Source organism: Phaseolus vulgaris, chromosome 11 (assembly GCF_051622355.1).
Source record: "Phaseolus vulgaris cultivar YP4 chromosome 11, ASM5162235v1, whole genome shotgun sequence".
NCBI lineage: Eukaryota > Viridiplantae > Streptophyta > Magnoliopsida > Fabales > Fabaceae > Phaseolus > Phaseolus vulgaris.
In genome coordinates, this window is record NC_143508.1 from 14,687,502 (window position 1) to 14,759,590 (window position 72,089).

Consider the following 72,089-nt stretch of genomic DNA (forward strand, 5'->3'; position numbering starts at 1 on the left):
TGATGTTCAAAAATTGTGAAATTCTGGATTTGGAAAGATTGATGTGTTAGGAAAAAAAGAAAAAAAGAAGTGACTCAAAATTCGTAGTAGAAAGAAAATGATAAATGAAATGCTATCACTGTTCAAAACTGATGCTGGAAAAACGGTGTTTTGGCAATAGATTCGTAAATTTTATTGCAATTAATTGGCACATGTTTTTAATATGATTTCAGTGCCAAAATTCAGTTAAGATCTTGAACTGACTGTGGTTGAAATTTCAAAGTTAGATTTGCATTCTACAGTTCAACATAATTGTTTTAAGTCATCTTTTGACACTTAAAAATTCTGTAGTCTAGTTTTGGTTTTTCTAATCCAATTCTAGTACCTTTCCCTAGGTTCACTTTGTGTGCTAGCTTTGTTGATTACCTTATTTTTCTTGATTGTCAATTTGTTCAATTACTCTTTCAAGTTGTCACATAATTACTCTCTTTGTTGTAGTCCAATTCCAAATTAAAATCTTTTGTTGCTTTGAAATTTGTTGACCTTTATCTTTGGTGGAAGTTTTCAAAAGTGGTGTTTGGTTAAGTTTGGAGCTAACGTTTGTGGTGAGTCCATTATTACTTAGTAGGTGTTGTTTTAAAAACTTAACTTGAATATACTTGAGAGGTTGAACAAGAGTGCAGCAGCAAGCGAGTTTACAAAATACACAAAGAATGGGTGCCAATAGAAAGAGTAACAACAAGAAGGAGTACCAACAAGCAAAAGGAGTGCATAGAATAGGATTTCTAAATTTTCTTTTGTAATCCAATTTCCATTGTATTTCTTTTGAGTTGTAAGTGGTTAAACATTCAATAATTAATGGAATTAATCACGCCAATTATACGGTGAGTGTGTCTTCAAGGTTCAAAGTGGCAAGAAGCCTAACCTTAGGAAACGCCTAGTTTACAAGCTTTTCTAGATAGCAATTTTCTAGTTAGTGTTTTATTGCTTTGCATTGTTTTTCTTGCATAAAAATTGTGTATTCATTCTTGATTGTGCTCTAAGTGAATTACTTAGAGAAAGGTTTGTGAAAGTCTTGAAGGATAGAATCTGGCTAGGAAAGGTTTGGTACTTAAGTGATCCAAGTGATTCACCTCCCTTTCCTGGGAATCTACCTACATTAGTACACTTATCTTTCTTGTGGTAAATTACTTTTAACACAAAACTTTAATCATGTCAGCTCATTCTTCTAATTTAGTGAAAGTGATAGAAAGTTAATTAAAGCTCTTTTAAAACAACTATCAAGAGACTTTTAATCACTCTCACATAGACAATTGGAACATGAGGCCCAACACAAAGAGAGGGATGCTCATTTTGCATTGATGGAAAAAAAGCTGAAAATGGTTAAAGAAAGGGATGAATAGTCTCATAAATCTAAAAAAAGTTCACATGCATCTAGTTCGAGGGGTAATGATTCTTTTTGGGAAGAAAGTCTTAGGATAAATGAATACTATCAACCACCCCCTAGGAAAACTAGAAGAGAAAGAAAAGAAAAAGAAAGTGTTAAAGAGGTTAGGGTAGATCTACCTTATTTCCATAGGAAAGAGAATGTAGAAGCTTATCTAGATTGGGAAATGAAGGTAGAACAATTGTTTGCTTGCCATAGGGTAAGTGAGGAAAGAAAGGTACCCTTAGCCACCCTAAGCTTTCAAGGAAATGCTATGTATTGGTGAACTACCTTAGAAAGAGATAAGCGCCTTCATAAGGACCCTCCCATGGAGTATTGGAATGATCTTAGGGGAACCTTAAGACGCCGTCATATTCTCTCTTATTATAATAGGGAGTTAATGGACAAGCTCCAAAGACTCCAAAGACTCCAACAAAAGACTATGAGCGTAGAGGAATATAGGCAGAAAATGGAATTATACATGATGAGAGCCTCAATTAGGAAGTCTGAGACCACTACCATAACAAGGTTTTAGAGTGGACTCAATCTTGAGATTAGAGATAGGGCTGAACTTTTACCCTATAGAGACTTGAATGATTTAATTCAACTTTGTATCAAAGTTGAACAACAAAATTTGAGAAAAACTTCAAGTCGTAGGGAAGGTTCATATTCTAAGTCTTATCCCAAAAGAGAGCATAAAAGGGAGGAAACCATACAGGAAAAACCAAAAGAAACTCCCACAAATATAGTTAAATATGTGATAACCCCACAACCCCGTAGGAGAGACACCAAATGTTTTAAATGCTTTGGAAGAGGTCATATAGCTTCGCAGTGCCCAAATAGGATAACCATATTCTTAAGAGGGAGGGATTAATATAGTAGCCTAAGTGAAGAAGTTAGTGGAGGAGAAGAAAAAGAAAATAGTGAGGGGGTATATCCATGTGAGGGCGAGTTAATGATGATTCGTAGAACCCTCAACAACCAACCTAATATGGACCAAGAGACACAAAGGGAGAACATTTTCCACACAAGATGTAAAGTTTTTGAAAATGTGTGTTATCTCATTGTGGATAATGGTTCTTGCTGCAATTGTTATAGCATTAGGATGGTTGACAAGCTGAATATACAATTAATACCTCATCCTAAACCTTATAAACTTTAGTGGATAAATGAAGATGGAGAATTAACTATAGATAGATAGGCAAGTGAAAGTCGAGCTCTCTGTGGGAAACTATAAAGATAAAGTTTTATGTGATGTAGTTCCCATGGAAGCTTGTCATATTTTGTTGGGTAGACCTTGGCAATTTGACAAGAAAACTATGCACAATGGTTTTACCAATGAGATTACTTTCATTCATAAAGAAACTCTATCCCTTACCACCCTCCCAAGTTGTAAAGGACCAAGAGCAAATGAGAAAAAAAAAGGAAGAAAAATTAATAAAAATAGAAAACCAAGAAAAAGACCTTAAGGAAAAAGAGGCGTAGGAAAATAGTGTTCATTCCCACAAGATCATTCAGAAAGAAGAGAAATTTAAAAACAAAGTTAAAAGGATACTTCTTTCTGAACAACCCACAAGCCTTCTACCTAGTAAAGGAACACATAGAAAACTTTTTAAAAAGACTAATAACAAAAATTTAGAACAAGAGAGGAAAAACTTAAAAAAGAAAATTATGTACTCCTCTCTAAAGAAATCTTGTGAAAAGTTGCCAAAAAACAAAAGATAAACAAAAGAAATGGCAACTTAATAAGACTAATTTTTATACAACTGTTGAAACTAACTCATTTGATTTGTTTGATGACTCCTATAAATGGACATTTGATCCTGGAGGATGAGCATAGTTGTCAAAGCAGGAATAAGGCTGCTTTTCGAGATCAACCTTGTAGATCTGAGGACATATCCTCTCAAGAAGGAGGGGATGATGGAAAATCTCCAGCCTCATACAACCATATAATAAGGAGGATTAAGACCTAGAGGTTTTTTATTGATTTAATTGCAAGTAGGGGTTTAATTGGGCTTTTGTTTATATTTGTAGGCCCAAATCAAGAGGACAACTCTAGGTTGAAGAAATGTGCAAACATATTCAAGAAGACCTCCAATTCATCAAATCATAAACAACTACTAGAAGAGGCCCAAGCCCAAGCCCAAATACAAGTGCAAGCTTCAGCTCAAGCCCAACATAGAAGATCCGGGCCAACTACAAGAGCTATGGCCAGAAGAATTCAAGAGGATTGAAACACTGCTACTGAGGGCAAAGAAATGTTCCTCTATATGTTCAAAATGTCATAAGCTTAGTGTAGAGTAGAATTTATTTTCTGTCAAAATTAGAATAGGAAATTACTGTAAATTTTCTTAGAACTTAATTTTGGCACATAAAATCAACCTAGGTTAATTTAGAGTTTCTAAAACCTCTAAATTCACCTAGGCCGGTTTAAGCAAGGTAAAAGAGTACACAATTAACACATGTTTCATGTGTTAAATGTGTTACATGGTTACCTCCACATGATCCATATGAAACATGTAAAAAGCTTTCCAACACATGTTAAATATGTTTCATGTGCTCCATGTGCCAAGATGCATTAGGTGGACATTCCAAAGCTATTTCACTTGCATTTGAATTTCATTTTGATCGGTCCTCCATTGCTATAAAAGGAGGAGCCTACCTCATGTAAAACCAAGATTAATCATAGAGTGAAATTGCTGTCAAATTTTGGTGCCAATTTGTCACTCTTGTCTACTTCCTCTCTAGGATAGGCAAGTTTAGTCTTCAACCTTCATCTTCCAAGTGAGCTGGCCGAACCTCTCACCTCCATATGTCCTGCACCTCCAAGGAAACCGTGATCTCCATGTGAGAGCCTTGTCCGTGAGCAATCAATGAACGCTTCTGCAACTCCACCAAAGTTAGTCAATCGGATGAAAGCATGCACCTGTCACTTTGTAAGAACATTATTTGTTTCAACCTTTAGCAAACTAGTAGAAAGTGTTTAACCTTGTATACGTCTATCTCTCTAGTGGCAAAACATGTGATATGTTGATCACAAAGACAAATTTATCTTAGTCAAGAGTGATTGTTTGTTAAACAATATTTTTAGGAATTAGTAAAGAGTGATTATATTCTTGAAATAATACTCAAATTCTTAGTTAAGAGTGTCTATTGGGCGGGTTAGTCAGGAGTGACTAAATTTCAAAATAATAATTCATATGAATAAGTCAAGAATGACTACAACTTGAAATAATGACACTTTATACTTTTGTAAGAATAGTTTGCCTATGAAATTTAAGTAATTATTCAAGAACTTAATATACTATCTATTATCAAACAAACCAATAGAAAGATAGTAAATAATGTTTCTTTCTTTAATTTATTACATTATCTTATTTGTGCTAATTAAAGAAATAGAGCATTTGTGGAATTTTAAAAAAAAAATTATTGTAAGATCCTTTGTCGTACAAATTAACATTTGACTATTTAGGTTCACCCAATACTTTACGGAAAATTTTAATTTTTTTAAAACAAAGTTTAACCATCTTGCTTCTTATATTTCTCGTATTTTCTTCGAAGAGATATAATTCAAATAAATTTGTATATTAAATAAAATTAATCTACTTTGTAAGAATCAAAATCTTATAAGGATAAGACTTTGAATTTTAATGTATTTTTAAAATTTTATAAGTAGATTGTCCGTAAGTAAATAAAGTTTTGCATCATATTTTAGTTGTAATGATGGTCACATATTTAACTTTTATATGAAAAAGAAAAAAAAATGAGAATTTTTTTAAGTGGAAGATAGAAAGATAAGTTTGATTTGGCTTGATGAGTCGTCTTATTTAATTAGAAAGGATGGAGTAAAAAAAATCATATAATCTTATATTACAAGAAAAAAAAATAATGGATTAGAAACCAATTTTAAAAATCTAAAATAATTAGTTGCTATAGTGATTAAATGAGAGACCATTTTGGAGACTAAATTTTTTTTTATTTTTAAATTAATTTCTATTATTTTAAATAGTTTCTAAACTAGTATCTAATTAGCTACTAAGGTTTTTCTACCAAATTTAGAATCTAATTAATTGGTTGTTAAAACTTTGGTAGCTAATTAGATACCAATTTAGAAACCATTTAACAATAATAGAAACTAATTTAGAAATCAAATTTTTTTTAGTCTCAAAAATGGTCTATAATTTGGTCACTAAAACAACTAATTATTTTTTGTCTCTAAAGTTAGTTTCTATTTAATGATTGTCTTGTAGTGAAGTAATAATAAAAGTAAAAATATGTAAAACAATTTTTTTTAAATAAATATAAAAGGACGATGTTTTAAAAACTATTTTTCAATGAAAGTATTTCTAGGAGTTATTGTTTAATGACAGCGTTTTAGAAATTTTTCTTAACATTTTACTTTTATCTTTTTTAAAAAAAAAAATTGTTTCAAATTTTTTTGAAAATTTATCAATTATTAAAAACAATATTATATCATAAATAAAATATCTATAATAATACAAAAATATAATTTACATGTTTCTAATATTTTCTTGATACAAAATTTAAACATAATTTAATTTCTTTAAAACTGACGAATATTAATTGTATAAATTTATAATTCATTTTAATAAATATAAATACATATTAAAAGATACATAAATTTTTTGAATGCACCTAGTGATATATTGTGATCGAAACATAGTTAAATATTAGTTATTTATGATAAATTTACAAATGTCATGCAAAATTATAACATATATTTCTATATACATATGTTCTAAAGAAGAAAACAATAATTTGCAATGTCTTGATTTTGCTATAATAAACTCTTCTTTAAAAGAGACACCAAATAAAAATTGGTATTCAAAATGTCTTTTAGTTTTCATAACATTCAAAAGAAGAAATTTTTTTGCATATCTTCTTAAGCTTGTTTGGAATTTTGCTTATAGCAATAGGCCTTGGTATTTGCTCTTGAAAGTTAGGGTTCTTAAATCAAAATACGAGTTTCGAATGGTTTATAGATCTTCATCTCTTTGGCCTGAAATTAAGCAGTTTTATTCTACTATACTTGATCATAGTTCTTGGACTGTTGGTATAGGTACATGTTCTCTTATTAATTTTTGGAATGATAAATGGTGTGGTACTTCTTCTTTAGCATATATTGTAGGATTATCTGATGGTGCTAGCATTTCGGATACAGTCTCTCAATTTTGGGTAGGTAGTGATTGGATGGAATATTACATTGTCTTTACAACAAATGCCTCATCTTTTTAGTCATATCATGGTTAGGTCGAAACAGGATATTCCTAATCGGATTCTAAATGAGTCTGGTCGTTTTGCTCTTAAATCAGCTGGGACTTTTTTCTTGGATCCAAGAGTTCCATGTGGTTGGGAAAAATTTATTTGGTCTTCATATCTTACGCCTTCCAAAACTCTGGTCCTTTGGAAAGTTTTTCATAGACGACTTCCTACGGATCATCATACTAAAAATAAAGGTTTGCATCTTTGTTCTATGTGTACCCTTTGTGAAGAGCACGAGGAATCTATTCAACATTTATTTTTTGAATGTTCTGATGTTTTGCGTATTTGGAGTTGGGTTCGACAGATTTTTCCTACTTCTTATTTCTCTAATAAGGATGATCTTCTCTTTTTTATTAAGAGTGATGGTAGTCCTTTGATTAAATTGACTAAGCTTGTTGTGATAAATTTTTCTATTTGGATGATATGGCGTATGAGGAATTATTCTCGTTTTCAGGATAAGATTGAGGTTTCTACGACAATTTCAGTTATTAAAGATTTAACTCGTCTAGTGGGTAATTCGTCTAAAGCATCAATGAAGAATGATATGTTGGATTTCTATGTGATCAAGTTTTTTTTGTATTAATACTCGTACGGGTAAAGTTCTTCGTCCTCTTCCTGTTAGATGGGAGTTTCCTTCACCAGGCTGGGTTAAAATTAACATTGATGGAGCTGCTAGGGTATATCCTGGTCTTGCTACTTGTGGAGGTATTTTTCGTGGGAGTATAGGGAAATTTATTAGAGCTTTCTCTGCGTTTCTTGAAGTTCAAATTGCTCTAGTTGCTGAGTTTTATGGGGTTGTACATGTTATGGAGGAGGCTCAAAAGATGGGGCTTTCTAATGTCTGACTAAAGTGTGATTCTGCTTTGGTTTGTGTTGCGTTTACTACTAGGATAAATGTTCCTTGGATGCTTCGTAATCGATGGAATACTTGTCTTAATTACTGTGGGAAAATCAAGTTTAGGGTTACTCATATTTTTCGTGAAGGGAATGCGTGTGTTGATAAGTTGGCTAATTCGTAGAGAATCTTTTCATTGGTATAATAGGCTATCATCTAGCACATTCTTAGAATTCTTTATGAATAGATATAGTCTACTTATGTATCGTTTTTGTTAATATATGGGTTTAGGTCTAGTCCCCCAATAATTTTGTATTTTACTTTTCTTTTTCTTTTTTAATAATACTTTTTTCATGCGATGACAAATGATTGTTGTTACTTGAGATGTCAGCATAGCTAAGATGTCAAGTTGCATAGTGATACTTAACATGAAAGCTTTTATTTAAAAAAGTTTTTGTTAATGAATATAGTTATTATTAAATTATAAAAATAATTGAGTAAATGTATATTAAAGTAGTCTTTGTGCATAAATCACATCATCCATAAATGTTATAAAGATAATTGCTAGAGAGATTAAAGAGGGTGACTCGGTTATAATGGATGTCATTGTGCTCAACGGTGGTAGTGGTGCAAATAAATAGAGATTGTCACCACTTTCTTTAAATGTAGACATTGCAATGCTTCTGTTTTTCATAATAAGTTCAATATTTGACTGGTTGATTGAGCTTGACACGTCTAAACCCTAAACCCTAAACCCTAAACCGTAAACCTTAATATTTACATATCTTTTAATTTAGTAACTTAAATTTATGCTTTTAAAGACAAAATTGACAAAGGTATAATTTAGCTAAAATATGTTCAAAATGTGTTGCCATTTATTTAAAGTTATAAAATAACAGTAAATAAAAAATTTAATAAAAATTATTTAAATAAATATGTATTTATTATAATTTTAACTCTTTTATATTTTATTTATTTAATAAATAAATGCAGAAGAAAATAAAATATGTTGGAAATATTTATTCCAGAATTATTTTGTTGTTGAATAATTTTCTAAATATTTGAATTGAATTGAAAACCATGAAAGAAAGTGATAAATTGATTAACTTTCAAATTAAAAATATTAAATATCGTACATATTTGATTTGATAATATGTATTTTAATTAGAGAAAATATTTAAATAAATATTTATTTGAATGATTTAGATTCAAGAAAAGAAAACAAACTTGAAAAATTAGGGATGGAAAAAATTAAAAGTACCGTTGTTCACTAAGAAGTTGTAAAATATTAACAAAAATTATTTATTTATTATTATTATTATTTAATAAATAAAAGATCACCACATTTAGGTACTAATTGAAATATCTAATGAAAATAAAAAAGAAAAAAAAGGAGGAGCACAAACATTTCGAATTTAAAATAAACTTGCAACATTAATTGATTAGAACAACAAACTAATTATCACTATTCTTCTATATAAGCCACTTTCGACATTTTTGAGGTCGTTTCATTCGCTTCCTTGTCAGATAAGGTCATAAACCATCTTCGAGATTCATACATACACGTGCAACATAACGAAGCAAACATAAACTACTTTGATAACAATTTATTACATGAAAAACACATTAGCTTTGGCATCGACGAAAGTATAGGGAAGAAAGAAACATGGGAACGAAATGAGGTGGAATTTATTTGTCGCCAACAAAAACCACCGGATTGATGGCGACCACTTTCTCGAACCTCCGCTGTCTGGATAAGCTTTGGACATGCACGTTGTTGCAATGAGACAAGAGGGAGGAAAACAAAAGGTGGATAGGTTTATAATTGTAGTGTCTTATGGAAAAAAAAATTGAGAACTTACTCGCTTGAGAGTGGAGGAAACATTGCGAGGAGAATTGGAGATGAGACTGCGTTGGATAAAGAGTCATTCATCCTAATTCATCTAAGATATCAAACTTCATGCGTTTGATGACGACAACTATTTTCCTCTAGATTAATCAATACAATTATGATTTTATATCGAACTATTAATAAAGAAATAAATTAATTGAAGATTGGTAAAAAAAGAAAAGAAAAGAATAGAATGAAGTGTTTTGCAATACATTTTTTGCTTTTACTCTATAATTTTAGGTTTCATTTTTTTTCTTACTCTACAATTTTAGGTTTCTGAATACACAGTTACTGTATACATTCATACACACTTATTGGATACGAATTTATGCACCACTGCAAGTATTTTATATGATCTTGCAATGCGATGAGTTTTGAATTCTGCTCTTGTTGTCATAGTCGTGAGTCAATTTTAATATTGTAACTGATAAGTTAAAAAGAACCACAATTAAAAAAGAGAGAAGTGAAAAGTTTTGATAGAGGAGAAAATGAAAAGTTTTTACGAAGTTACTTTGATTTTCAAATAATATTAAAAATAAAAATAAATACAAAAAAATGACAGAAATATAAAAATAAAATAACAAAAAATCTCTCATTATATTTTTAAATTAATAAAATAAAATATTAATATAAAAATAAAATAAAAATAAATAAATACATACACTAAAATAACGATAAAAAATATAGGTGTTGATAATCAAACCACTAAATATTTTAACTAGTTGTAAAACAAGACAAACATGTTTTTATTCTACGTCTTTATTCTACAAAGTAAGAGTATAGTAATTTTAATCTATGTAAAATATTTTCTTTTTAGTATTTCTAAAATTAAAAATTAGTTTCTTTAAATATCTAATTTATGTAACACTTATCGATTACTTATAATCTTTTTAAACAGTGTTTATTAGCACCGCAATATAATATCATTATGTACTATGATAAAACTGAAAAAAAATATTTATCAAAGATTAAAATAAAAAAAACATCCATTTTACAAAGACTAAAAATAATTATTTCAAATTTTACAAAATAAAAAAATTATAGATAACATAATTAAAAATGTTCACTTTATAGAAAATAAAAAAAATTAAATCCATAAAATAATTATTAATTATTCATTGAAAGTATTGAAAAAACAGAATCCAACACAAACATGAACCATTTCCATAAAAACACAGTTGGTTTTACGAAAAGCTATTCAAAACATCTTATTTTAATTTAGTATTAATTTTAGCTTCTGATTATTTGGATGGGTTAAAAGAATCGAATAAAAAACTAAATGGCAATCTGTTAACTTGATTAAATTATTTTTGGTTAGTTTGATCGGGGTAGTGAAGCGAAGAAAAGAAGAAAGAGAGAGGAATAGATGGAGTATTTTGTTAATAAAAATGTAAGAAATGGTGAAATAAAAAACATGTAAAGTAAAGGTGCTTATCTCAAACAATGTTTTCTATATATGCACAACTAAGCTTCTTCTATCTTAATGATCTGGTTTGAATCAAACCTAGCCCAAAGCCTAGAAAAACAAATCCAGTAATAAACAAAGCGCAAAAAGTGTGTAATGATCTGGTAACTTATGAAATAATTTTTTCTGCAAACCATGGGGAAAACATTTGTGCAAGTGCCATGTTATAGAGCTGCCATCATTGTCCCTCTCGCAGCATCACGCTTCAAAACTGCAGCCTTGCCACTGCCGCGGAAGTACATGTATACTTGCTGCAGTGCAAATATCAAATCAAATAGTCAACAAAAAGGCACAAGTAACTTTCAACACAGTACCAAGTTGGAGTAACTCATAATATGATCAAAACCTGTATAACCCAGATGCTCAGCACTGACTCAAGACAGAAAAATCCAAACCCAATAAAGTAGAATATCTGCAATTCACCACCACAAGTAAATATCACTTCCATGTAAATCTATCATTCTCGTGCGGAGACAAACTTCTTCATAAACACTTTTAGAATAGAAAAATAAGAAAATAAAAAATGAATTTCTCCACAAACTAAAATTAATTTATACATGAGTTAATTTGTAGAACCTCTCAATTTTTCTAAATTCTTATTTAAATTTATGCATAAACTAATTTTAGTTTATTAAGAAGTTCATTTCATCTTTTTCTTCTTTTTTCTTGTAGAAATATTTCTGAAAAAGTTTGTCTAAATAGACTCTAATTATATCCCAACTATTGCATTATCCAAGAAGCTAGGACATTATTATAGAAGCCACCAATATATACAAATGAAACGTACCCCAACCAGTGCATTATCGCCCAACACGTCAATCGCAGCCAAAATACCTCTGTCCACATCAGAAAATGTGACAATTAGTTTGAGTAGAAGTGGAATAAGAATAATAGATGTATTTGTCATGGAGAATATATTGATGATTAAGAGATAGTATATGGATGAAACACCAGACGAGAAATCAATAAGCTAAATAATGAGACGATTAAATCATCCTCAGTGATTTCCTTGCTCCGACGATCAAATCACTAAAAGACTAGTTACAAGAGAATATCAGATAGAAAATATAACCCGTAGATTAAAAATTAGGACACTAACGTCAGAGATTTTCCTTTGAAGATAATTGGTGGAGCAACTGCAGCGAAAATGCAGAAGGCAATGTGAATCTGTTTGAGGAAAAGGGAAAAAATGAGCACCTAACAAAATTAGTATACAACTAGTGACTAAAGAAGGAAAATACATAAAACTTACCACGTAAACCAAGAAAAACCAGCCAAATTTCAGAGCACTGTCAGTCCTGTAACAGAAGATGGCACACAATTATACAACAGCAACAATTTGGAACAAAAAAAATCAATAATTAACAAACAGAAATTAGAAATAGAGTGATTCCAATTCATAATATAAATACTGCTATAAAAGCATTTGCATATCCATAGACTCCACCCGCCTCCTCCATCCATCTCAGCATTTCCCCTCTTCTTTTGGGGTCCCCTCCCCCCGCCTTCCAAATAAGATAAGATGAATGTATTTCTGAAAGTAAACTTTGGGTGCATGGATACCAAAGGCCCGCATTCTTCCCACACATTATCCAGGTAAAAATTTAATGCTCGTAATTGACCTCTAGTTTAGCTCATATATAACTTCTGCATCTTTTTTCAGTTTAGCTAATAGGCTAAAAAATTTCTTGAACAAATATATCCCTATTTTAAACAACAGAAATTGCATTAAATAAAATTGAACACTACCTCATAGCTCGATAGAGAGGGCGATACCACAACACATAGGATCCTGGAGCACCAGAAATAAAATAGATAATCGCAAGAAACCAGATGGTTGGACCTACATGGAGAGACAAGTCTGTAAATTAAGCATGACCAAACAAGATTGATGCATCAATATCCAGTTGCGGTACAAACCTTCTCCTTTGATCCAAGCAGTAGTAACCGCCACAATATTCCATACAAGACACAGAACCAAACCTGCAGATATTACAAAGTTCAAAAAACTAAACCTCGTGAAGTAAATAATACATATAGATAATTAAAAAAGCAGAAATATAATTGTAATGCAAAAATAATGGAAGGGAACCATAAAATTAATTACAATAGCAAATCTAGAAATTCAAATAACAATAAAATCAAATCAAAACACCACCAAGTTCAGTTCAAGAAATTAAATAATGACAACATATGGCTTAAAATAACAGTTGATATTAGGATTGCTGGAAAATAGGTATGAAAAGAAAAGAAGAAATAAAGAAAACGGAGAAGGTTGATGGCACTAAATAAAGAGGAAACAGAAGAAAGAAAAAACAGAAGACCTTGCAGCGGATGGCAGCAGTGTGACTGTAGCATGGGGTGTCATAAGGGTAGGTTATGTTTCTACTTTTTCATTTGGCAACCCAACCCTTTTCAAAGAAAAAAATACTACTGGGTGGACTAATGGATTGGGTCAGGTGTATAACCCAGAATAGAAACCAAAAGAGAAGAGAAAATCAGGGTTTACACACCCTGAGACGGGTCGTGCTGACCCGAGGCTCACGGAATTGCCATGGCCTCTCCAAACCCAACTTGGGGGCTAAGTGCCGTCTCACAGAAAACACAATTCACCACTGCCATGTTGTGACAGCCTATGAAAAGTCTGCCCCTGAAATCTGTCATTGGCCGTTTTTCAATAAAACTGATTATAATTATATAATAAACAAACTACGAAGCCTATGGAAAACCAATCCTGAGATTATCCAAAATACACTAAAATGTCATAATGATATACATTTCAAGTGAAATAGTGGAGGGACACTTTTGAGGTTTTGTAGGTTGAACAGGGGAAAATGGAAGAGTACTGCTCCTCACCCAAAGAAAAAGAAAGAAATGAAAAGTGCCACTGGACATAAAACCATATGTTGTACTTTATTTATATGTTATTGCAAAATTATTCATGAGTTTTCGGAAGGTCTTTAATTTTGTTGTGAATCACAGGAACAAATTAATAATAGAGTTTAGAAAACGACAAATTTAACAGAATGAAAAGAAACAAAATATACACACAAGACAATAGTATTTTGAGCGGCCAAAATCTTTGAAACTGAAACTCCTTTCAGCATGAAATATGTAGGAATTTTAAACCATACAGATCTCTTGAAATGTCCAGTCCATCAGTACGGCAGACAAGGAATGCTTAACAATTTCAATAATTTCTGTGATTGTTTAATGCAAATGATTGCATTAGATATATGGCTATGCCTATTTTACCTAAAAGTAAATTACATATCATCAAGTGAGTAGCTATATGACTTAACATATTCTAGAAGACAGTTCTGGAATTCAACATACCCAACCATGTGGAAAATGCAATGTATTGGATCCTTTGAAGATGTATTGGTATTTCTTTTCCAATGTCATGATGAATGATGGGGAAAAAAGGTGGCCAATTTTTTTCCTCTATGACTATTCCAGCTGCAAATGAAAAAAAAAAGTTAAAACATCAAAATATAGACATCGTTCTAACTGATTTCTACAGGAATAGATGAACCAAAGTACCTCGTGATATGGCATCTTCCCTTCGTTTTAGTTCCTACAGAACATTACAACATAATCAATTTCCAGATTATAGCAAATAATATTATAGCAGAATAGCCAAGTCAAATTCATAGCAAGGTTAATTTATGTAGTGAACAAGATTCTCGACAGAAGGTTGACTGACTTACAAATACTAACATTAAAAATAAGAAAAAATGGCCACAGATAACATAATTGACATAAGTTGCCCTTGCTACATATTAAGTCCCTGATACTAATATAGATTCATCATAATTTTTTTGCATGAATATAATATAACTATAAATATTGAATCTGGCAAACCAAGTTTCTAACTCATAAAAGTAAGTTGTGTACTTGGTTCTAAAGATATCAGATGAGATAACAAAATGAATCACCTGCTCCCTTCTTTTCAAGTCAGCTTCTCTAGCTTGAAGTTCCTTCTCCTTTGCTTTGACGTCCTAAAGTTAAGAAGTGCAAATTAAATCTTTGGTCAAAAACATTGAGGCACATAAATTTGAGATATACACACATATGCACAAGGTTATCAGACTCGAGAGTCTACTCAGACTCGTGGGAGGGCCTGTAAAACCAACTCGTAGACTTGTAAGAGTCTACTTCACATTAAAAAATTAACAAAAAAAAAAAATCATGATACCAATTCCATAATATTAAAATAAACAACTTCATACACCAACAAAATAACTAAAACTAGACAAATGTTATCAAGTTTAAAAGTCTCTTTCATCTAATCCTCTAAGGCAATCATCTCCAAGATCTTCATGATCATCTCTATCATCATCTCCAAGATCTTCATGATCATCTCTATCATCATCTCCATCACCATCTTCATCCAAAAATCTTAAAAGAATCATTTAATCCCCAATCTGCCCAAAAATCCACAATCTATCCAAAAAATTTCAAACCCTAAAACCTAAAAATAACCCTAATTAAAAAATCTCTAACCCTAAATCCAATTTAAAATACCCTAAATCCAATTTAAAATAACCATAACCCCAATTTAAATAACCCTAAACCTAACCTAGAACACCACCAACCAACAAATACTTCCGCAAAGATTTGCGAGTGGCGCGTGGCGTATGCGACAATGACGATGCGCGACGCAGTGTGGTGACAAGGTTGTGTAGTGCGACAACGAGGTTGCGTGGTGCGACGACGAGGCAGCACGGTGCAACGACGACGGTCAGGAAGATGGCACCACAAACATGAGGTATGGGAACCAAAGAAACCCTAAAATCTAACCTAATTTTAATGAAACACACTGTTTTTTAGCCTTTTTATCTAAACTCGCGAGTTCACAGAGTCCGACCGAGTCTGTTCTGAGTCCACTCAAAAACGGGTTTGGTACTGAGTTGACTCGTGAGGCCTCAGCAGACCCTTAACCCTACGGTTTGATAACCTTGCATATGCATACATACATATACATATATATTTCAATATTTTCATAATCCAACCTACCTTGGAGCTATCAAGGGGGATGTCAATAGTTGCGCCCCGATCATAAGGCTCTGGAGGAAGGGGTGAGAGCCTTGAGTTTGCAGAGGGAACATTTCCAGAATTCTGCAAATTCAGAAAAAGAATGTACTAGGTTAATATAAAGAATTTTTCTTCTTCCGTTTATATTTTATGTTTAAAAGGAAACACAGTTTGGAAATGAGGCCAAAGAGACACTGGGAATAAAAAGGACACCAAATAATGCTGTTGACAAATTATCAAAAAAGAACATCCTATAATAGTATTGCATCAATCTACATTGAGCGATCTCCCCCCAAATGGCAAAGGAAAAGAAGCACCAAAAGAGAAAACCATAATATAATAGAAGTGTACTGCCACAACCTGGTTTCCAAATTTCATGACAACAGAAAAAAAATAACATTATTAGTAAATCCGTCCAAAATTTAACTCTTGGACCATTTGGTTGTAGACTTACTTTGCAATCAAAAACAGGGAAAAGGCCTAGGCCAACCGAGGACACTTTAAGACAGCCTTCCAAGGAAACTAGGTAAGCTTTGCTTAGCCCCTAATGCAAACTTTATATGGAGCCAATTCTTTCCAATCTCCACCTCAACAAAGCCCTTCCTCAACTACTACATTAAGTAAGCAATAGGCTACAGACAGTCTTTTGACTTCTCTGCTACCCCATACTGGTGATCCTAAGGGAAGACAGTGTGCCATTACAGTTATTCACAAATTCTTGCTATTTCATAGTCATATAGGCTACAAAAAAGAATTAGTAAATCTCAATTTATATCAAAGAAATTCCATAGATATCACATCTGCCCTTCCAAGTCAGTAAACCCTGTCCTCACTTCTTACTTCGTTGCTGATCACTGAACCTGACTCCATAGCCTGACAGTCTTCAAATGCCCCCATCCCGTAGACTCTTCTACTTTCATAATATTGATACACCCATTCCACACAAAAAAGAAAACACATCCTTGCATTTAGAGCCTTCCTACACAAATCATCACTTTCATGGAAATAGGTGAATATATCTCCATGCCCTTTCACCGTGAAGTTTTATACAAAGATCTCAAATTTTAATATCCTAGTTTCTCCACTTGACAGACAGCTAACCAACTGAGGCTGAATATTGCTTTCCCTCTCCCACATGAAATTAGTTCCTATCATCATACCCCATAAAAACCTCCATAGTAACAGGGTTGCCATTAGTGTGTAACTTCACAACCTATTGCACAGAAGTGACCTCAAATTCCATTTTTTTTAGCCTTAATACATTCTTTTGAATGAGAAATCATAAACTCTAGAAAACATTGCACATTATGAAAGAGCATTATCACTGAATTCTTCTGCTGCCAAAATTCAATTTGACCCACTTTACCAAGTTTAAAAGGAAAGAGTCCATTCCAACTTTTTATTATTCTACAACATGTAATCATCTTCAGTAACTCAACAGTGCAAATCATTAATTGCCAACATATGCCAATACTATAATAAAACCTACAAACTCAGATCTTGTATTTAATCCAGAGTAACACAAGTGCACCAAACTACCAATTGGTCCCTCCTGACCCATCAGTATAAATAAATCTCTAGATTAATTACAATGGGGTAAATACTACAGATAACAAATCTCAGAGAACTCATACAAACCCATTCATCCAGAGTAACATCACAACACAAGTGTACCAAACTACCAATTGATCCCTCCCAACCCATCAAGTATATATAAATCTCTAGATTAATTATAAAGGGAAAATAATACAGAAATCAAAGCTTCAATATAAGAATTTCAAGATAGTAAGACCAGTAACAGTTATCGCACTTGCACTGTTGCACAATTAAAATACAAAGGATACATATCAAAAGTTAACAACCATTGATTGCTTTATTTGTTAAAATATTGTTTCATAAAATAGTGTTTTAATGCATGAGTCAGGTTTAGAGGAAAAGGCAAACTTACAGTTGTGTAAAATGCACCTCCACTATAACTTGACCCTTTTCCTTTAGCCTGTCCATCCTAATATTAATAATGAAAAGGCAAAATGTTTCAGTTCTAAAATTAATAATCAAATAAGCAAGACTACAAGAACTCGGCATATGTGAGGTGGCACTTCTGCAATTTCAATCAACAAAGGCAGCAATCATGGCATAGTTAGAAGAACATATTTCATCCAATAATCACTAAACAAATCATCAATAATATACAGAAAAATTATGAGAAGTCAGTTTCTTGTTAATTCATTGAGGAATTCCCTGCCCTCCAAAGGAAATGACTGATAAATAAAACTTGACGCTATTTCATACTCAATAACAGCATGTTTCCTCCCAAGAAGACAGAATCAGCCCAAAAACACAGCTTTTCTGGATATCAAGAGATTTACATATCCTTTATCTTGAACAAGGGATAGAGTTATTGGTAAAATGTTTTTTGTCTTAGTTAGACTCATGATTTTTCTCATTAAGTCGTGAAGGCAAGCCTTGACGCAGCAGTAAAGTTGCCCTTTGTGACTAGTCAATCACCTTTGAACCCGAAAATAGCCTCTTTTCCAATGCTAGGAAAAAACGGCGTACAATGACTCTTCCACATATCTTCCTACAGCGAAGAGTCTTCACGGCATCAGGGTACGTTAATTTTATCTTTTTTAGGAATAATCTTCCCTTTATACAAATCTAGCTGTTGTCCCGATATACTTGGTTTCTTCTGAACGCAAAGATATAAAATATCATATAAATACATTTCAAAACTGTTTTTATTTCGAATGATAACAGTAAAGTTCAATTAAAAAAACAATAGATGGATTTTTCAAAGGAGGAGACGCTACCAGGAAGGAAAACGATACAGTTTCTCATAAGCAAATATTTATAGATCAACTACATTACTTAGCCGGCCAAAAAATTTATCCAGACACCGCTGTTTTCGATGGTTCGATCTCTCAAAAATCCCCAAATCAAACCAATTTAAGACCGTTGCAGAAAGGAATCCACCGTCGTTAAAAAAAATCAAGTCGTTAAACCTGAGACAGGTCCATCAACCAGATCGAAAAATTGAAACGAAAACGGTTAAAATTAAAACAAATAAACTCACGATCCGAATGCTTTGTACGAAAAGAAGATCTTATCCATTTAATTATTGCCCTCTCACTAGATATGTCCGCGGTTCAGTTATTAGTAATTACGCATCGGAAAATTCACAAACAATATATAAGGCGTTCAACTGAGGAACGATCTGGAGCAAAGAAACGGATCTAGGTATAGCGAAGAGCGATTGCGAAGAATGAATTAGACAGAGGAAAAGCGAACGAAAGGAGATTAGGGAAAATGAATACTAACCGCGAAGGGATTAACCTCGACATCTTCTTCCTCGAAGGGATTGGGATCGTAGCGACTCATGAATCGGAGTGAAAGAGAGAAATGAATGCGATTGTTGATGCAATGTGTGTGTGAGAGAGTAAGAGAGTGACAGACAGAGAAGAAAGCCTTGGAATCTACGGCTTCCTCTCTTTCCGATGATTCTGTTTGCTTCTGACAAACTCCACAAACGAAAAATCTGCATGCCTTCTTATAACCATCTTCCTCATCACCCTTTTATCTTCTTTTTTTTTTTTGTAAGAAACTTTACTTTAATATTCTTTTAGTGAAATCCTTATATTTATTCTTTAAGACTTAGGATATGTAGATTTATTTATGTTCTTATATGTAAAGAAAACACCTTTGTCTTTTATTTCCTTTTAAAAAACACTAAGAAATTTTATTAAAAAAATAAGCTTTTATTAACACTTGTATTTTGTTGGATCATTATTGTAAGGTAAGCTAAGAATCAAATTTGCCATAAAAATGTAGTGTTTCTTAAATTTTACTTTGTTGTTCTTGAACTTTAATTTTTTTAATTAATTTCTATATTCTTAAAGTTGATAGTTTATACTTTAATTAACTTTTAAATTTATATTTTGTACAAATAAATAGACTTCTTATAATTTTATCTTAAATTAACATTTTTTTTTCACATACTGTTCTGTTTTTATTAATTGAAATTCCATTTCACCTGAAAGTTAACATAAAATACTAACAAAAAGAAAACTCAATTACTTATTCATCTTTAATGTTAATTATTTATTATCATTTTTCTTACATTTCATTCTTTCGTATAACTAATAAAATATTAATTTAAAAAATTATATGAAAATAAAAATAAATATTCTTTAATGTTAACTTGATTATGGTTCAATGTCTGGAAAAAGGACTTATAAAATTAACTAAAACCAATGAATGATTGAGAATTATATTTTTTTGGTAGTTTAATCTTAATCTATTATAGGATATTATTTATATAAAAAATAAATTTGAGGATTAATTGGATGGAATTAAAAGTTAGGTGTTCATATGTTAAATTTAAGAATTAATTAAATAAAACTATAATTTAATATTTATTCATAAAAGAGACAAGGTTTAAGAATTAATTGGATGAGCTAGAGGATTGAATATGTTCATCTCGAATTTATACTTGATATTATGAGAAACACTATTATATTCTAAGAATTTGTTTTAAACTTAATTCCTGTTTTATTCTAAAGAGAAAAAGGAAACATGTATATGAAATATAATATTGTTACTGCAAATAATATTGGACTATTTGGATTTACTGAACATAATTTCTCAATATGAAAAAAAAAATCATTACTGAAAAAAAATATATTGTATTTTAATATAATATAATGAATTATTTTTCTAACTAATTTTTTTTTTTTAACTTCGAACTATTTCCTTGATAGAAAAATTTGGAAAAACAAATTATGTAATGTCTATTAGTTATTCTTAATTTTATTACAATTATTTCATATAATTCATTCTAACTTTATATATGTTCTAAATAACAATTCTCAACTTAAGAATGATGCACTAAAAAAACAGAAAACTAGTCAATTTGATCAAGAGGGGCACTCTTTAACTAATAATAATGACCCTTCACTACATATAAAGAAAAAATAATTCTTTAACTTCCTCTTGAAATTTGATAAAAAAAAATCAAAGTTTGTAATTTCAGCATGTTTGATCAAGTTTGTTATAATTTTATTTTTAAATATTAGTCCTATAATTTTTATTCACGATCTTATAGTAAGTTCTTATAGTTTTCATTTAAAATTCCTTATTATTTTAGTTTGAATGACATACATTTTTCTAGATATTTATGCTCAAATTAGGTATGCTCATCACTATTAATAAGTATTCAACAAATCTACATATTTTATATCTAAATTTAATATTATTATTTAAGTTTGAATATATCACATCTTGTAATATTCTATAGTTTGATAGTTTTATCATTTTTTTTATTGACATGTTAGACTTGGTTTTTTACAAGATATTATTCCATATAAATTTTATTTAGTAGGGTCAAAATCCAAACCATGAAACATGTATAATTGGTCAAAAACTGAAATTTTCGGTGCAAAAATGTTATAAAGAAAGCATTGAAAATGAAATGCATATACTTCAGTTGAGATTTGTTTAACCAAGGTTAACTTTTTGGCTTATGTGGTGAAGAATTAGCCAAGTGATGAGTAGAAATAGTAATAAGATTTATCTTTCGGTGCATAAGGAGCTGTCAATTCAATCTAACACGAAACGTCACGTAGCGTACATTCTTTGTCTCAATGCTTAATCATCCAACACATTGCATCAACCATCAGCCAAATTTGCTTTGATAGTGAAATATAGAATAAACATAAAATCGATATGATCTCTTCCAAATATACTCACTTAAATATAACATCTAATAACTCTCTTTTGTTTTGTATATGCAAGACCCAAGACAGCAACAGACCTCCCCCTCACCTTCTTTCCTTTTTTTTTTCTTTCTGCCTTTCCTTTCTCTTTTCAATTTGTCTTACGTAACTCATATATTCTAAAATCCGATCACATTATGGTGTAGCTGAAGAGTCGGAGTACATTTTTATCTGATCAGATTTTCAAACAAAGTAAGTTCATTTTTATTTTAAAAATCACATATTCTTTGTTCTTCTCTATGATTTAGTCATCAATCTTTGTGGGATCAGTTGAAAAAAGTAATCCTCTCAACTTATTCTATTATATAGTGAATTTCTGTTCTGTTTGGATAATTGCATTAGGCCCTTATATTTTAAAGTTTATCTAGACTGAGAGGCTAAAGACTAAAATTTTAGAGGTTGCTTGGAAAACAAATAATTAAGGTAAGGGAAGTTAACTTTAATTTTCAATAATACCTTAGGTTAGAAAATCTGGATTGGAGGGAACGTGGTTCCAATATTCAATTTATCTTGCAAGGATTTGTTTATATATTGTGTAAACTTGTAAAAATATTAAACTTTGATGGTTTAATATTTAAGTGTTAGTTTTTTATGTTAAATGATATTGTATGATGAAAATTGTATGGAATTGAATTCATACTTTTGGAATAATGTGGACTGATGTTTATTGTGTATTAAGTATTGATGTCAATGTGGTAACAGAGATCTTCGAGTTTCAGTGATGATCTAAGTCACATAGATTAAGATATCAGGTGGTGAGAAGCTGATGGAGGAGTTGTTGGTTATTAATTCAAATTTTATTACCCTTAAATTATTTACCGTTAGTATTGCATTAATTGTCAGTTTATAGGGTTGTTAGTATTCCTATTTTATAGTTTCCAGTATTTGTAATTTTATTATATATATTATTGAATTCAGTTCAGCAGTTTTGCAATTTCGTGCAATTAGGTTCAATTAGTTTCTACAACTTTTTGCCTCATGTTATTTCCTTCAATTAGTTTCTACAACTGGTATCAAGATCCAATCTGTTATCATGAACTTTACCCAATTATTAGTCCCTATCCTTGAGGGAAAAAATTACAATCGGTGGTGTGTGCAAATGAGAGTTTTGCTTGATTATCATGAATTATGGGATGTCGTTGAGAGTGGAGTGTCTGCATTAGCTGATAATGCAATTGAGGCGCAATGAGTAGCACATCGTGACCAGAAGAAAAAGGACAATAAGACTTTGTATCTCATTCATCAATGGATGAATGATGAGACGTTTGAGAAGATAGAAGGAGCAACAACTGCAAGTGAGGCTTAGATAATTTTGTCAACCAATTATAAAGGTGATGACAAGATCAATAGGGTGTGTCTTCAAACCCTAAGACACCAATATGAACTACTGCAGATGGAAACCACAGAGACTGTTGATGTCTATATAAATAAAGTTCTTGCCTTGACAAATCAGATGAAGACCAATGGTGAAACACATTCAGAGCAGACAAAGGTGGATAAGATTTTGAGGTCTTTAACTCCCAGATTTGAACATGTTGTTGCCGCAATTGAAGAGGCCAATGACATTTCAACAATGACAGTAAGGTTATTATCTGGTTCCCTACGAGAGCATGAGCAATGAATGAATGACAATAAGATTGGAAAACCAATTGAACAGGCTTTACAAGCACAAGCCTCAATTGGTAGCTCCTATCATAAACACGGTAGTTCACGAGGCAAAGGACGGGGACGTGGTGGTAGCTATTCCAGCAAAGGTCATGGTGGCCAGAATCATAGAGGCGTTGAGAAAAACAACATTGGTTCCAATCACAATCCAACTTCAAATAACTCTTGACGCGGAGGACGTGGTTGCGGAGGACGAGGAGGCATGTATAATAAAACAAATGTGGAGTGTTATAACTGCCATAAATGCGACCATTATGCAAATGAGTGCATATCAAAAGGTGATAATCATGTTGCCAATTGTGCTCAAGAAGATAGTAATCACAAACAAGATGAAGAGGATCATGCAATACTAATGGCAGCCACATCAAATGAAACCCCAAACAATCAGACTTGGTATTTGGATACAGGTTGCACAAATCATACGTGTGGTCAAAATGAGCTATTTGCAGATTTGGATGACTCATTTCGCACAAAAGTGAAATTCGGTGATGGCAGGTTCGTTCCGATGACTGGAAAAGGGCGAATTCTTATCACATTGAAGAACGGTGATCACAGGTACATCTATGATGTTTTCTATGTACTTGATATGAAAAGTAATCTATTGAGTATGGGACAACTGGCCAAAAAGGGTTACATGATCCACATAGTTGAAAATCAATTCTCAATTTTTGATAAAAAAAAGGTGGTTTGATTCTTAAAACCTTTTATTAAAAAAACCGCATGTTTCCAGTAGATTTTCATATGGGTGATTTCAAGTGTTTGAATGGAATAATGAATAATGAATCGTGGTTGTGACATTTACGCTTTGGGCACTTAAATTTTCAGAGTTTGGAAAATCTCTCCAAACGAAATTTAGTGAATGGTTTACCCTATATTCATCACCCTGATCAATTGTGTGAGGTTTGCATTTTTTGAAAGAATCACAGGATACCATTTGTTAAGGAGCCTTGGCGTGCGAAATTTCTTTTGGAGCTTGTTCATACATATGTTTGTGGCCCGATGAACATATCATCAATTGGAGGTAATAAATATTTCTTAACCTTTATTGGTGATTTCTCAAGGAAAACCTGGATTTATCTATTGAAAAGCAAGGATGAGGTATTCCACTGCTTTAAAATATTTAAAGCTTTGTTGAAAGACAGAGTGACAGACTAATTAAGATGATGCGTAGTGATGGAGGGGGTGAGTACAAGTCTAATGAGTTCAAGAGACATATTTGTACACAAAGGAGGAAAATTATCTTTATCTAGTGTTATAGATGTTTTCGAGACAAAAATAAAGACTTGGAACTCAAATGTTGAACTCATGACCTTGTATATAATCCCACATATCTTAAAAATAAAATTCAAAGATCTTGAAAACAATTATTTTGGTCCTAAAATTAATAAATTATCATTTTGTGTTCTATCTAAACACAATGATAGTTTACATTACATGCTGCAAATGCAATTGTAATCCAAAATATAGATCCAACAGGCACAACACAAGTAAACCAGAGATATCATTTTCAAGTGTACAAAGAATAGTAAATATCCAGTTACAATGTTTGTCTGCGATTTGGTCACAAAAAGCCCAACATCACTAGAGTGATCTCGCTTGGGCGAGATCCTCTAGAAGCATCTAGCTTAGGCGAGTTTGGGCGAGCTTTGGTGAGTGTTGGTGCGTTCCAGCTTTCTTTTTAGCTTTGTATATTCTCATTTTGCCCAATCATCTCCATTCTTCCCTAGAATCCTGAAATTAACACAAATTTTGGAATAAATCGTTCTTCTTCAAATTAAAATCACAAAAAATGTATAAATTCATAAATTAAGGATTATTTTATGATTATTTTATCAATTAATATTCATAAGCACATGTATTTTAATATGAAATATTACTTAAATCTGACACTTATCACTAGATTTCTTGCTTCCCACGAATAAGCTGGGTTGTGTAGAGCAAGGGGAAAAACCAACATTGTCTTGACAAAACAAATGAGTGTTTGCATTTGTACAAAAGTTGCATTGTACAACAGTCTGTCATGCAATTCATGTTTTTTAATGAAGTATGAAAAAACAAGATTGAAAAGAAAAAGGATGTATATACAAAAAAAAAATTTATGTTATGCATACAGTTCGTTATTGGGATGAGGTCATATGAGAAGGAAAAATGCGTGTGAGTAAAGAGCAAAGGGACGTGAATTAGTGTGAGAGAAATAATATATACATGTTAATATAGGTGATTATCATTATCCATTTTAATTCAACTTGTCGTTAGTCAGTCAAAAAATGATTGTCGCCTGCTGTGGCTAGATGGACTAAAAATCATGGTAAGTTGATGGGTAAACCTACAATTTTTTTTTTAATATTTTTATTTTAATATATATGAACATTTTTTAAGTTTTTAATATCTCTAATTGGATAAATTAAAATTATTATTATTTATATGTTAAATCAATCCATTATAATTAATATTTGAAACTTAATTTATAAATATCAATAATATTTTATTATTTAAATAATAGAATACAAAATATTGATTTCTTAAACTACCTTTTTATTTAATTTTTAACTTTAAAAAAATGGATCAATGAGTTGACCTGTCTCATCCCCATCTATATCCATCAATTTAGGACTGTTTCTTCCTGCACCTCCGTGACTTCTTCTGGCACCTCATAAACTTTTAAAATTTCAAAATTATCATTCAGTAAAAAAAGATAAAAATAGAAGTTTTGTTTTACATTTTGTCGCTGAGAGGAAAAGAAGGTGTTTGGTGCTTGTTGTTGTTGTGGTGGTGATGTGACACTTTGAGGTGGTGCGTTGTGGTGGTAGTTGCGGTAGTGGTGGTGGTAACGATCGTGTTGGTACTGATAGTGTTGTTGTAGTGGTCACGATTGGCTCGTCATTCTCATTCTCCGGTAAGTTCTTGTGCCTTAAATACTCATTTCCAGATTAGTTAATCCATTGGATCAACGGATCACACAATCTGGTGCTTTACGTAGAAAACTAAAATGTTTCGAATTAGGTAATCCGTGTGTATACCAGATCCAAAATAAACCAAACTCAGACTTCCGGATTGTGTAATCCAGTACTAAATGAACTATGGATTACGCAAATCTGGAAAAGTCATTTTAGAACTTCAAATATACCTTACGGATTACATAATCCAGAATTTATTTTACTGTTAAAATTTGACTTATGAATTCCAAAAGTCATTTTAGAACTTCAAATATGACTTACGGATTGCATAATCCAAAATTCATTTTACGGTTAAAATTTGACTTATGAATTACACAATCCGGAAGTCATTTTTAAGTTGTTAAATGCTTTACGAATTACCCAATTTGGAAGAGATTTTTGTAGTTACTAAATGAGTTATGGATTACACAATCCGGAAGGAAAACTGAATGTTGTTTTTATTTTGCATACTTGTGTGAATTTATGAAAATTAGAATAAAATGAAAGTTTATGTTTTATGAATGAAGGTGTAAGTATGGACATGGAGGTTGGATTGATTACAAAAAAATCCGATGAAATAAAAATGATATGTAGTATGGAATAATTAATGAATTTAGTGCATCAACATGAATTAGTTGAAAGGGACTATGGTACCATTTTACAAGAGATGAGGTGAATAAAATTTCATTTCATTCATGTTTATTGTATTATAATTTGAAGAAGTGATTTTGTAATATTGTTATAATAACTTTGTGTAGATGCTTCCTTTGCGAGAAGACTTACTTGAATGGGTTTGTAGGGTTGGTTATGGACTTGGTTTTGTTATTGTCTTTATTAGGTATGGCATAGCAAATGGAAAGCAAGGGAAAAAGACATGTCTTGTTAGACTGTGAAGAGGGGTAATTACAAAAAGTATAAGAATGATTTGGAGGTTAGTGTAACAGGTACTCGAAAATGTCAATGTCCCTTTAAATTACGAGGTAAACCTGTCGAAAAGGGTAATTTGGAACCCTAACTAAACAACTGGCAATATCGAATTACGTAATCTAGAACTTATTGCAACGCTAAACCCTATTGGATTACATAATTCAGAATTTCTTGAAATCCTAAACCCCACTGAATTATGTAATCGGAACTAACTAGACACTCACCAGATTACATAATCCGATACCTATTTATGCGAAGAAATTACCAAACTACACTATGTCCTTTCAAATACTTCCATCAAATTACAAAATAAAAATGAAAACCAGTAAAATTACTAACCTGTGGATGAAGAAGGCAATGGTGAATGATGGAGAAAGAGAGGTTTAGAAAGGATGAAAGCTTTGAGAGAATGAGAACTTTAGAAGCAGAAAGCTTTGAAGGAGGTGGGAGAAGGGTGGGAGCTACGCCGCTTAAAGAGTGAAAGGCAACGTAGAGAAAATAGAAGTAGGTTAAAGTTAAATTAAGTTATATTTAATTTTTTAAAATATTTTTTACTAAAAGGTATAATGATAAAATCGCTTTTAGTATCGGGTGACAGAAGAAGTCATGGAGATGCAAGAAGAAACAATCTCAATTTAGTAGGTTACCATTGACTAACGGGTTAAAGGCGACCCATGAACTCATACTCCCTTTATCATATCAATACTAAATGAGAGAATGAAGTCAGTGGACTATAAGTAAGAGGGAAATAAGATATCTACCCGAATGCATGAGAGACTATTTCTTCTTGGACCTCCATACCTTCTTCTCTCACCTCCATAAATTTTCAAATTTCCAAAAATGTTCCTCTATAATATTTTGGATTACGTAATCCAGAAGTCATTTTTCAAATTTGTAATTAGCTTCTAGATTACATAATCTGGAAGCCTTTTTTCAAATGCATGATTACTTTCCGGATTACATAATCCAGAAGTCTTATTTAGCTTCCGGATTATGTATTCCATAAGTCTTTTTTCAAATGAGTTTCCAGATTACATAATCCAGAAACTAATCTATGAGGATGACACAAAAAAGATAAAAATGTATTTTCATGTTGTGTATAGAGGTGACAGAAAAATATATGAAAGTGCAGGAAGAAATAGTCCGCATGAGAAAGTGGGTTGAAGGAACTAACAAAGAGTTGAAAAAAAAAACTAAATACGATTAAGAAAGATTTCTTTAGTTTTATCTTTTTTTTCTAGACCATATCTATATAAAAAAATGTTATAAATATTTTTTTTTATCTTATTTGTAGGTACTAATTTATTTGTGTTTTCTAAAGAAAATAAAATAATTTTCTAAAATATATTTTTTTCAACCAAATATACTTTTCTATTTCTTTAACTTACGCTTCTCTTTTATTATATTAGTATTTTGAATTTTCTTTTTTATTTTTCAAGTTAATTGTTATTTTTTTTATTGTTTGTTTCAATTGTTAATTTTAACTACTAAAACAAAATTGGGGTTGACAATTTGCACTATTTTCCCTCGAGACTTTCATTCCCTCAAGAACACCCTCAAAATCATAATCTTTTACGAATTCATATTACTTTATTGATTTAATTCAGATATTTCACAGTAAAGATGCAAATGGAAATATACAATTATCCAAAAGTACAACATTAAATATCTTGTCTAGAGACTATAACCAATCCCTTTATCCTAAAAAAATATTTTTCAAGAACCTTTAGCCTCCAAACCTATTCCTATTAGCATTACATATATACTTGGCCTCACCTATTCTATCCAAGTCCAGCAAAACACACTTAATAATCCTTAATAATCCATATCCTATCCAATTGAAGCGTAATTAATTAATGATAAAAAAAAAATGATAGGAGCAAGTAATGAATGAATTGCAAGAGGTTAGGATAAAATTGGAAAAATAATTGTGTACACAAAGGAGGAAAATTATCTTTATAGTGTTATAGATGTTTTCAAGACAGAAATAAAGACTTAGAACTCAAATGTTGAACTCATGACCTTGTATATAATCCCACATATCTTAAAAATAAAATTCAAAGATCTTGAAAACAATTATTTTGGACCTACAATTAATAAATTATCATTGTGTTCTATCTAAACACAATTATAGTTTACATTACATGCTGCAAATGCAATTGCAATCCAAAATATAGATCCAACAGGCACAGCACAAGTAAACCAGAGATATCATTTTGAAGTGTACAAAGAACAGTAAATATCCAGTTACAATGTTTGTCAGCGATTTGGTACAAATGATCAACAAACTTTTATTGTGAAGGATGAACCTAAGCCACAAGGATATCATCACGAAATTACATCACTATCAAGAATTTGGAAACAATTATCAAATAAATGGGTTAGTTAGCACACCTCTACACTACCAACATGACAATGGTTTAATCAACTACGAAATTATGAGATATGATACGGCTACAGATACAAGTGTGGATCACAACAATTCAGTTTTCTTATATTGATAGGACAAAAACTCCGGTAGAACTTGGCATTGGATGTTGAATAGGTTAGTAGGAAATAATGAAGCATGGAGACAACTAATCGGGCTACCCTGAGATGATATCTCTACTAGTTGAAATTCAGCAAGTGATTCTCTGCACATCATGATTAATTCACAAACAAATGCCATTACCATTCTCATTTTTCATTTGATTCACTTTGCTGAGACTCCCTCCTTATCATATTTAGTAAGTATAGGACAACCTCGGACATTGCTGGCCTAAATTCTGGCTCTGACTGCATTACATACATTCAAGGCAAAAAATTAATTCCATAGAATAAGGTAATAATAACTGGAACTTAAAGTTCACGTAGATAAAAATCACCTGAAGGCATCTAGAGATAATGTCTGCAAAATTTGACAGTGATTTTGCTGGGTAATTTCCATTCAAAGAAGGATCGACCATGCTCGATAAGGCATCAATATCATGAAGTTGGGGAATTGCCCATCTGGCCAGAAATTGCTCCCCGCGTTGACGTGTCCTGTTGAGGATGTTGCAAATAATAACTGATGAAAAGTGTGAAACATATGACTGAAATACTCTAATTATGACTTTATCCATTCTGACCTGTCGTGGGACTGACGGCCAGTCAAAAGTTCTAACATGATCACTCCAAAGCTGTACACGTCACTTTGGTATGTGTATATTCCAGACTCAAATTCAGGAGCTCCATAGCCATAAGCAGTTAACAGGTTCCCCGAGAGCTAACAATGCACACAATATTAACAAACTTATCATGCAAACTGCATTGATATGCTTATTTAATGACAAGCTATTTAATAATAAATCTCTCCTACAATAGCATGAAGTACATCATCAACCCAGTAAATTTTTTATCATGTCCCTCGTTATGTTGAAAAAACTTTTACAATATCAAATGCTATTTTACCTGACTGACTGATCCTGAAGCTATCAATGTAGCTAAACCACAATCAGAGACCCGGATGGATAGATCATCATCAAGCAGAATATTGGCAGACTTCAAATTTCTGTGTACTACAGGTGGCTGACATTGCTCATGCAGATATCTTGTTGAAGGACAAGAATATTACATTCAGAACATCATAATTTGTATCTTAAAACATATTAAAGAAAAAAAAAAATGTTCCCAGCACAAAACATCCAAATACGTTTTTGTATAAATTATACCAAATCCTACAGCTCTCTAAATAGACTGAATATGACATTTCTTGGTTTGATAAACCATGATTTGGTCCGCTCCAATATCTAATGATTTTGGCTTCAATTGGTTCTAAAATTTGAGTTTGGCGATATATAAATTACTTTCTCTTTCATACGAAGAACAAAGCATAGCATAATGTATTTTGAGTAATTGTAAGATCCACATCGAGAAGATTTGATGGTAAGCATGAGTTTTACCGATTTACACTTTAGAAAGTTCTAGTAAGGTTTGAACATACTGTTAGTAGGATATTAAATCTACTACTAGAAGCTATTTGTTAGTAGGACATTAACTGTACCTACCAGAAGCTTCTTGTTAGTAGGATATCAATGTACTACTAGAAGTTTTTAGAAGCTGCAAAAGATTCTAGAGATTTCTTTGTAATAATTACTTTAGGATTAGAGGCTGATGTACTGTTTCAATTAACTTAATTGAATAAAAATCCTCCTTCATTTGGATTACTCCTTTCAAGTTGATATCAGAGTTCCCAATCTTGGGAGCCCTGTTTCGATATTTATTCTCTACTGTCTTAACTAGAGTTCTTTCTAGTGTTGTCTGAAGTGCACCCAACTGGGGGTTCTATCACCACCAGTCATTGTCGTCGCCACCGCCACCGCCATCACCACTACCATCACCGCCGTCACCAGAGCTTTATGTCTTACAGTTCCATTTTACTTAGGAGGGTCACCAAAGTTGTCACCGTCATCGGAGCTTTCTGTCTTACTGATTTGTTTTACTTAAGGAGACTAAAGAATCCTACTATTTATCTTAGCGCGACAACTCCATAAAACAATGTTGATCTTCCTTCATCCTTTTCAATTGAAGATGAAATGCCTGCATTACGTGCTAAAATTGAACATCTAAAAAATCTCTCGTGGAGTCTATTAGTAAGCCACCTTTTGGTACCTACTCTCTTATGCAAGAACCCACTTTTAATGTTTCTAAAAATTTATGCAAGGACTCTTGGGTTCTTGACTTGGGTGCGACTGACCATATGACTCCACACTCATCTCTTTTAACATCATATGTTTCTCTTCATGGTAATTACATTACTATTGTCAATGGGACTAGTATCTCAATAGTTGGACATGGTAATATTTCTCTTATGCCATTTCTCAATCTTAGAGATGTCCTTTATGTTCCACAACTTTCTAATAACCTTATTTCTGTTCAAAAACTTACACATGATATTGTTCTATAACCTTCTTTCCCACTCATTGTATTTTTTAATGCCACAGGGAAGATGTTTGGAACTAGTAAGGACGAGGGAGGATTGTATCGCCTTAACAACTTAAGAACTAAGAATAGTAACAATAGACAAAATACCTCATGTCTCCACCCCAATCTTGCACCAGTTGTAGATCCTGTCAAATTTGACTTCTCCACCATAGTCTAGGGGATCCATCCATTTTTGTTCTAAAGTCTATGTTCCCTTTCTTATTTTCCAAAGAATCTTTTGAGTCATTTAAATTTGATGTATGTCAACTTGCAAAGCACCATCGTGCCACATATCCTCCTAATAATACTAAGAGTGCTTATCCTTTTGATGATTCATTCTAATGTCCAGGGGCTTGCATTAAACCCTAGTATATCAAGAGCTAAATGGTTTGTCACTTTTATTGATGATTGTCCATGTTACATGGATTTTCCTCATGAAAGAAAATTTGAAGTTTTTACCTTATTTGTCAAATTATTTCATGAGATAAAAACACAATTTTGAAAGTCAATTAAACGTTTGTGTTTTGATAATGGAAGGGAATATGTAAATCATGATATGTCTAAATTCCTTTCCAAAAATGTTGTTAATGAATTCACATGTGTGGATACACCACAACAAAATGGCATTGTTGAAAGAAAAAATAAGCATATTTTGGTGGTAACACAGGGCACTCTTTTTCCTTGTGAATATCCCAAATTTTTATTGGTGAAAGGCTACCCTCATTGCTACCTATCTCATTAACCCATTACCCTCTTGGGTTCTAGATGGTCAAAGTCCCATTGAGTCCATGTCTTCCTTCTTTCCATGTGTTCCTTTCCTCTCTAGTCTTCATAGTCAAATGTTTGGATGTGTTGTATTTGTCCAAGTTCATAGTCAATCTCATGGAAAGTGAGATCTTAGAGCTATTAAATGTATATCCATTGGTTATGCATCTAATGAAAAGGGATATCGTTGTTACTATCTTCTGAGTCGAAAGTTTATTACCTTACTTCTATTAAGAAGTGGACTTTAAGCCTATATTTATGGGTGGTCCGATGGCAGGTGACCTGATTAGCCTAACAAACTCTTGTTAGGATAAGTTGTAAATGGTTCTGATACCATATTAAGAAGTGAATTTTAAGCCTAACTACCACCATAGATGTCAATTTCGATGAAACTAAATCATTTTACATGTGTCCTCAACTTCATGGGAGTATTCGTCTTTTGAATCTCGTCATATTTTGTCCCTTTCATACATGAACCATCTCATACTAACATTAGTCTTAGTACTCCTAATACTTTTCCTGACACATCTTGTATGCATGTCTCTACTCTTAGTACTCCTAATACTTCTCCTTACACATCTCGTATGCATGTCTCTGACGTAGCTCCTAACAAGGGCATCTTTGGTCTCAAGCCAGGATCATCTAGAGAGTTTCTTCCATATAAAATCAGAGTGTTATCGATATCATAACAAAAAATACCAGGGATCCCAACAATCCTTTATGAAGTTATAACGAAAACCATAACAGGTTATGGCGGAAACATTACAGTAAAGAAAAATACAATATATACGTATAGATAATTTAAAAAAAAATAATGGAAGAAAGATAAGAAATATGCAATTGTGAATTATTAGGACCGCAATAGTTATAATATTTGAAATGGGCCAAGTAAGGCCCAAATAAAGCTTGTTCTAAGTAGGTTTAGCAACTTAAATTAGAATTTCAATTAATGCAGCAACTCACTTCCCTTCATGCGTCGTAGACTCGTAATACACATCTCATCCCATCTTACTGTAGTAAATTTGAATAATTAGAGCTACAATAATTAAAATAATTGAAATGGGCCAAGTAAGGCCCAAACTTATTTTAAATATTGTAACCCTAATTATTCAAATTCTCTACAAGATGGGATGAGATGTGTTCTGCAGTGCATGAAGGGAAGTGAGTTGCTGCATTAATTGAAATGCTAATTTAAGTTGTAAAACCTATTTAAAACAAGCTTTATTTGGGCCTTACTTGACCCATTTCAAATATTATAATTGTTGCAGCCCTAAAAATTCAAATTCACAACTGCAGATTTCTTATCTTTCCTTCATTATTTTTGTAATTTTTTTAATTATCTATACGTATATATTGTATTTATTTTTACCGCAATGTTTCCATCATAACCTGTTATGGTTTCTGTTATAACTTCATAAAGGATTTTTGGGGTCCCCAATATTTTTCATTATCCAATATCAATAACACTGCTCACACCAGACCTGACATAACCTATGATATGAGTGTAGTTAATCAGTTTAACCTATGATATGAGGGTAGTTAGTTAGTTCATGCATGATCCAAGGGATAGACATTTACAAATTGTGAACAAAATCCTTCAATATTTGAAGACAAGTCCAGGAAGGGAATTATTGTTTAAGTGGAATGAAAAATTAAGAATGGAAGTGTACACTGATGCAGATTATGCAGGGTCTGCCATAGATAGGAAATCCACCTCAAGATATTGCATGTTCTTGGGTGGAAATTTGGTGACTTAGACAAGTTAGAGGGAGAGTGTTGTTTGTAGCATATTAAATGTACTATTAGAAGCTTCTTGTTAGTAAGATATTAATGTACTACTAGAAGTTGTTAGAAACTGTAGAAGATCTAGAATAATTACTTTTAAGGTTAGAGTTCTCTATATATAGAGGTTAATGTACTGTTTCAATTAATTCAATTGAATAAAAACCTTCTTCATTCAAATTATTCTTTTCAAGTCATACTTAGCTCTTTAATAATAAAGAGTTTGCAAAAATACTTTTAGTTTTAAATGAATTCATTGAGGACAATTGAAATAATTAGGCAGGAGAAACAAGAATCTGAAAACAAAAAACTTTGAACCCATTGTAAGCTAAAATAACAAGCTTGAGCAAATTTTTTTCTTCATCATAATAATAGCTACTTGACTTACTCTAAAGCTCTGGCTGCCCCAAGAGCTATTCGAATTCGAGCATTCCATGATAGTCTTGTTTTGAAGTCATCATCTGAGTGGAGTGCATCATACAGTGACCCATTACTGCAGTACTCATATATAAGAAGCCTTTGACCATGCTCGGAACAGTATCCAACAAGCTCGACAACATTTGCATGCCTTATTCTATCAATACTATTAATCAATTCAAGAAATTCATCATCCTTCTGGTTATCAGAAGCTCTCTTGTCCAGTTTCTTTACAGCAAGTAACTAACAGTTTATAAAGAAAGTCAAGTGTCAGATATGAATCCCATCAAGTGATGACACTAAGATATTTTAGTAAGAAAAGGGAAACAGAGACTAGAATGAAAATGTGATCCACAGATATCAGTAGTTAAAACTTTGATAGATCAATATATGCATTTAGCCATTTACCGTGTCCTCCAAGAAATAACTTCACAAAATATTGAATAAACGATCTTATATAGTTTAATAATGTTGTTCAAGAATCGTGGATGTAGCAGAGACAAGCAATTGTGTTAGCAAAAAGAAGAGAAGGAGCCATCAATGCATATTGCAATTGCATCACCGGGAAGACTAGTTCTTGTATAAGATTTTTAAATAAGAAAGTTCAAATGTGTAAAATTCACATTATCATGCAAAAATAGCCATCAGAAAATAAACCAGAAACAACATTAATATAAAAATTGCATACTACACTATATTTTGACATCAGGATACAAAATTTGAAATAAGAACAAACAAGAAGACAATGTCTATTAAACTACAAAAACATTCAAGACTACTAATGAAAGGACAAAGTATCAACAAGATAAATGTAGCCATTATTGGCAATTTAAGGGTGATAAAAGTCAAGGAAGACATAACATATTCAATGTAATTAATAAACAATGCTACCCACCTTGCCATTAGGAAGTTCGGCTCTATACACATTACCCAACATGCCTCCTCCTATAAGATTTTCTTGAGAAAAGCTATTTGTATACTGTTGAAGGGATGCAATAGCAAAAAATTTTGCAAAAGTAGGAGGAACTGAACTTCTCATGAGTGGAGTGACATTAGTTGCTCTGCGGGATGTGCCTGGCTCAACAGTCACCTTTTCAGTAGTAGAAGGGGGAGGGGGAGGGGGTGGTGGAGGGGGAGGGGGTGGTGGGGGAGGTGGGGGAGGGGGAGGAGGCATTGAATATACTTGTAGTGCACTAATATCTATCTCATGCTCTCCTGGCTTTGGTATTGTAGCCATTCTCTGCACATCCTTCTCTTGCTCACTCTGTGGATTTGGATTAGCCCTGACTGTCCTGGTCTCTGCCTGATGACCCTCTTTTGGCCTTGGATTAGCCCAGACTGTCCTAGTCTCTGCCTGACGACCCTCTTTTGGTCTTGGAGCATCCCCTACTGGTACTGATATAATAAATTATCATTGTTTAAATATTAAAGGTTTGAATTTGATAATCATTCCAATGAGTAACTAAAAGTTAGTTAAAAAAATGAAGGACTGGGTATATTTATACCTTTTTCCGTTTGACTAGGTGGTTGGACTGAATTTCCGTTATCCCTGGCAATTTCCCTTTCAGTCCCATATGCACCAATTTGGCGTTGCTTGGACCTTCTACCATCTCGTTCTCTTCTGCTGCATCTTGGAATAAAGAGAATGAATCCTAGTAACAAAATAATGAATCCCAACACACTACCAATAGATATCCAAACCACCCTTTTTGTGGATTGTTTGGATTTCCCAGAGTGTGATTCATTTGCTACAGCTGGTCCATCAGCCTGCTTAGTAGGTACACGGCCAGAAGATGGTGGTGCCCCAGAGGTGGGAGTTCCAGGTGGTGCACCAGAAATAGGAGTTCCAGGTGGTGCTATTGCTGGGGAGCGAGGTGAAGAAGCAGGAGTTGTTGTGCCACTAACATTAAATGGGTTTCCAGCTTGCCTAAATAACAAATATCATCTTTAAAAACTAAAGCTACAAAATAACTATATATACTTCAAATTCCAAATTCTGATGAGACCAAAATCAAATAAATAATAGAATAAATTTCAAACAAGAAACAAACACTTATCAATAGTCAAAGAAAAAATGGCAAGCTACAAGATAGCCAGATATGATAAGTCATAGCCACATAAAATAACCCAAAACTTCCCCTTAAGACTTGCCAGTGCTAACTGCCAAATATTACTTTCAATACAACTTAAACTACTCAAGTCTTATGTCATTTAACTGGCCCAGAATCACAACCAGTATACCCCACACAAGTTAATACCCTCATAACCAATCTGAGAGCAAAACAAGTGCATCTTATCTAATGCACAGTAAATATTACAAATTGGAAATAGTGTGTAATCTTGACTCTTGAGACTAATCATAATAATGTGTTTACTTTTGCTGACCACTTAACTAGAGAAAAGATAGTCCAAACCACCTACTTCCATGTTCATCTTCTCTTTTACTAATTGAAGGTATAATCCCATTTAAGCATAAAGAATCAAAATACATAAAGTACTTGATTTTTTAAGACTATCACCTGAAGGCTGGGATGCTTAGCAACTTTGGAGGTATTGGGCCAGAAAACTGGTTGTTCTCAATATTCCTGCTCAAAGAGGGCAGAAAATCATAAATTTCAGAGAATCAAGTAGTACTATAATTAGAAAGATAGCATCTAACCCTATACACATTTTAAAAGGTATCAAATCCAAAAATAAACAATTTATAAACTACTATAGCAAGAGACATGGTTAAGAGAAGTACAAATCTTTCAGAGGAAGGTCTTGTAAGACATCAAGTGTCCCGGACAATTGATTGTTTTGTAGGCGTCTGCCAACAGGGAAATAGTGAGCTTGCTTGGCACAAAAAATAAGGTCATAATTTGATCTTGATAAAACAAAATACTAACAGGGTGGTCAGAGACGACAAGTTATCCATGGAAGAAGGCAATTCCCCACTCAAATTATTATGAGATAAATCACTGCAGAAAAGTTAATGCCTCCATCAGATATTTTAATGAATAAGGAAGCAAAGAATCTTCATCCAAATGAAAATTAAATGGGGGTCATACAGATTGATCAACTGCGTAAGTGACTGAAAAGCATCTGGTATTGCTCCAGTTAAGAAATTGTAGTTAAGAGACCTGAAAGGAGATAATTAATATAATTTGGATGAACTTGCATAAAATTTAATATAAGGCAGGAGAAGCAACAAACTCACATATCTGTCAGTCCAGCCAAAGTGGACAAAGAGGTTGGAATACTTCCAGTAAACTGGTTGTCTGAAAGAAAACTGAAAATACAATCCATCATGTCTTTTTGCACAAATTGTTGGGAATAGCTAGTATCAGAGTTGGGTTATTACGTACAAGTTTTTCATGGTAACTGGCAAATTAGATGGAATATTTCCTCCAATGTTGTTGTTGCTTAGATCACTACCTCCAAAATACATAGCAAACAGTAAAGAGGACGCGGAAGAAATTTATAAGTACTATAAGAAGAATGACCACAGAAATTCATGAGCTGGGAAAAAGCAATACATGCACAAGCATGTGCATGTTCATGCATATGCATGTACACACAAATAAATGAAGAACGACAGAGAGAGAGAGAGAGAGAGAGAGAGAGAGAGAGAGAGAGAGTTATGTTTACATCACTGAGATTGAAACAAAAGTTGACAGTTTATCTCCCAGTTCTCCTCCCAAATTTGCACCATTCAGAACTCTGTCATAAATAAGATGATAAGAAAACTTGTGATTATCTATTTTGTTCAGATGCTAATCAACAAATCAACATGAAGAGTCGGAGCCAAAGGGATAACAATATAACATACATTTTTTGTATGAATGACCCATTACACAGAATGCCTTGCCACCCTTCTCCACATGGATCTCCTCCACTACCAACCCACCCAGGCAGAACAGGGGATCCCAGTGCAATATAGAAGCTATTAATTGCAGCAACTGATACAATCAGAAAACTTTAGAACTCCTAAAGACTTCAGATGCATGACATGACAAATAAAGAATATGTTGAAGCAGTAATTCATAAATATTCTGGTAGGCTACATGAATCACTCTTCACCATTCAGCTCATTTAAAGATCAACAGACCAATTATTAAACATTAAATAGTACAATCATCGTGTTAACTATTAAACATAATGCTAATTATTAAACACTAAATCAGGGACATTCAAACATAGCAATTAACTATAGAATGAATAGCCACGGGAACAGAAAGTGTAATAATTTCAGTTTTAAAGGGGAAGAAGGATATCAACCCAAAGCATCATCTAAGAACACATGAAATTCAATTTGATTACCAGCAGATTGCAGAGAAGAAGATAGACTTCAACCACCATTGAGAAACACACATAATATTGAAAACAAAAGAAGTCCCAGAAGACTGCACTATCGGCGGTCCACTACACCAGTGTGACCACAGAATCTACAGTCATTCACTAGGAGACCACGCAAAATGCCAAAGCTCAAGATGCCAAAAGAGTAAGAATCCTTACCATCAGTGGGATCGGTGACAGCACTTGAAGTGTGAATTGTGCAGATCAACAAAAATCCCAACAGAACTTGTCTGCAGATCTTTACTCTCTGGCACTCCAAAGCAGATCTCTTCCAATCCATTGATCTCCACCACACCCTTAATCTTCAGCACACTCCTCTTAGTGAACCCAATCACAGAAGCATCCTCTTAACTGAAGAAGAACCCGGTCAACTCCCTTGAAGCTATTATCACAAGTTCGACAAATCCAAAAATCAAAACCTACCAAAAGGTCACACCCCCTCCATTCACGCCATAAATAAGCAAAGCACACCCCAAGATCAAAACGAAAAATTAATGCATACTTTGATACCAAGCATTAAACATGGAACAAAAAATAAAACCTGAGAAATAAATAAAATAAAATAATGAATGAGGCGAACTCACTAGTAAACAGAATAAATGAAGAGCAAAACAAAGTTGGCAAATGCAGAGAATTTGTTTTGAGATTGTGCTAAGAAGTAGTTACAATTGTTAAAGGAGTGGTGAATAGAAACAAACTTGGCGTGTAAGACAGATGAAAAGGAAGGGAACGTAAGCACACACACAGCATTGCATCAAAAAGGGGAATTTGGCGTATAACAATAAACTGATAATTATTGTTAAGTAGTTGAAACTTGCGTAAAACCCTAACCTTTGTAAAAGAAGGAGCTGGGAACAAGAAAAAAGGCAAAGGCAAAGGCAAATTTGGAAAGGTACAATGACGAAGCTAAGAGGTTGTCTGAAACACACACTCTCTCTCTCTTCTCTGTCTCACTGTTCTGTTTTTCTCTCTTCCAATAAACAAAGCAAAAAGGCTGTGCTAGAAATGAAGTCAAGTCATATATATCTACTCTGTAAAGATTTTCAGAATGCCAGAGTTATCTTTCCACACACCATGGTAGGCGCGTGCACTTTCTCTGCTTTCTGTTCATTTTCTGCAAAATTAAAATTTAAGATTACTGTAATGTCAATCTTCATTTCTTGCAAAACAATGGAATCTATCAATTCTTTTCAAGAAAAGGTAATTTTATTCCAACCTTTTTATCTGCTTTGAAAGACCAGAGTCAGATGCTTGTTCAAATTAGCATTTATTCACACAATAAATAAAATAAAATAAATTATTTTCACAATTGCACTTATCTTTTAATTATTGTTGTTCCTTTACCAGATAAATATTTTTATATTTATAAATTTAAAATTATTATAATTTGTGTGTAGTTAATTTCTTATGAGATTTTGACATGTCTCTTAAATAATGTGTCACACATGTATCGGATTCATAAAACACTTATAGGACACATATCGGTAAAGTATCAAATTCAAAAAATATTTATTAGATTTCTGACAATTATAACACGGTTCTAACACAATTTTAAAGATGAAAAATACATAATTTTCTAAAAACTCAAATTTATTGTATAAATTTTTATTATGATTATAGAAATAAAAAATAAATCATTTTGAATTAACCATCAAAAACATCTTTCTCATAAAAAAAACTGAAACATAATTGTACACATAAAATTTTATTGTCAATAAATATATATATATATATATATATATATATATATATTCATATCTTATTCAGTTCTTAAAATCATAGCTAAGTTTCTTAAAATATCTTATTCAGTTTTTGAAAACAATTTATTTATTTCAATGATATATTTAGGTTTAAATTTAAATACAGTTGATTAAATTCAAAATTTACGTAATATGTTCAAATGAATAAATTATATTTTATATGTGATTTACTTATGATGAATGTATCCAACATTATTTTAAAAAGTATAAAATGGAAAAACAAAATTCTGTTTCACCTGTTGCAGCTGCGCGTGATGTTAGAATTTATCAAGGTTATTTAGACATAATTTGCCAACTGTAATTACTTTTTACTTATTTTTTATGAAAAGGTTTACTTTAATTAATAAAATAATAAAAATGATAAATTTTTATCATAAATAAGTTAAAAACTTCTTTAAGAAATATTTAATATTACTTTAAAACTATGGTTAAATGAGAATATTATGTTTCAAACGTCCATAATTAATATTAGTTACACTTAAATGTACTTCTATAACAGTTTTCTTTGCTTTTGTTCTAACATTTTATAGTTTGATACTTGTTCTACAAAAATTACATGCTTTATCTTATGTTAATATGTAAACATACACAAACTATTAAAGTCTTTTAAGGAAGTTAAATTATAGTTCAATTACAGATCTTACATATTAAAAAATTTAAACTGTAAAATTTAACTATAATAATATATATCTATGTAATATATATAAAGTGTGGTTTCAAAATTTAAAAGTTAAAACCAGATTTCTTGAAAGAAAGTACATATAGAAATAAATACAATAATAACAACCAATGAATGTTTAATAATTCATTATCTTTATTGAATGTGTAAGAGCCACTGGTTTCAAAAAGACGACCTCACACGTGCTTTTATATTGAATATAATTGGTTGGATATCTGACTTTTATAATTGTTTACACCATTAAACAAGTTCTTTTCTACCTCTAAAATCGATGGATAATGAAACTAATATATTTAAAATTAGTTTCATATTTCTCATATCAATATTTAATAAATCTACTAATTTAGTTCTACCATAAACTTTCTAACTTTGAATTAACATATATAAGTATCCTAACAAAATATTTTACATATATATTAACTCGAGATATTATGAGAATTAGTATATATACACACATATATATATATATATCACATATTGTTTATTCTTTGAATGAATTTGTATAAAATAATTAGTAATCGAGTAGAACAAACCGTATAAGCAACTGTGTTTTATCATTCAACTCAAAACTCAATAACCATCGATTTCCTGAAACAATGATTGGTTTTTAGAAAAGAAAGCAAAAGGTTATATAGAAAGAGACAGGTACGAAATTAATCAACAAAGTGCATGATTTTAAATTATGAGAACGTTATAAAAAAATTATTAAGCATGATCTTACGCGAGTATAAATAATCAAATACAAAATGTATGGACTATATAGTGATTTTGCGTGTATTTAATGCAAAACAATGAGCTAAACTTGTTCTTAATTAACCTAGTAATGTCGTTGTTTTGCAAAAAATGACGTTGTACATTGTTGTCGTTTTCTTGTTTGTATATTGGAATAAGAGTGTGCATGGCTTGAAAGAGTTGAAGCATGGGTAGAAGGATAAGTACTAAGAGAATTTCCACGTCATGATCACATGGGAAGAATAATTTCCACGTTGGAAATGAATAAAAAACAAAAAAGGAGAGAGAAAAAAAAGAAGGAAGAAGAGAAAGTCAATTCCATTGGCATCAAAGAATCGGAAGTGACCGTTATGTGATGAAAAAGAAGTGGAAAAAAAAAAAGCTAAAAAGATTGGTCATCTTCATCTCTTTATGAGAAGCAAGATGTCACTAATCACTACAAAAAATAGAAAATTGGATTCTATGTGATGGACACTCACTCTTTCAATACTCTCATGGCTTAATTACTTTGGTGTCCACTTTATCAAAACAAATAAAATCAAATTTTAGGGCTAACTAATATATAGTTTGGGGTGTAATGCATTGAATTTAATTATAAAAATGATTATATAATTATTTAAGTAAATTATTTCATATTTTAAGTAAATTGAACGAATTGTTTTTAATAGTTTAGATTTTAATTGTCTAAACTATTATTAATCCACATCTTAAAACATTTTTTTAATTTTATGAGGTATAATTTAATTTAGTTTAAACAGATATATTTAAGAGTAATTTTATTTTAAAAATTAAATTAAAATAAATAATTCAATCTAGTTTTTTAAATAATTTAATATGTGTACTTTTTTTTTTGGATATATCATAGGAGGATTAACCTTGTATAAATTTGTCAATATTTGTTGCCTTTATCATAATATTTATTAGGTGTTTATTGGTCTAAAATTTTTATATATCTGCACTTTCTTTGTCTATTACTTTTTGAACAATTTGATAACATACACCTATGTGTTTTGTCCTCAAATGAAAAGTATGATTCTTTGTAACGTGCAAGACATGTTTGATTATTACAATACACAAGATTTGTTTGTTGGTTATGACCAAGTTCTTCTATTAACCTTTGAATTATATAAATTTCTTGCATGTTTATGTAACTATTGTGTACTAAATTTATGTTATAGATGAAGTCAAATCGTTATGTTACTTAGATAACAAATTTCGTACTTTCTCTTGCTAGTGTAAGAATATGGTTAATAGTTCATCATATTTTATCAAGATTACTCGTAAAATATAAATCAACATAGCCTTTGATAACTAATTATGATATTTCAAAACATAATGAAACACCTCATTTTCCTTTTAAATGTTTAAGAATCCTCTTAATATCATTTCAAAGCTTCCAATCAAGATTTTTCATGAATCCTCTAACTTTTAACAATATATATTCTTTAATGTCTTATGGTTGGAGCATATATATATATATATCCTCTTTTTATAGGAAGAAAAGAAAATTTTATATTTACTTGCTTAAGATGAAAATCAAATGGAATAGTCATGGTCATAAAAACTTAGAAAGTGGTCAATGTCTAGTGAGTATACCTCATTGGAATAGATATCTTCTTTCATAATATGTCCTTTTTGTTAGAATGGATGACTTTAAACTAGAGGGGGAGGGGGGGGGGGGGGTGAATTGTTTAAAGAGGGTTTTCGCAAACTTTCAAGAATGAAATTATCTCAAGAAACAATTGATAAGGAATCCAGTTTGCCAAATCAATAAGCAAAAACAACAGCACCAGAAAAATAATCGGTTGTTTATACCAGTAAACAAATATCAAAACTGAATTTAAAGAGATTAAGGATAGAGAGATTGCACACAGATGTTTATATTGGTTCACTCTAAACCCAGAGCTACATCCAGTCTTCTCAGAAACCACTGAGGAATTCCACTAAGCAATCACACCTAGATCACTTACACCACAACCAAGAAAGTACCTTGATCCCCTCAAGACACACACTTCTCTTGGCCAACACACCAACACTAAGAATGTTGATCTTGATCCCCTCAAGAACACACAACAATCCTCAGCAAACACACAAAAGCAAATGTTTTACAGAATTCAAGAATTACACTTGTTACAAAAGTAAATCTGAAATCAATACAAGCAGAATCCCTATCTCACACACTATGATCAAATTCAATCTCTAAGCAATCTCAACTCTTTGAAAAACTAAAAAACTTGTGTTCAAAATCTTATTTCTCAAATCTGTTTTTCTGAATATATTCAAAGATGTTTGTTATCAAATCTTAACAAACTTATTAATTGCATTTAAAGATTTGGTCAAAACATTTAAAACTGGAGCGTAATCAGTTAAAACATTTAATGCTCAGTCAAAGCACAAAACAGTTTTTCTGTTATGGTACCAAAACAAACAATCGGTTGTTTCCTCGAATCAATCGGTTGTTTTGGTTTCAATAGCTCAACCATTTGAAAAACAGTTTTCAATCTTTTCTAAAAACATCTAAGTATAAAACAATCGGTTGTTTTGACAAAACAATCGGTTGTTTCGACAAAACAATCGGTTGTTTTTCACTTAGTTTGAAAAACACTTTTCTTTTAAAAAGATTGAGAATGCCTATGTTTTGGATTCAATCACATAGTGGATTACAAAACTCAAACTACCCCAGATCCTAACTAAGACACCTCAGCAACAGCAAGCACAGCCAAGCCTTCAACATCCTTCAAAGGGTTTGGATTCTTCAAAGCTTGAACACCACTTGGTTCAACAATCTCCCCCTATTTGATGAAGACAAATCCCTGATGCTTGTGTTGTACCTGATTGAATCTGAAGCGGTTCCTGCAAGATACAGTTTTAAGCAAAGCATAGAACTTCTGATATTTGGTTAGCACAGAAACAAATACAGAAATTCAGAGCATAATATCAGAGTAATCAACAAACAAATATAGGAGCAAAAACCTATAAGGTTTCACTCATCCAAACTGTTTTGCAGAGATAAAAACTGAAATTTAAACACACAAACAACATAAATCTCCCCCTATTTGTCTTCACAAATAGACAAAAAGAAGAGATGAAAAAAAAATAATTGTTTTCAATACATCAGAATTAAACAGCAACAGCAGAAAGAAAGAAAAAATAGAAAACTGATACAACCACCAAAAAAACAATCGGTTGTTTCGATACATCAACCGGTTGTTTTTCTTCATTCATCATCATCAGCATATTAAAGATCAAAGATTTGGTTCTGTATGGCTTCGATCTATTCATCTAGAGTCATGAAGCGTGCATCCATGCTGTCAAACCTGTTATCAATCCTCTGGAAATTGCTGACACAGAGATCATGGAGATTCCTTTGATTCTCCACAAAGCTATCAAGCCTATTAACCATGAGTCTCTCAAAAGAAGACATGGTTTGCATCCTTTCTTCTTGATTCACAGCACCATCACTAGGTCCAGCATCTTGATATGCTTCAGGTAGATCTTCATGTTGAAAATCCATACCAGCAGGTTCATCTTGTTCATGATCAGCAGCAACACTAGATGAGGCTCCAAAGTCACCATCTTTGCTAACCCATTTGCCACCTACTTTGGTAAAACCCATTTTGGTGAGTGATCCATTGTTCAACTCTTGAGTTGACTTGACCAACTCAGATGTTTCATCCTCTAGGTTCACTTCAAAATAGAGTTGAAATTTAGATACCAAAACAACATATGGATAATGATAGTCACTTAACCTCATTGCCTTTTGCATGTGCTCGTTGATGATGTGGATCCAATTGATTTTGATCTTCTTCATGATGCAGAAGATGTACACCAGATCCTCCTCAGTAAGCACTGAATGATTGCTCCCCCTCAGAGTTAGAATCCAAGTCACAATGAGGGCTAGCAACCTTTCATCAAGCTTTAGACCTCCAACCGAGCAAGTCCCAACTTGAGCATTTTGGTTCTTCAAGCAACTCTTGTAGTATTGGATTTTGTTGAAATCCTCCACTACTCCAAGATTTCCCTTGTTAATTCTGAGACCAGAGTACTTAAGACCAGCAACAGCAACCCATACCTCATGGGTTATCTTCATATCTACACCTTTTACATGAGAAACTAGGTTGTTTCCCTCAAACTTGAGATTAGTGTAGAACACCCTTATTAAATCTGGGTAGATGTTTCCCTTCATCTCCAGGAACTTTCTGAGAGATTGATCTTTGAGCAACCTCCTTACATTGTCCAGTTTTTTACTTTTCAACCAATCAAAGCACACAACCTTGGGGTTGTTTATCTTTTTTATGCTTGTTTCAAACCTATATCTCTCAATAAGATCATTGTCTCCAGAAAACCATTCTTCTAGCCTTCCTCCAGACCTTACAGCTCTGGTTTTGACCCTCTTTGAGGTGGGAGGAGTTGAGTCCATGATGGCAGAGAAGAAAACAGAGAAAAGCTCACTCACAGATTTTGCAAGAGATGTTGCAATTGGTTGTTCTTGTGGAAGAGATCAGCTGCAACATATTTTATAGCAGTAAAAGAATTAAAAAGCATTCAATGACATGGGTGGGTATCAGATTTTCAGAGAGAGAGGACTTGACCCTGTCCTGCACAGAAAATGTTAGAAAAAGCTGAAAATCACATGGTCTTCATATGTGATCTTTGACTAGTCATTAAGGCTCTTGAATTTCCAAGATTTTGGAATATATTCCTTTATGACTGTTGTAACTTCCTCTGAACATGATCAGCTTTCAACACAAGTTCATTGACCAAGGATTCTCTCTTTAAATTGATCTGCAACAGATAGAAATTCAAAATAGAAATTAAATTGATTTCTTTATAATGCTGTCAGACTCAAAACAATCGGTTGTTTCGAAGAAACAATTGGTTGTTTTTCTGCAACAGTTAAAACTGATTTTGAATTTTTTAACCATGAGCATAAAGAGTTCAAAGAAAATGAAGTTAAGCATTTTAAAGAAGATATTTAACCATGAGAAAGAACTTTAAAACAGAAATTAAGAACTGAGAAAGGAAGGTCTTATCCTTTATATTGTTCTTTCAACGAGCCATGTGCATTATGATCAAGAAGCCTCTTTTAACTGTTGAGGACCTTTGGACAGATGCAGAGCATTGATTCAGCTTCAATGTTGGTCTTTTTCTTCCATAAACTTGATCACATGACTTAGTCCCTCACACTTCTTTAGAATTCCTGCACAAAAAGAATTCAAGCAGCAAGATTTGGTTCCCTCACAAATTTGGGTCCATTTGGCTTTTCTTTGCTGTTAGAAACTTCACATCCCTTAGGAATCCACTTCATAAAGCCTCTTGGAACTGAATATTTCCTAATTTTGCAGAATCTAACAGAATGACCTTTCTTCATGCAGTAAAAGCATGTAACAACCGGTTGTTTCGTCTTAACAATCGGTTGTTTTTCTGACTTTCTTGAAAAACTTTTTGAAAACTTATCTTGTTGGTTCTGTCGATTGAAACCTAAACCAACCTTTCCAAAAACACAGCTTTGAGATGCCAAGACATTCTCAAAGTTAGATTTCCCTTTTGAAAGCTTGTCCACAGTGTCAACAAGATAATGAACATTTTTCTCAAGATTTTCACAATTTTCGCAAATGACAGTGTCACACTTGCAAGAAGAGTTTTTGAAATGTGTTTCTAATTTTTCAAAATCACTTTTTGCTTTTTCCAGATCTTCTTCAAGTGATTTAACTCTCTTTTCAAGCCAACTATTAAGATCTTTCAATCGGTTGTTTGAAAGAACCAATCTATTAGCTTCATCATGTGTTTCTTGAAAAGCTTCAAGCAATTCACTATAATTTTGTTCATTTAAAGAGGCACAAGAACTTACCTCACTTGAGCTGCAAGATTCATCATCATTTTCAGCAACCAAACAGATGTTTGCTTTCTCATCTTCACTTGATGAAGAACTTGATGATGATACCTCATTTTCATCCCATGCTATGTAGGCTCTTTTTGTCTTGCCTTTCTTTTCCTTGTAGCTAGGCTTTTTCTCCTTGCTCTTGTTTGGACAATCTGCCTTTATATGACCTTGCTCACCACAGCCAAAACAAGTATAGTTATTGGAATTAAAATCATTTGATTTCTTTTTTCCATACCTATCTTTGTTGAGGTCTTGTCAAGGCTCATGAGATGATTAATGATGTGCGTAAATCTTTTTTGCACTTCAGCAATTGTTTCACCTTTTAGCATTCTAAACATCTCATACTCTTGGATTAGAGTATGCTTCCTAGCTCTCTTCACCTCATTTGTACCTTCATGAGTTACCTCCAAGGTGTCCCACATTTCCTTTGATGATTTGCATTGAGAGACCCTGAAAAACTCATCAGAATTTAAAGCAGAGGTTATTATATTTTTGGCAATGCAATCGAATTTGGCCTTCTTGCTTTCTGAATCAGTCCATTGAGACCAAGGCTTTTCAATGACAGATCCATCTTTTTCAAACTTTGGGACAAAAGGACCATTTTCAATTGCATCCCAAATTCCTTTGTCAAGTGATTCCATAAAGATTTTCATTCTTACTTTCCAAAATTGGTAGTTCAAACCACAAAACAGAGGTGGTCAGTTGATTGAAGCGCCTTCCCCAAAAGGTAGTCTATCAGCCATTTTAAAAACAGTTTTAGGATCAACTTGAATAACTTTCAAGAACCAAGCTCTTGATGCCAATTGTTAGAATGGATGGCTTTAAACTAGAGGGGGGTGAATTGTTTAAAGAGGGTTTTCACAAACTTTTAAGTCAAGAATGAAATTATCTCAAGAAACAATTGATAAGGAATCCAGTTTGCCAAATCAATAAGCAAAAACAGCAGCACCAGAAAAATAATCGGTTGTTTCACATAAACAATCGGTTGTTTATACCAGTAAACAAATATCAAAACTGAATTTAAAGAGATTAAGGATAGAGAGATTGCACATAGATGTTTATACTGGTTCACTCTAAACCCAGAGCTACATCCAATCTTCTCAGAAACCACTGAGGAATTCCACTAAGCAATCACACCTAGATCACTTACACCACAACCAAGAAAGTGACCTTGATCCCTTCTAGACACACACTTCTCTCGGCCAACACACCAACACTAAGAATGTTGATCTTGATCCCCTCAAGAACACACAGCAATCATCAGCAAACACACAGAAGCAGATGTTTTACAGAATTCAAGAATTACACTTGTTACATAAGTAAATCTGAAATCAATACAAGCAGAATCCATATCTCACACACTATGATCAAATTCAATCTCTAAGCAATCTCAACTCTTTGAAAAACTAAAAAACTTGTGTTCAAAATCTTATTTCTCAAATCTGTTTTTCTGAATATATTCAAAGATGTTTGTTATCAAATCTTAACAAACTTATTAATTGCATTTAAAGATTTGGTCAAAACATTTAAAACTGGAGCGTAATCAGTTAAAACATTTAATGCTCAGTCAAAGCACAAAACAATTTTTCTGTTATGGTACCAAAACAAACAATCGGTTGTTTCCTCGAATCAATCGGTTGTTTTGGTTTCAACAGCTCAACCATTTGAAAAACAGTTTTCAATCTTTTCTATAAACATCTAAGTATAAAACAATCGGTTGTTTCGACAAAACAATCGGTTGTTTTTCACTTAGTTTGAAAAACACTTTTCTTTTAAAAAGATTGAGAATGTCTATGCTTTGGATTCAATCACAGAGTGGATTACAAAACTCAAACTACCCCAGATCCTAACTAAGACACCTCAGCAACAGCAAGCACAACCAAGCCTTCAACATCCTTCAAAGGGTTTGGATTCTTCAAAGCTTGAACACCACTTGGTTCAACACTTTTACCATCAATCTACCATGATATTGTTCCATTTGATCATTGTCATCTCACTTGATCTGATAGACATAAAAAATCAATAGTATTTTGAACTTATGAAAGGTTTTCATATCTTGTTTTTACTAAGAACCACTAGTGCAAAATGTAGAAACAACTACTGTTTATTAAGTGCGACTTTACGATCAGACGCAACCTTTAAAAACGTGGTGACATTTTTTAAATTAAGTAATTTACAAATGCGGCTTTACCTATAGCCGCACTGGTAAATCAAAACGTTTGATTTATGAATGCGGCTATTACAAATAGCTGCATTTGTAAATCATTTTTTACCCTAATTTCTGAAGCGCGCTACTTACGGTTTCTTATTTTCTTTCTCCTCTTTGTGTTTCACGTTTGCACTATTCCTTCTCGCATTTGCGCTTTGTGTTCATCTCTTCTTCTGCAGCTTCATTCATTTTGTATTTGTGCCTTTGTAAGTTTGTTCGAGCTCTCTTTCTTCTTCACCAATGATATATAAATCTTTTTCGTTTTTCTTACTTTGTTTGGTTTCTTGCATTGCTCGAAGTACTGTTTCATTGCCTTCGCCGATTCTTTTGTTGTTTTTGGTTTGCTCCGTTGCTGCTTCCGCGTCCGCTGCCGCCGTTGTTGGTGCTCCCGTGCCACTCTTCACCAACGTTGCCTTCACACATAAGGTTGGTGGTGTTTTAAATTTTTTGATTTTTTTTAATGTTATGATTTTTTTTTTTATGTATTATAATTTTTTTTTTAAATTTATATTATTTAGTATTTATTATAATTTGTATTTATATTATGTTAGTTGTTAGTTTATAATAGAATTATCGTGTTTGTATTGAGTCTGAGGGTGTTCGACCCTCGACAATTGATACGTGTTGGTGTTGAGTTCGGGGGTGTTCGACCCTCGGCAAACGCGTGAGATAGAACACTTATTAGAAAACACCTGAATGACTATTTCAGAATATAATGGATAGAAATTGGATTAATTCTCTTCGCATAGGTGATGAGTACGAAAGAGAAGTAGAAAAATTTATACAATTTGCGCAACATAACGCGATTAATAGTGGTTATGGTGGACCAAAGATCAGGTGTTTGTGCGTTAACTATTTAAATGAAAGGATACTAGATGTTAAGATAATGAGGGAGCACCTTCTTTGTGATGGTTTTCTTCGATCTTATAAAAATTGGGCATGGCATGGTGAATTGTTAAATTTATCACGTGTTTTCGTAACTGAAGAATATGTGGGGTCCATTATGGATGATGCAGTACATGATGATATAGATGATGATCGATTGGAGGACATGATTCGTTATGTGGAAGCTCAGTCTTTTGCAGAAGCGCATGGATATGGAAGTATGTCAAGTGATGTAGAGACTCCATTGTATCCTGAATCAACTAACTTCACACGGTTTTCAGCAGTGTTAAGATTGATGAATTTGAAGGCAATAAATGGATGGACTGATAAAAGCTTCACATAATTGCTTCAGTTGTTGAAGGATATGCTTTCAAAGGGAAATACTCTACCTAATCGTAATTATGAGGCCAAAAAGATTTTTTGTCCAATCGGTATGGAGTATAAAAAGATACATGCATGTTCTAATGATTGTATATTATACCGAAAAGATTTTGAATTGTTGAAAAGTTGTCTGAGGTGTGGGTTATCACGTTATAAGTTGAAACAAAAAGATGATGATACTATTGAAGATATAGAAAAGCGTGGACCCCCAATGAAGGTTATGTGGTATCTTCCCATCATTCCAAGGATGAAGCGTTTGTTTTCAAACCCAAACGATGTTAAGAATCTTAGATGACATGCAGATGAGAGGAAATGTGATGGCATGTGATGTGATTCCAATAGCCACATAGAGAAAGGTTCTTGACCTTCTTAGGAATCAACTTGAGTTGGACAATAGTTAGGCACTTTTTCTTAGAATTGGATCATTGTTCTAAGTCAAGAACTCTCCAAAAACTAGCACCAATTCCAAACTCATATGGAAGTTCCAATTATAGTCAAATTGAACCGAACAAAATGGAACAAAAGATAAGCAAAATGAATTAGAAGTGCTGGAAATTAAAATGCACCGAACCAAAACAGAAAAGAATAAGAACAGCTGCTGGAAAATGAAAGATAACCAAACCAAAACTCAAGAACACAAGCTAAACATGAACAATTGAAAGAGTAGGAAGGAAGGAGAAGATAAAAGCTTATGGAGTTGGAAGAGAAGGTGAGTGATCACGCCACTAGAAGGTTGGTTGCTCCTAGATGAGTGTGCTGCTGCCACTTGAGGACACCATGGATCCTTCAAGATAAGACTAGAGAAGAAGGCTCAAAAGCTCTCCAATGCTCACTCAAAAATTGAGTATAGTTTCTTTACTCCAATTTCAATTCTGAATTGTACAAGCTAAGCACCTTTATTTATAGCCTAGAGGTGCTGAAAAATAGGTGGGAAATTTCAAATAAAACTCATTTGAAATTCCCACCAAAAACAAGTCACATGGGAGGTGTGACCTTTTTCTACTATGACACCTCCTAAAAACTACACCTACACCACTCTCCTAAGTCACATGGACAATGTGACTTTATTTTACATTTTCACACACCTTTATTTAATAACCACACCTCCTAAAACTATACAAGAGTATTTCAAAGCTTGGCCTTGCCCCTCATGGGATGGACTTGGGCTCTTTGGGCTTTGGCCTTCTTGGGCTTGGGCTTTGGGCTTGGGCCTCATCTTTATTTTATGTCTTCTTTTAATTTTGAGAAGACTAGAAGGAAGAACTTCAAATGTGAGGGTGGATGTCCTCTTCCTCCATTAATAAAAGCTTCCTTTATTTGATTCTCATCATACTCCTCGAGTTGGAGAGAATTCGTCCACGAATTCTGAATCCCTGCATATAACAAAGTCAGTTTAGTTTTACAATTAAAAGTGGAAGAAAAATGTAAACATGACTTAGCATTTGTAAATAATGGGATTTCAGAAAAGGAGGTTCTATAAATCGACCAAGTTGGAAAAATTTGTTTGGGAATGATGTGATGTTTTGGAAAAAGACCTCTTAAATGGTGACAACCATTAGGAGGTATGAACAAATCATCCCTAACATTTTTTAACCAAGATGGTGGTGAAATAGGAACCTTGGGTAATGAAAAAGATAAGGAAGGAAAACACCTTGGAGGTGAAAGGATAAGACCCATGTCAACTTGGCCTTCTTTGTCTTTTTCTTGTTTACTTGTGGTAGATGGGTGAGTTAGGTCTTGTTTTACCTTGTTGATCTTTAAGATTTGCTTTTGTGGACAATGAAGAGCTATGTGCCCAAAACCTAAACATTTAAAACATTTGATATTTGAAGTTTTGGTAGGTGACTTAGGAGTAGAAAGATTTGTAGTAGAAACTTTGTTTGGAAACATGGTTTGTTTGGAAAAATTGGAAGGAGAAATTTTGTTTGCATCCTTCCTAGAAGAGTTGTAGAAATCATCATCATGAGTATTTTTGAAAGTTTTGTTCAAAAGATATGATTCTACCTTGATGGCTTTGCGAAACACGCTCTTTAAAGAAGAATATTCTTTTAATTCTACAAAATCTCTAATATCTCTTTTCAAACCACGTACAAACCATTTAATCTTTGACTCTTCATTAGCATGCATATTCATTTTAGTCAAAGTTGTTTCAAAATCTTTAAAGTATTCATCTACCATCCTATGTCCTTGAGGAAGCCTTTGGAACTTCAACAAGTGTTCCTTCCTAGAAGGAGGAACAAACCTCGCGCGCATACACTCTTTCAAAGCATTCCAAGAAACCACGGGAGGTTTCTTGCGATATATAATGTCCATTACAATTTTATGCCACCATTCTTTGGCATAGCCCAAAAAGGATAAAGAAACTAATCTAAGTTTTTGGTCATCTTGGACCTTATACACATGAAAATAATGGTCAACCTTAGTCTCCCATTCTAAATACACAATAAGATCACTATCACCATTAAAACTAGGGACTTGTCTACAAGAAATGTTGAACACTTGGTGATATCTTTGGTCACGGTTATAGCTCTCTTCATGAGAATGATGGGGATGCTTCCTTCTTCTATGGTCCTCTTCACGGCCTATGTCATTTGAAGAACCTCTTGTTGAAGGTTTATATGAATGATGTCCATCATGGATAGAGTGAGATGGCCTAGCTTTTTGCACCTCCATCTTTTGCAATTTCTCTTCCAAGCGTCTAATGGTTCTTTGTGCTTCATGTAATTCACCAAGGATTGAAGCTTTGGAAGGAGAATTCTGCTTGTATGATGCATCACTTGAAAATCCAGCCATTTGTAATTAAAAACAGCAAATACACAAAAACAGTAAACAAGTCAAGAACAAAAATTAGTAAAAACAGTGAGTGCTTCAAGTAAAAAGCCGAAGTGAAATGAGGCAGAAGACGAGGTCACTCTCAAAGAAATAATATCCTTGCACCAATCTGATCTTGAGGTCTTGGAATCCTCAAATGAAAGATGTCAAAGCAAGCACACCAACCTCAAAGGCAACCACCACAAAACCAATGAAACAATAAAGACAAACAAGAAAAGGTATAAGCAAAGAAAGATAATTGCAAAAGGAATACTGTATGTAAGACAAACTCAAAGATTAAAGAATGAAAGACAATCAAGAAAATAAAGAACTCAATGAGGAAAGAAGGCACACCAAAAGAGTCCTAGAGAAAAGTACTAGAGTAGATTTAAAAAACAAAAACAGAACTACAAGAAAACAATGTTGTATGCAAACTGTGCTATGTTTACAGATTTAACTGGAACGATTGAAAGCGAACTGGAATGTAAAAAATTAACCACAGAAACTTCAATGTCTCAACTCAATAATGGCACTGGAACGAACTAAAAACAGTAAGCCAATTGAGAGAAATAAATTTTTCAAAATTGCTGCCCAATTACCGTCTTTTGTTCAGCAGTAATGTACACTTTTCGTATTTTATTTATCATTTTTTGTGTACTTGGAATTTTTGAGTGCTTCTTTTTGCTATGGTTTTGTAACACTTTGAAGAATGTAAATCCAAATTTTCACAAATTTCCAGTGAGCCAATTAATTGCAGTAAATTGAAAACAGTAGCACGTTTGTAAGAAAACAGAGGAACCTATTTAGGAATGAAAAACAGTATGATGAACTAGCAAAGACATAATGGAAATTGTGTAAAGGAACTTGTATAGAACTAGAATACAAGCATGAACTCAAATCTAAAAAATGAAAATGCACAAAGGATCAAGCAATAAACTCAAAAACAGAAAGTAAACCAAAGCAAGAAACAATCAAAGCAATAAAAGTACTACAAGAAGTAATGACAATTATGGAATAACATGACTAAGACAAAACTTGACATGATTACAAAATTAAAAGACATATCACAAGATGTATCAACAAGTGAAAGGAAGCTTAAGGTCAGCTCTAGGAAGGTGAATGCCATTCCAAAAGAGCAGCCATACTCATATGAACAATGAGTGTCATAAACCTTTTCACAAACACTTGGTGTAACAAAAGAAAAACAGCAAGAAAAACTCAATTAAGCCTAAAACAGAAACTTAAATTGCAAGAAATTAAAAGAGCTCTTGAAATAAAGTGCTACACAACTCAACAATTAAACAAGAAGAACCTAAGACTCATGATACCACATGATGTGATTCCAATAGCAAGATATAGATGATTCTTTGACATTTTATGGAATCAACTTGAGTTGGAGAATGAATAGGCACTTTTAATAGAAATGGATCAATGTTCTATGTTTCAAGAACTCACCAAAACTTGCACCAAACACCAAACTCACATGGAAGACCCATTTCTTGCCAATTGAACCGATTAAATTGAACAAGAAAGTAAATGAACCGATTGAAACTCTAAAGAAAGCAATTGAACCGAACAAAACATGAAAAGGAGCTACTGAACTGAATTAAAACAGTAAGAAATTGAAAAGAACTGAACAAAAATGCAAGAAAAGGAAGATGAACCGAATAAAAGAAACTACACTTGTTTTAGAGTTCATATGGACATGGAAATGGAAGAACTAAATGGAGAAGAGAGGAAACTTATGTGGATGAAGAACTTGATTGATGAACACGCCACTTGAAGTGTGATTGCTCCAAGATAAGTGTGAATTGCCGCCACTTGAGGGAACCAAGGCTCTCAAGATGAGACTAGGAAGAGGAGAAATCAAATCTCACTCACTCAATCACCAAATTGGGAGAGTTTCTTTACTACAAATTCCAAATCTGAATTGTACAAGCTAAGCACCTTTATTTATAGCCTAGAGGTGCTGAAAAATAGGTGGGAAATTTCAAATAAAACTCATTTGAAATTCCCACCAAAAACAAGTCACATGGGAGGTGTGACATTTTTCTACTATGACACCTCCTAAAAACTACACCTACACCACTCTCCTAAGTCACATGGACAATGTGACTTTATTTTACATTTTCACACACCTTTATTTAATAACCACACCTCCTAAAACTATACAAGAGTATTTCAAAGCTTGGCCTTGCCCCTCATGGGATGGACTTGGGCTCTTTGGGCTTTGGCCTTCTTGGGCTTGGGCTTGGGCTTTGGGCTTGGGCCTCATCTTTATTTTATGTCTTCTTTTAATTTTGAGAAGACTAGAAGGAAGAACTTCAAATGTGAGGGTGGATGTCCTCTTCCTCCATTAATAAAAGCCTCCTTTATTTGATTCTCATCAGCATGTACCGACATCCAGTTAATTCTATTCAGTTGAAGAAATTTGATGATGAGTTTCCAGAGTTTGGTAAAGAATCAAGAAATATCCGACTTGGTTTAGCTACATACAAAATGAATTTGTTTGGTAATATGAGTACAAATCACAGTTCATGGCCTGTTTTACTAGTTATTTACTACTTACCTCCTGGATTGTGCATGAAGCAAAAATACATGATGTTGTCTATAATGATATCCGGTCCGAAACAACCAGGGAATGACATAGATGTTTATCTAAGTCCTCTAATTGAAGATTTGAAGTTAATGTGGGATCAGGGTGTTGAAGTATTTGACGAATTTGCTAATGAAACTTTCAAGTTGCATGCCATGTTATTTTGCACCATCAATGACTTTCCGACATATGGTAACTTATCAGGTTATAGTGTTAAGGGTTATAAAGCATGTCCAATATGTGAAGAAGACACTGCTTCTCAACAATTGAAACATGGAAGGAAGATAGTATATCTTCGGCATCAGAGGTTTCTTAGAAGTCATAATCCTTACCGAAGTTTGAAAAAAGTCTTTAATGGACATCAAAAGACTAATGGTCCACCAACTCCATTAACTGGTGTTGAGATTTACGAAAAGGTAAATAACATAGACCACACCTTCGATAAGTAAAAAAAAGTCATATATGACAAACATTTGGAAGAAAATATCAATCTTCTTTGATCTTCCGTATTGATCAAGGTTAGAAGTCAGACATTGTATAGATGTAATGCATGTTGGGAAGAATGTGTGTGATAGCTTAATTGGTACACTTCAAAATTCTGGTGTTACTCTCGAAGTCGAGTCAATGTAGTTTTCCACTTCGAAAGATACAAATCTTGTACTCGGATCAATGGCATACTATGGGTTTATAGAAAAGATATGAGAGGTTGATTATACTAAGTTTTTCGTTCCAGTTTTCAAGTGTAAATGAGTTGAAAATAAAAGTGGGGTTAAAATTGATGAATCAGGATTCACACTAGTGGACTTTCGAAAGATAGGGTGTCGAGATGAGCCATTTATAATGGTTCAAAAAGCATCTCAGGTTTTCTACGTGAAAGATCCTACGTCAGAACATTGGTATGTCGTTTTACACGGGAAAAAACAAAAGGAGGCCATAGAATATTGAAAATGGTGACGCCCGTTCATTCACACTAATGATAATTAATAAAGATGACGATGTACTTGGTGATGTACATGCAACCGTAAAGACCACACAAAAGGATTTTAGATATGAACATTCAACCCACTATGGTAATAAATTTAGAAATATTTTTGATAATACGCATTTAGAATTTTATGTATTTGTTTTATATTATTTTAATTCGATGCAGATTAACTAATGTTTGTTACCTAATTTTTTAACACAAATATGGATGACGATTAGACTCCAATCAGATCCCGATCCAGACGAGGCAAGACCTACTAGATTGAAGCGTCTCGCATTAAAACGTGTTACTGGTGAGACGACACGTGTTGAAATTGATGTCAACACTGGAGTGGCTTTTGGTCCTAATGCAGATGAGTTTAATAGTTATCTTGGAGTTGTTTCTCGTGAGAGGCTCTCCATTTTGATTAATTCATGGGATGACGTGTCAGAGGTCGATCGGAACATGCTCCGGAAGGATGTTCGGGTAAGTTTTACATTATTATTGTTATCATATAATGCTTTTTAATATTCATTGATGAATTTTAATTTGATGATGTTATTTTGTAAGCAAATTTTAAAATTCCTAATGTGGAACCGCTTCGATCAAAGATTATATCCAATATCGGACTTAAATTTCGTCACTTTAAGTCAATACTGGCAACAAAATATATTTTTGGCAAGCTTAAAGGCGAAAGTCCTTGTTTAAAGTATAAACATATTGATGAAGAGACATTGCGCCTTTTTAAAGAAAGCCGTGAAAATGAAGCTTGGATGGTAAGTGAAGTTACTTAACTATTTTTATTTATATAACATTTAATTCACTTTGTTTATTTCAATTATGACAAGATCGTCGGAAGAAAGCTCAAGAGATAGCTTTAAAGAATGTTACCACGCACGTACTGTCTCGTTCGGGGTATCGAAAGCTTGAACAATCACTGATGGTGGAAAAGGAGCAATCTAGACAGGGGACTACGTCTGAGAATATGGAAATAAGGGTCACTTCTAGAGGGTCTCATCCAATCTGTTTAGCAACTACAACTAAGGAAGTTATAGGATCGTCAATAGGAACCTCATACTTCCTTTTCGGAATTTCCGACGAGGTTTCTACAAAACAAAGAACATTAGTATTAAATTAGATGTAATATATAAATATGAATACTAATATAATGAAATGAAATTATTACCGGAGGTTCTGGCATAATTCGAATGAGGTGTCTGGGCCAGGTTACGAATGTCTGAAATGCATCGGCCACAGTGGATACCTCTTATGAAGGTAGTGGAACACGAGCATCAAGTACTCGTACTCTTTCAACTGTTACCTTCGCCACATCAAGGGAGAGAAGAACGTTATGTAAGGTGGTGACCTATTCATAGACTTTTCCAATGGCCACTGATGAGCATATATTTATTCACACTCACAAGCCTTATTCATAGATTATTGGACTATAATAATAAATAAATCCATTTTTTTAATTAATATTCTTATAATTGGGTTTATTTGGGCCTTAACTATTATTATTGTTAATTCTGTGTTTTTAGAGTAAATTATCCGGAGGAAGCATCTACCTTTGTGAACGGGCCAAATATGCAAAAGTCCAAGTTGCTTTTTGAACCAAAACAAGAAACAAATTCTGAGGAGAAGAAAGAGAAAATAAAATCTACAATATCTCAGAAACAGAATTGGAAGCAAATCTTCTGCAAAATACAAGAATTCTGGAAAGATGGAAACTTGGAAACGGTTAACAAAATATAAACTACAATATTTTCCCAAGATCCTTGGAGCAAAAAAGCCTATAAAAGGACACAAGCATCAAGGAGAAAAGGGGGAGCTTCATAGGGTTTTCTTAGTTTATTTTCTTCTTTGTAATTCTTTTGTTTTGCCTCCGCATGGAAGACTAAACCTTTTTGGTTGATTCCTTTGTGATTCCCCATTGAGTTTTGAGGTTTTGATCAATAAAAGTTTCTATTTTTAATTCTTTATAGCAGTTGTTTTTATTGTCTAATCTCCTGAAAAATTGGTTTTTGTGAGAGGTTGTACTTGAACGCATGATTGAGAGTCTTCCTTATCTTAAACTTTGGTTTCTTAGTTAGTTCGCATTGTTCTAATTAATTTCTTGGGCGCATGATTCAAGAGAGAGGAGATAAGCATTCTCATGGAGTATACGCATGGAACAAAGTGGGTATTGATTAAACTAGTAGACGCATGTTTTACTGGTGAGTTTCAGTTGAATCAGATCGGTGCATGTTCAATCTAATTTAGCTCTGTTGGAGGATTGAGAAAAGATTAATCTTTAGAGAAATGTGAAGAATTCAATGGTGGAAGAACTTGGGGATCAACCACTTTTTATTTTCTATTTCAATCTCTTCTATATTTTCTGCATAACTATGTTAACCCCCTTTTTATTATTATTGTTATTACTAACTTTTCATTGCTTGTAGATAGATTTTGAATTCGGTTAACTGAATCACTATTGGTCGTTGGGAGACGACTTGGGGTCATCTGACCACAATTACACTATCATCTCTCTAGTGTTAGACAAGTCTACACTAGAATCATATTAATTTGACAGCAAAACGACAGCTATCAGCCACCACCTGAGGAAGCATGTCGCCCTCTACCAGTAGCTCACATTGCTTCGTCTGGCCAATGATATCCTCCCCTGATGTTGTAGGAGCCGCACAACTCCCCTTTTTGCTCTTGGGAGCGGAACTAACAAGGGGTTGAATCGGCTAAGCACAAACTTGTTGCGATAGAAACTCTTGTCGCAACTCTAGCCGCATCCGATCAGTCTCCTTTCTCATCTCCTCCATTAATTCTTCACATATCTTACTCATCATTTATGCTTTGGTCTCTTAGGGGGAGGAGGATGAGTGCCCTTGTGAAACTTCAAAATATAGTTTAATTTCAACCCCTTGTCCAGCTGCACGAACTCGACCACAATGCTCAGGTCGTCCAATTTCTTCAACTAGAATATCGTGACGACCTTCAGGAACAAAATTACCTTGGGAGCTCAAGGAATCCTGCAAGAGACAAAAATCATATAAGTTTTTAATATATTTGATGCTTTAAAATAAATGAAAAAAAGCTAAAAATAACTTACAATTTTTCTATGATAACCCCTGATTGCTCAAACTTGGTGCACCCGACTTTTTAATTCGGGCCCTTTTCCCTTTTACATAGCGAAAAGGTGGTGATGGAGGATAAATGACCTCTGTTTCCATATTCTCAGACGCAATCCCTTGTATAGATTGCTCATTTTCCACCATCAGTGATTGTTCAAGCTTTTGATACCCCGAACGAGACAGTACATGTGGGGTAACATTCTTTAAAGCTATCTCTTGAGAAGCTGTAGAAAAAGTGGTCACGATATCCTGGTTGAAGCAATTGGACGACCTGAGCATAATTCCAGAAATCTTTAATAACCAAAATAGCCTTAGAAACCTCAATCTTATCCTGAAAACGAATATAATTCCTCATACGCCATATCATCCAAATCGAAAAAGTTATCCCAACAAGCTTAATCAATTTAACCAAAGGACTACCATGACTCTTAATAAAAGAGAGAAGATCATCCTTATTGGAGAATTGAAAAGTAGGAAAAATCTGCCGAACCGAACTCCAAATACGCAAAACATTATAACATTCAAAAAATAAATGTTGAATAAATTCTTCGTGCTTTTCATAAAGCGTACACATAGAACAAATATGCAGACCTTTATTTTGAATATGTTTATCTGTAGTAAGCTGCCCATGAAAAACTTTCTAAAGGACAAAAGTTTTGGAAGGAGGAATATATAATGTCCTAGCCGATTTAAGAGTGAAACGACCATACTCATCTAGAATCCAATTAGGAATATCCTGTTTCGCCCTAACCATGATATGACTAAAAAGATGAGGCATCTGTTGTAAAGACAGTGGAATATTCCAATCACCACCTGTCTAAAACTGAGAGAATGTATCCAGAATGCTAGCACCATTAGATAATCCTGCAATATTTGTTAAAGAAGTAGTAACACATCATTTATCATTCCATAAATTAATAAAAGAACCTGTACCAACAGCCCAAGAAGTATAATCAAGTATAGTAGAATAAAACTGCTTAACTTCAGGCCAAAGAGATGAAGATCTATAAACCATTCGAAACTCGTATTTTGATTTAAGAACCCTGGCTTTCAAGAGCAAAGACCAAGGCATGTTACTATAAGCAAAGTTCCAAGCAAGCTTAAGAAGATATGCATTATTTTCATGGTCAAGGTTAATAATCTTCAAACCTCTATTCTCAAGGGGAGAACAAATTGTAGCCCAATTAACAGTAGTTATACCTTTTATCAGAATATCACTAGTCCAGATAAAATTTTGACACCACTGCTCAACTTGCTTAAGAAGAGAAATAGGCCACTTATACAAATTAAAACTACAAGTAAGAAGACTTGTAATCACCGTATTGACCAACTTAACCCGACCCATCATGCTAAGAGATTTACCTTTCCAAGAAGCTAGCTTCAATTTGACTTCATCAACCAAAGGTTGAAGAAAATGACCCCTTGAGCACCAACAAAGATAGGCACTCCTAAATAAGTGAAAGGCAAACACCTATGACTACAAGAAAGAATAAGCTGAATTGTGGTGACAAATCTTGCAGAATTATCCATGATGAAAAAACTATTCTTATAATCATTAACATATTGGCCTGAGAAATCACCATATGTTTTAAGAAAAAGACTCAAATTTCTAAGAGACTTATTATCTGCCCTACAAAAAACAAAAATGTAATTCGCATATAAAATATGAAAGGGAGTGAGAAAACCTTACGGACTAACATATGTAGTATCTTTTTATCATTCACAAGGTTTGAGAGACCTCTACTAAGAACTTCCTCTACAAGACAGAAAAGTAGAGGAGACAAAGGATCACCTTGTCTGACACCTCTACTACAAGGAAAAAACCCAACAAACTGCCATTTATTGTGATAGAAAGCATAGCTGAATGGAGAATAGTACTAATCCAACCGACAAGCGAGGGGTGAAAACCAAAGTGTGACAAAACTAATACTAAAAACTTCCAACTCAGAGTGTCAAAGGCTTTGTGAATATCAACTTTGTAAGCCACATTACCTCCGTGAAGCTTTTTAGAAAGCAATTTAATAACTTCAGAAGCAATACCAATACAATTCTGAATTTGTCTGCCCTGCGCAAACCCATACTGATTAGGAGAAATAATTCTGGCAGCCACAAGAACAAGCCAATTGGCCAAAATCTTGGAAATAATCTTAAATTTAAAATTAACAACAACAATTGGCCTGTAATCTTTAATGGATTTAGCACCCTGAATCTTAGGAATTAGAGATACCACATTATTGTTCATTCTAGGGAGAACCCAGTTTTGTTTAGAAAACTGTTGGACAACATTGCAAACATCTATCCCAATAATTGTCCAACAAGAATGATAGAAAACATCATCAAAACCATCACGACCAAGAGCATTATTACCATTAAGGTTAAAAACAACATTCTTAATTTCCAAAAAATCAGAACATTTAATCAACTTCATATTCTCCTTAAAGGAAACCAACTCAAGAATATAAGTACCAATAAAATCTTCCATATTCCATGTATCCTGAACATGAGAAATAAACTCAACATAAAGAGTTTTATAAAAGTCCAAAATATTTTCCTCAATGAGTTTAGGATCCTCAATGAGTTTAGGATCCTCAATAACCACATTATCAATCCGTAGACGATGAATCCCACTAGAATTATTTCTCCTCTTGACCACATCATGGAAAAAAACAGTATTTATATCCCCATCTTTAAACCAAAGCATCTTATCCCTTTCTTTCCAAAACAAATATTAACAGTGAAGAGCCTGATCTCCTCCTCAACGATATTTTCTTGACAAAGAAGCACGTCAATATTAGACATACTAGCAGTCTCTAAGGTTTGTTGAATACAAGGAGGAGACCCTGTTTAAGAAGAATTACATTGTGAACATTACCAAAAGAATTCTTATTCCAGTCACGAAGCTCAATTTTCAACACTTTTAACTTATGTTGCAAAATAAACATAGGACACCCAACAACCTTATTATCCCAATAATCATGAATAAACTTCAGACATGATTTGTCCTGAAGCCACATAGAAAAGAAACGAAAAAATTGCTAACCTTCCTCAAAGAATTACTAGCAACACTGTTAAAGATAGGCTCTGCTGTCTCCAAATCTATGAGGATTGCTTGACGTCTTGGGTGTTGCTTGTGTGTGTGTGTGTTCTAGGTAGTTTGAATTTGTAAATTTGTTATGATCCAAACTTGTTTTAATCAATATCTTTTGAAAAAAAGAGTGTTTTCTAAAGAAGTGGGAAAACAACCAGTTGTTTTATCGTTTCAATCGATTGTTTTACACTTCGTGATTTTTGAAAAGGATTTGAAAAGCTTAACTTTGTTTGAATTTGCTGTCAAACCAATTCAACCAGTTGTTTTGAGAAATCAACCCATTGATTTTTTTGAAAATCCTTAACATAATCTGTTAAGTTTGTTGAAATTGTCTTAAATTATTCAAAACTGATTTGGCTCTTGCATTAAATGTTTTTAACAACTTATTGTAGTATAAATAATATGTTATACACTTCTAGTTGTTATGAAATCAGATTGTACCTTTCAAATCAGTTTTTCTTCAAGATTGCTTCAAGCTTTGGATTCTCTTAAAAGAGTGGAATAGGATTGCTATGTATTTTTTTTTAATTCAATCTTTGATTGTATCAGGTGTGATCATTCCTTTTCTCTCTTTATCTCTGTAATTGTGTTAAGACTAGTGTGTGCAGATCTAGAAGGTGTTTTGATCTGTGGTGTGTTATTAGCCAAAGGAGGTGTGTGTTCTTGAGGGATTCAAGATCACCTCTTTGGTGTGTGTGGTTTGTAATCAAGGTTTTGATTACTTAGTGGATTGCTTAGAGGTTTCTAGGAACTAGATGTAGCTCTTGGTTAAGAGTGAACCAGTATAAATTTGTTGTGTGATCTTTCTATCTGTTATCTACTTTGAATCTATTTTAGCTTGTTTTATTCACTACTGATAAAAACAATTGGTTGATTCGCATAAAATACCGGTTGATTTTTTGGGATCAACTTAAAACAGGTTTATTTGTTGCCTGATTTGGTTTCTTGTTCATTGATTCTTCATTGAACCTCACTCTGCCTTCAATATTTGCGAAAAAATGTTTATAAACTATTCACCCCCTCTTGTTTAAGGCCTACAATTCTAACAATTGGCATCAAGAGCTAGGTTCTTGAAAGTCATTCAAGTTTTGATCCAAAAATCTGTTTTCATGGCTGATAAACTACCTTTTGAGGAAGGTGCTTCTATTAATAGTCCACCTCTGTTTTGTGGTGTAAATTACCATTTTTGGAAGGTAAGAATGAAAATCTTTGTAGAATCAATTGATAAAGGAATTTGGGATGCAATTAAAAATTGTCCATTTGTTCTTATGCTTGAAAATGATAAAGTGATTTATGAAAAACCTTGGTCCCAATGAATGGACTGAGCATGAAAGCAAAAAAGCTCAATATGATTGTATTGCAAAGAATATTATTACATCTACTTTAAGTTCTGATGAGTTTTTCAGGGTGTCTCAATGTGAATCGGCAAAGGAAACGTGGGATACTCTTGAAGTCACTCATGAAGGAACAAATGATGTGAAGATTGCTACGAAGCATGCTCTCATCCAAGAATATGAGATGTTTAGGATGCAGAAAGGGGAGACAATTGTTGAGGTACAAAAGAGGTTTACTCATATTGTCAGCCACATCAAAATCCTCAAGTGCCTAGACAGATTTTGGCAGCCCAAGCTCACTGCCATCTCTGAGTCTAAGGATTTAACCTCTATGACCACTGTCTCACTGTTTGGAAAGCTCAGAAAACATGAGTTAGAGATTATCAGGTTGAATGTTCAAGAAAGTTAGAGATGAACATGAGTTAGAGATGAACAGGTTGGATAAGCATGTGAGGAACATTGCCTTGAAGGCAGCTAGACACAAAAACTGTCAAGACTCAAGTGAAGGAGAAACTCTAAGCTTGTTGACCAGGAAATTCAGCAAATTTCTAAAGAAAAAATAGCAACAAGAATCAATCTGCCAACATGTATAATAACAAGAAACTTAATGATTTTAATTCTAACAAATATACCTGCTTTGGATGTGTTGAATAAAGACATATTAAAGTTGATTGCCCCAATAAAAAGAGCAAAGAGAAAAAGGCTCACAAGAAGTATGAGAAGAAAAGCAAATCAAGAAGAGCATATAGTGATGATTCATCCTTAAGATCATCATTAAAGGAAGATGAAAAAGCCAATCTGTGTTTTATGGCAAAGGATGAATCCTAATCAAGCAGTGTAAGTTCCAGCACTTCAATTAATTTTGAAAACTACAACCAACTTCTCAATGCTTTTAAAGAAAATCATCAAGAAGCTAACAAGCTGGCCCTTTCAAATAAACGATTGAAAGGTTTGAATAATTGGCTGGAAAATAGAGTCAAAGCATTGGAAGAAGAGTTAGGAAACTTGAAAAATGATTTTGAAAATCTGGAATTGATTTACAAAAACTCTTCTTGCAAATGTGACTCAAGGGTTTGTGAAAATTGTGAATCTTTTGAAAAGAAGGTTCACTATCTTGTGAAAATTGTGGATAAGCTTTCAAAAGGAAAATCAAACTTTGAGATTGTTCTGGCATATCAAAATTGTGTTTTTGGAAAATTTGGAAAGGGTTTTAATCCATAAAGCAATAAAAGTGGTGTTTCAAAGCCTTATTCAACCATCAGGTAAAAATAATCGATTGAAAAGTCGAAACAACCGGTTCTTTCATGCTTCTACTGTATGAAAAAGGGTCATTCTGTTAGATTCTGTAAAATTATAAAAAAAATTGTTCCTAATGGTGTTATGAAGTGGATTCCTAAGGATTCTAAGGCTTCTAATGATCCACTTAATGCGAGTGGACCCAAATTTGTTAGGGACCAAACCTTGCTACTTGATCTTCTCTCTTGCAGGGATCCTTGATGGAAAATTAGCACATGTGGTACCTGGATAGTGGTTGTTCGAAGCATATGTCAGGGGATAAAACCAAATTTGTAAATCTTCTCCTCAAGACTGAAGGTCATGTGACTTATGGTGACAACAAAGGGAAAATTCTTGGTGATAAGAACTCATTCTTGATTCATGATGTGTTGTTTGTGGAAGGACTTAAGCACAGTCTCATTAGCATAAGTCAGTTGTGTGATAAAGGTATCAAGTAACCTTTAAGCCCAACATGTGTGAGATACGGCTGCCCAAATCATAGGAAGTATTGTTGATTGGTAAAAGAATCAACAATGTTTATCTTTTTGATATCTCACATTCTGCATCTATTGGTTGCTTTCTCACCAAATATGAGAAATCATGGTTATGGCATAGAAGGATAGCACATATTCACATGCATCATCTAAACAAGTTGATCTCTAAGGATCTTGTGGTAGGTTTACCCAAACTCAAGTTTGAGAAAAACCATATATGTGAAGCATGTCAAAAGGGGAAGCAAATTACACATTCTTTCAATCTGAAAAATGTTGTTTCTAATTCAAAACCCCTTGACTACACATGGATTTATTTGGTCCTTCAAGAACCATGAGTCTTGGTGGTAACTACTATGCTCTTGTTATAGTTGATGATTTCTCTAGATTCACATGGACATTGTTCTTGGAATCCAGGAGTGATGCATTTTTTGCATTCAAAAAGCTTTCCAAGAGATTACAAAAAATAAACTACAGTAACATTTGTGTCATACGTAGTGATCATGGAGGGGAATTTCAAAATAAAAAATTTAGTTCCTTTTGTGAAAAATTTGGCATTTTCCATAACTTTTCTGCTCCTAGAACTCCCCAACAAAATGGGGTTGTGGAAAGGAAAAACATATCTCTTGAGGAACTTGCTAGAACCATGTTAAGTGAGTCCTTTTTACCAAAATATTTTTGGGCTGATGCTGTAAGCACAACTTGTTATGTGATGAATCGAGTCCTAATTAGACCAATTTTGAAGAAAACCCCTTTATGAACTGTTTAATGGGAGAAAACCCAACATTGGTCATCTAAAAGAGTTTGGCTGCAAGTGTTACATCTTGAATAATGGTAAGGAAAAGCTTGGCAACTTTGATGAAAAAGTGGATAATGGTATATTTCTTGGTTATTCATTAACTAGCCAAGCATATAGGGTGTATAACAATAGGCTTATGATTGTTGAAGAGTCTGCTAACATTGTTTTTTATGAGTCTAATCATGTAGAACAGAAATCCAGTAAGAATTTTGCAGAGAAGGATGAACAAAACATCTCTATTGAAAAGTTGGAAGCCTGTTCAGAAAAACAATTGATTGAATCTGCGAATCAATTGATTGAATTTCTGAACAGGGTGATCTTCCAAAAGAATGGAGAATTCATAGAGATCTTTTTGTGGAAAATATTATTGGACAGATTTACAAGGGAGTTTCTACTAGAACATCTATCTCTAATTACTGCAAACATATGGCATTTGTGTCTCACATTGAACCCAAATCTGTAGGTGAAGCATTCAAGGATGAAATGGATTGTTGATATGCAGAAAGAGATGAATCAATTCATCACAAATGAAGTGTGGACTCTGGTTCCTAAAGCTGAAAAAGGCTTTGAATGGACTCAAACAAGCTCCAAGACTGCTATCATTTTAGTTCAAATTTATGTTTATGACATTATATTTGGTGCTACTAATGATAGTTTATGTGAAGAATTTGTGGCAACAATGCAAGGGGAGTTCGAAATGTCTATGATGGGAGAGTTATTCTTCTTAGGGTTGCAGGTCAAGCAATCAAAGGATGACTTCTTTCTTAGCCAAACCAAGTATTGTAAAGAGATTCTCAAAAAGTTTGAAATGGAAATCTGCAAAAAGGCATCCACACCAATGTCTACAAGTTGTTATATGAATGCTAACTTGGCTGGAACAACAGTAGATCAAACAAAATTTAGAGGATTGATTGGTTTGTTTTATCTCACTGCTAGCAGGCCAGATATGTTTGCAGTTTGTTTGTGTGCTAGATTTCAATCCAATCCAAAAGAATCTCACTTCAAAGCTGGAAAATGAATTCTAAAGTATCTCAAGGGCACAATCATTGTTGGTTTATGGTATCCCTCTCACTTTCCTATACACTTAGTTGGCTATTCTGATTATGATTTTGCATGGTGTAAGTTAGATAGAAAAGGCACAAATGGGACTTGTCGTCTTCTTGGTTCAAGTCTCATATCTTGACATAACAAGAAGCAAGTTTGTGTGGCTCTTTCCACTGCTGAAGCTTAATACATAGTTGTTGGAAGCTGTTATGCTCAAATTCTCTTGATCAAATAGCAACTAGAGGACTTTGGGTTGAAGATCAACAAGGTGCCTTTGCTTTGTGATAACACAAGTGCTATAAATCTTACTAGAAATCAGATTCAACATTCTAGGACAAAGCACATTGAGATTCGCCACTACTTTATAAGAGATCATGTGAGCAATGGGGATTGTGAAGTGCAGTTTATTGAAATTGGAAGACAACATATTGATATATTCACCTAGCCACTGCCTAAGGACAAGTTTTTCTTTATAAGAAATGAATTGGGTATTCTTGATTCTAAAAATCTTACTTAATTCTGCTTTTAATCCCTTATTTTATTCTATTTGTGAAGACAAATAGGGGGAGAATATTATCTGGTTTGTATGTGGTTTATATGTTGATATATATGGTTTAAATCTGTTTAGTATGCTACTACAGAAAACTCTGATTGTGCACCTCATTCACACTGGTTTTTAACACTGATTTTGCTGGTTTTCTTTATGAAAATCACATTGTGAAAATTGGTTCAGTGGTACAAGAGGAACCTGGATATGATTGCTCTCTAGTACAAGCATTCTGTCTGTTTTGCAGGTACTTTCAAATTCAAACAGATCAACACAAGCAAACCAAGGATTTGTTTTATCAAATAGGGGGAGATTGTTGAATATAGGTGATAGCTGTCGTTTTGCTGTCAAATTAATATGATTCTAGCGTAGACTTGTCTAACACTAGAGAGATGATAGTATAATTGTGGACAAATGTCCCCAAGTCGTCTCCCAACGAATCCAATAGTAAAATCAATTGACCAGGGTTTAAAATCTATCTGCAAGCAATAAAAAGTTAGCAATAACAATAAAGAGAAAAAGGGGGTTTGAGATAGTTGTGCATAAAATATAAAAGAGATTAAAATAGAAAATAAAAAGCGGTTGATCCCAAGTTCTTCCACCATTGAATTCTTCACAGGTTCTCTAAAGATTAATCTTTTCTCAATCCTCCAACAGAGCTAAACCAGATTGAACATGCGCCGATCTGATTCAACTGAAACTCACCAGTAAAGCATGCGTCTACTAGTTTAATCAATACCCACTTTGTTCCATGCGTATACTCCATGGGAATGCTTACCTCCTCTCCCTTGAATCATGCGCCCAAGAAATTAATTAGAACAATGCGAACTAACTAAGAAACCAAAGTTTAAGATAAGGAAGACTCTCAATCATGCGTTCAAGTACAACCTCTCACAAAAACCAGTTTTCCAGGAGATTAGACAATAAAAACAACTGCTATAGAGAATTAAAAATCGAAACTTTTATTGAACAAAACCTCAGAACTCAATGGGGAATTACAAAAGAATCAACCAAAAAGGTTTAGCCTTCCATGCGGAGGCAAAACAAAAGAATTACTAAGAAGAAAATAAACTAAGAAAATCCTATGAAGCTCTCCCCCTTTTATCCTTGATGCTTGTGTCCTTTTATAGGCTTTTCTGCTCCAAGGATCTTGGGAAAATATTGCAGTTTAGATTTTGTAAAAAATTTTACTTTCCATAATTCTTTTTATTTTGCAGAAGATTTGCTTCCAATTCTGTTTCTGGAATCTTGTAGCTTTTATTTTCTCTTTCTTCTCCTCAGAATATTTTTTCTGTTTTGGTTCAAGAAGCACTTGGACTTTTGCATATTTGGCCCATTCACAAAGGTAGATGCTTCCTCTGGATAATTTACTCTAAAAAGACAAAATTAACAATAATAATAGTTAAGGCCCAAATAAACCCAATTATAAGAATATTAATTAAAACAATGGATTTATTTATTATTATAGTCCAATAATCTATGAATAAGGCTAGTGAGTGTGAATAAATATATGCTCATCAATAGGTTTTGATGTCTCCAAATCTATGAGGATTGCTTGAAGGCCTGGGTGTTGCTTGTGTGTGTGTTCTGGATAGTTTGAATTTGTAAATCCACTCTTTGTTATGATCCAAACTTTTTTTAATCAAGATCTTTTGAAAAAAGAGTGTTTTCTAAAGAAGTGGAAAAACAACTAATTCTTTTATTGTTTCAATCGGTTGTTTTACACTTAGTAGTTTTTTAAAAGGATTTGAAAAGCTTAACTTTGTTTGACTTTGCTGTCAAACAAATTCAACCGGTTGTTTCGAGAAATCAACCGATTGATTTTTTTTGAAAATCCTTAACAAAATCTGTTAAGCTTGTTGAAACTATCTTAAATGATTCAAAACTGATTTGACTCTTGCATTAAATGTTTTTAACAACTTATTGGAGTATAAATAATCTATTATACGCTCCTAGTTGTTATGAAATCAGATTGTACCTCTCAAATCATTTTTCAAGATTGCTTCAAGCTTTGGATTCTTTGAAAA

The 72,089-nt window shown here is 33.1% G+C and overlaps 3 protein-coding genes across 16 annotated transcripts; 1 reads left to right on the forward strand and 2 right to left on the reverse strand.

The window, feature by feature from the left end:
• Positions 1-10,788: 10,788 nt before the first annotated feature.
• Positions 10,789-19,529, reverse strand: SCAMP3 (Secretory carrier membrane protein (SCAMP) family protein). 3 transcript variants are annotated; one of them, XM_068648139.2, is made up of 13 exons: positions 19,235-19,529; positions 17,865-17,921; positions 15,899-16,000; positions 14,818-14,880; positions 14,423-14,456; positions 14,216-14,338; positions 12,800-12,862; positions 12,629-12,722; positions 12,132-12,177; positions 11,979-12,046; positions 11,667-11,715; positions 11,226-11,291; positions 10,789-11,130 (listed from the first exon to the last, which is right to left on the reverse strand). In XM_068648139.2, the coding sequence occupies exons 1-13, from the start codon at positions 19,292-19,294 to the stop codon at positions 11,044-11,046; spliced, it is 912 nt and encodes a 303-aa protein (XP_068504240.1). In that variant the 5' UTR covers positions 19,295-19,529; the 3' UTR covers positions 10,789-11,043. The 3 variants fall into 3 exon arrangements, with proteins under 3 accessions (XP_068504240.1, XP_068504283.1, XP_068504323.1); XM_068648182.2 differs by lacking the exon at positions 17,865-17,921 and having other exon boundaries at positions 19,235-19,500; XM_068648222.2 differs by lacking the exon at positions 15,899-16,000 and having other exon boundaries at positions 19,235-19,458.
• Positions 19,530-29,413: 9,884 nt separating this feature from the next.
• LOC137815196 (protein STRUBBELIG-RECEPTOR FAMILY 3) lies at positions 29,414-40,620 on the reverse strand. 12 transcript variants are annotated; one of them, XM_090297120.1, is made up of 17 exons: positions 40,043-40,620; positions 39,618-39,840; positions 38,932-39,061; positions 38,751-38,822; positions 38,468-38,533; positions 38,320-38,391; positions 38,171-38,242; positions 38,009-38,080; positions 37,864-37,929; positions 37,640-37,705; positions 36,626-37,047; positions 36,016-36,506; positions 35,092-35,363; positions 30,645-30,783; positions 30,323-30,459; positions 30,080-30,236; positions 29,414-29,990 (listed from the first exon to the last, which is right to left on the reverse strand). In XM_090297120.1, the coding sequence occupies exons 2-17, from the start codon at positions 39,736-39,738 to the stop codon at positions 29,892-29,894; spliced, it is 2,454 nt and encodes an 817-aa protein (XP_090153246.1). In that variant the 5' UTR covers positions 39,739-39,840; positions 40,043-40,620; the 3' UTR covers positions 29,414-29,891. The 12 variants fall into 12 exon arrangements, with proteins under 12 accessions (XP_090153246.1, XP_068474494.2, XP_068474415.2 ...); XM_068618393.2 differs by having other exon boundaries at positions 36,016-36,515; XM_068618314.2 differs by having other exon boundaries at positions 36,016-36,515; positions 40,290-40,610.
• Positions 40,621-65,865: 25,245 nt separating this feature from the next.
• LOC137835047 (uncharacterized) lies at positions 65,866-66,315 on the forward strand. The gene has a single exon (XM_068643383.2). The coding sequence runs from the start codon at positions 65,866-65,868 to the stop codon at positions 66,313-66,315; it is 450 nt and encodes a 149-aa protein (XP_068499484.2).
• Positions 66,316-72,089: the final 5,774 nt, after the last annotated feature.

Excerpts from the sequence above, each read along its gene's own strand:
- SCAMP3 (XM_068648139.2), bottom strand. The coding sequence starts at position 19,294 with ATGAGTCGCTACGATCCCAATCCCTTCGAGGAAGAAGATGTCGAGGTT. Across the intron at positions 14,881-15,898 it reads TCCCCCTTGATAGCTCCAAG|GACGTCAAAGCAAAGGAGAA; the intron begins GTAGGTTGGATT and ends TCTTAACTTTAG. Across the intron at positions 12,178-12,628 it reads CCTCTCTATCGAGCTATGAG|GACTGACAGTGCTCTGAAAT; the intron begins GTAGTGTTCAAT and ends CTTCTGTTACAG.
- LOC137815196 (XM_068618393.2), bottom strand. The coding sequence starts at position 39,738 with ATGGATTGGAAGAGATCTGCTTTGGAGTGCCAGAGAGTAAAGATCTGC. Across the intron at positions 38,823-38,931 it reads GGGTCATTCATACAAAAAAT|AGTTCTGAATGGTGCAAATT; the intron begins GTATGTTATATT and ends TATTTATGACAG. Across the intron at positions 38,081-38,170 it reads CTTACGCAGTTGATCAATCT|TGATTTATCTCATAATAATT; the intron begins GTATGACCCCCA and ends ACTTTTCTGCAG.
- LOC137835047 (XM_068643383.2), top strand. The coding sequence starts at position 65,866 with ATGAAAAACCTTGGTCCCAATGAATGGACTGAGCATGAAAGCAAAAAA.